This window comes from Mustela lutreola, chromosome 15 (genome assembly GCF_030435805.1).
Source record: "Mustela lutreola isolate mMusLut2 chromosome 15, mMusLut2.pri, whole genome shotgun sequence".
Lineage (NCBI taxonomy): Eukaryota > Metazoa > Chordata > Mammalia > Carnivora > Mustelidae > Mustela > Mustela lutreola.
This window is the reverse complement of record NC_081304.1, coordinates 63,218,605-63,287,948: the sequence shown is the minus strand read 5'-3', so window position 1 is coordinate 63,287,948 and position 69,344 is coordinate 63,218,605.

Genomic DNA, 69,344 nt, shown 5'->3' with positions numbered 1-69,344 from the left:
AAATCAGAGTCGGTACTGTGGGCTGCTGCTGCTGGTTGCCTGATCCCAGTCTCACGGTGGGAGAAACCCGCATACAGCAAAATCCTCTTTTCTCAGGCATCTCCTCTGGGAAGGCACAGCATTCGTTGGGATATAAGAATCGGATGTGTGTGATGCTGCCGCTGAATGCCTGAGCTAGTCTCCACGGCATGGTGGAAGATACCCGCATGGAGCGAAATCATCTTTGCCCTAGCATCCCTCTGCCTGAGAGAGAAGCGCGGTTGCGCCTGTGGAAAGAGCCTTAAGGAAAGGGACACGTCTTCCCCTACGCTCCCCAGGAGCATGTCTGTGGAAGGTGCAGCACGCTGCCCAGGGAGAAGAGCAGGAGCCGTTGGCCTTCTGGTCTGGAAACGGTTGCAAAGCAGGAGAGCCGGCCCTGGCAGGCACAGTGGCTGGTGGCAATACAAGTGTCACCCGCTCCCTGTGCAGAGAGACGGAAGCCTGGCTGCTACGGAGAGAGGAGGGGATGAGTAGGGCAGGGTGCGTGCTCCACTCTTAGGAAGGAGTCTGGTCAGAAAGCATGCCTGTCCTGAGCCTCTGGGCCCAAGGACACAGCAGCTCTTTGGCCACCTGTCCCTGGGGCAGACATGCGCTAGCCACCAGGCGCCTACGCTGAACTCGCAGAAACAGCTCCCTGAAATAACGGGGAGTCAGACTCCGTCTTCCAACAGGATGTGAAAGCTTGGAGGAGGCACGGGGTTTAAGGGGAAAGAGTGGGGACAGTCCCCCAAAGCTCCCTATTCCGTTCACGGGCCGTGTGCAGGGATCCTGTCACCTCTCCTTTCCTGTGGGGAAAGCACTGGCTTAGTCCGCAATTCCGCCTGAGCGCCAGTGTAAAAGGCCAAACGATGCCTACACCGGGAGATGGTAGTGTGTATAGGGTGCCATCCTAGGCACCGCACGCTACTGCAGGTTTGTGGCTGTGTCTGCTTAGTTCGGCCTGGCAGGGTGAACCAAGGACGCGAACATGGAGCGTGGGAAAAAAGGCCCAAGAGGCACCAGCTCTCCCGCAGCTCTTCTTCCCTGACGCGACTGAAGCCTTGCTGAGGAAGCAGCGGCGAAGTGCTGTTCACTCCAAGCCAAAGCCTCTGCGAAAGTACAGCATTCGCTGAGAAATGTTCTGCGTGCTGTTGCTGCTTGCCTGAGCCCAGTCTCGCGGTGGGAGAAACCCGCATACAGCGAAAGCCTCTTTGCCTTGTCATCTGCCCTTGGAAAGCACAGCATTCGTTGGGAAATCTGAGTTTGGTTTGGGGATGCTGCTGCTCCTTGCCTGGGCTAGTCTCCGCAGCACGGTGAATGATACCCGCATGGGGCGAAATACTCTTTGCCCTACCATCCCCTCTGCCGGAGAGAGAATCGTGGTTGCACACGTCTGTCACCACGCTCCCCAGGAGCAATGTGGGGAAGGCGCAGCACGCCGCCCCCAGAGAAGAGAAGGAGCCGTTGGACTCTGGGTCGGGAAACGCTCAGGAAGCAGGATAGCCTGCCGTGGCAAGAACAGCAGTCCGGTGGCAAGACAAGTGTCCCCCGCTCCCTGTCCAGAGAGATGGAAGCCTGGCTGCAAAGGAGACATGAGGGGACGACTAGGGCAGGGGCGTGTGCTTCACTCTGAGGAAGGAGTCTGGGCAGAAGGCAGGCCTGTCCTGTGCCTCTGGTCCCAAGGGGAAAGCATCTCCTTGGCCACCTGTCCCTAGGGCAGACTTGGGCTTGCCAACAGGTGCCTTTCCCGCAACTCGCAGAAACAACCCCATGGAGAAACGAGCAGTCAGATGCCGTCTTCCACCAAGATATGGCAGCGATGTGGGTGACAAGGGGTGTGCCGGGGATGGAGTGGAGACTGCCTCCTCAGTTCCCCATCCCAGTGCACGGGCCGTGTGCAGGGATCCTGTCGCCTCCTCTCTCCTGTGGTGAAGGCACTGGCCTAGACCCCGAGTCTGCCTGAGCGCCGGAACAAAAGGCAAAGCCTTAACCCCACCCAGGAGATGGTAATAGGCATAGAGTGCCATGCTAGGCCACGCACGCTGCTGCAGGTTTGTGACTGTGTCTGCTACTTAGTTCGGCTTAGCAAGGTGAACCCCGGGAGCGTACTTGGAGCCCGGGAAAGCATGGCCCAAGAGGTACCAGCTCTCCCGCGGCTTTTCTTCCCTGCCGAGACAGAGCAAACGACCAAAGCCTTGCTGAGGAAGCAGTAGCGAAGTGCGGTTCGCGCCAAGCTGAAAACCTCTGGGAAAGCATAGCAGTCGCTGGGAAATCAGAGTCGGTACTGTGGGCTGCTGCTGCTGGTTGCCTGATCCCAGTCTCACGGTGGGAGAAACCCGCATACAGCAAAATCCTCTTTTCTCAGGCATCTCCTCTGGGAAGGCACAGCATTCGTTGGGATATAAGAATCGGATGTGTGTGATGCTGCCGCTGAATGCCTGAGCTAGTCTCCACGGCATGGTGGAAGATACCCGCATGGAGCGAAATCATCTTTGCCCTAGCATCCCTCTGCCTGAGAGAGAAGCGCGGTTGCGCCTGTGGAAAGAGCCTTAAGGAAAGGGACACGTCTTCCCCTACGCTCCCCAGGAGCATGTCTGTGGAAGGTGCAGCACGCTGCCCAGGGAGAAGAGCAGGAGCCGTTGGCCTTCTGGTCTGGAAACGGTTGCAAAGCAGGAGAGCCGGCCCTGGCAGGCACAGTGGCTGGTGGCAATACAAGTGTCACCCGCTCCCTGTGCAGAGAGACGGAAGCCTGGCTGCTACGGAGAGAGGAGGGGATGAGTAGGGCAGGGTGCGTGCTCCACTCTTAGGAAGGAGTCTGGTCAGAAAGCATGCCTGTCCTGAGCCTCTGGGCCCAAGGACACAGCAGCTCTTTGGCCACCTGTCCCTGGGTCAGACATGCGCTAGCCACCAGGCGCCTACGCTGAACTCGCAGAAACAGCTCCCTGAAATAACGGGGAGTCAGACTCCGTCTTCCAACAGGATGTGAAAGCTTGGAGGAGGCACGAGGTTTAAGGGGAAAGAGTGGGGACAGTCCCCCAAAGCTCCCTATTCCGTTCACGGGCCGTGTGCAGGGATCCTGTCACCTCTCCTTTCCTGTGGGGAAAGCACTGGCTTAGTCCGCAATTCCGCCTGAGCGCCAGTGTAAAAGGCCAAACGATGCCTACACCGGGAGATGGTAGTGTGTATAGGGTGCCATCCTAGGCACCGCACGCTACTGCAGGTTTGTGGCTGTGTCTGCTTAGTTCGGCCTGGCAGGGTGAACCAAGGACGCGAACATGGAGCGTGGGAAAAAAGGCCCAAGAGGCACCAGCTCTCCCGCAGCTCTTCTTCCCTGACGCGACTGAAGCCTTGCTGAGGAAGCAGCGGCGAAGTGCTGTTCACTCCAAGCCAAAGCCTCTGCGAAAGTACAGCATTCGCTGAGAAATGTTCTGCGTGCTGTTGCTGCTTGCCTGAGCCCAGTCTCGCGGTGGGAGAAACCCGCATACAGCGAAAGCCTCTTTGCCTTGTCATCTGCCCTTGGAAAGCACAGCATTCGTTGGGAAATCTGAGTTTGGTTTGGGGATGCTGCTGCTCCTTGCCTGGGCTAGTCTCCGCAGCACGGTGAATGATACCCGCATGGGGCGAAATACTCTTTGCCCTACCATCCCCTCTGCCGGAGAGAGAATCGTGGTTGCACACGTCTGTCACCACGCTCCCCAGGAGCAATGTGGGGAAGGCGCAGCACGCCGCCCCCAGAGAAGAGAAGGAGCCGTTGGACTCTGGGTCGGGAAACGCTCAGGAAGCAGGATAGCCTGCCGTGGCAAGAACAGCAGTCCGGTGGCAAGACAAGTGTCCCCCGCTCCCTGTCCAGAGAGATGGAAGCCTGGCTGCAAAGGAGACATGAGGGGACGACTAGGGCAGGGGCGTGTGCTTCACTCTGAGGAAGGAGTCTGGGCAGAAGGCAGGCCTGTCCTGTGCCTCTGGTCCCAAGGGGAAAGCATCTCCTTGGCCACCTGTCCCTAGGGCAGACTTGGGCTTGCCAACAGGTGCCTTTCCCGCAACTCGCAGAAACAACCCCATGGAGAAACGAGCAGTCAGATGCCGTCTTCCACCAAGATATGGCAGCGATGTGGGTGACAAGGGGTGTGCCGGGGATGGAGTGGAGACTGCCTCCACAGTTCCCCATCCCAGTGCACGGGCCGTGTGCAGGGATCCTGTCGCCTCCTCTCTCCTGTGGTGAAGGCACTGGCCTAGACCCCGAGTCTGCCTGAGCGCCGGAACAAAAGGCAAAGCCTTAACTACCACCCAGGAGATGGTAATAGGCATAGAGTGCCATGCTAGGCCACGCACGCTGCTGCAGGGTTGTGACTGTGTCTGCTACTTAGTTCGGCTTAGCAAGGTGAACCCCGGGAGCGAACTTGGAGCCCGGGAAAGCATGGCCCAAGAGGTACCAGCTCTCCCGCGGCTTTTCTTCCCTGCCGAGACAGAGCAAACGACCAAAGCCTTGCTGAGGAAGCAGTAGCGAAGTGCGGTTCGCGCCAAGCTGAAAACCTCTGGGAAAGCATAGCAGTCGCTGGGAAATCAGAGTCGGTACTGTGGGCTGCTGCTGCTGGTTGCCTGATCCCAGTCTCACGGTGGGAGAAACCCGCATACAGCAAAATCCTCTTTTCTCAGGCATCTCCTCTGGGAAGGCACAGCATTCGTTGGGATATAAGAATCGGATGTGTGTGATGCTGCCGCTGAATGCCTGAGCTAGTCTCCACGGCATGGTGGAAGATACCCGCATGGAGCGAAATCATCTTTGCCCTAGCATCCCTCTGCCTGAGAGAGAAGCGCGGTTGCGCCTGTGGAAAGAGCCTTAAGGAAAGGGACACGTCTTCCCCTACGCTCCCCAGGAGCATGTCTGTGGAAGGTGCAGCACGCTGCCCAGGGAGAAGAGCAGGAGCCGTTGGCCTTCTGGTCTGGAAACGGTTGCAAAGCAGGAGAGCCGGCCCTGGCAGGCACAGTGGCTGGTGGCAATACAAGTGTCACCCGCTCCCTGTGCAGAGAGACGGAAGCCTGGCTGCTACGGAGAGAGGAGGGGATGAGTAGGGCAGGGTGCGTGCTCCACTCTTAGGAAGGAGTCTGGTCAGAAAGCATGCCTGTCCTGAGCCTCTGGGCCCAAGGACACAGCAGCTCTTTGGCCACCTGTCCCTGGGGCAGACATGCGCTAGCCACCAGGCGCCTACGCTGAACTCGCAGAAACAGCTCCCTGAAATAACGGGGAGTCAGACTCCGTCTTCCAACAGGATGTGAAAGCTTGGAGGAGGCACGGGGTTTAAGGGGAAAGAGTGGGGACAGTCCCCCAAAGCTCCCTATTCCGTTCACGGGCCGTGTGCAGGGATCCTGTCACCTCTCCTTTCCTGTGGGGAAAGCACTGGCTTAGTCCGCAATTCCGCCTGAGCGCCAGTGTAAAAGGCCAAACGATGCCTACACCGGGAGATGGTAGTGTGTATAGGGTGCCATCCTAGGCACCGCACGCTACTGCAGGTTTGTGGCTGTGTCTGCTTAGTTCGGCCTGGCAGGGTGAACCAAGGACGCGAACATGGAGCGTGGGAAAAAAGGCCCAAGAGGCACCAGCTCTCCCGCAGCTCTTCTTCCCTGACGCGACTGAAGCCTTGCTGAGGAAGCAGCGGCGAAGTGCTGTTCACTCCAAGCCAAAGCCTCTGCGAAAGTACAGCATTCGCTGAGAAATGTTCTGCGTGCTGTTGCTGCTTGCCTGAGCCCAGTCTCGCGGTGGGAGAAACCCGCATACAGCGAAAGCCTCTTTGCCTTGTCATCTGCCCTTGGAAAGCACAGCATTCGTTGGGAAATCTGAGTTTGGTTTGGGGATGCTGCTGCTCCTTGCCTGGGCTAGTCTCCGCAGCACGGTGAATGATACCCGCATGGGGCGAAATACTCTTTGCCCTACCATCCCCTCTGCCGGAGAGAGAATCGTGGTTGCACACGTCTGTCACCACGCTCCCCAGGAGCAATGTGGGGAAGGCGCAGCACGCCGCCCCCAGAGAAGAGAAGGAGCCGTTGGACTCTGGGTCGGGAAACGCTCAGGAAGCAGGATAGCCTGCCGTGGCAAGAACAGCAGTCCGGTGGCAAGACAAGTGTCCCCCGCTCCCTGTCCAGAGAGATGGAAGCCTGGCTGCAAAGGAGACATGAGGGGACGACTAGGGCAGGGGCGTGTGCTTCACTCTGAGGAAGGAGTCTGGGCAGAAGGCAGGCCTGTCCTGTGCCTCTGGTCCCAAGGGGAAAGCATCTCCTTGGCCACCTGTCCCTAGGGCAGACTTGGGCTTGCCAACAGGTGCCTTTCCCGCAACTCGCAGAAACAACCCCATGGAGAAACGAGCAGTCAGATGCCGTCTTCCACCAAGATATGGCAGCGATGTGGGTGACAAGGGGTGTGCCGGGGATGGAGTGGAGACTGCCTCCACAGTTCCCCATCCCAGTGCACGGGCCGTGTGCAGGGATCCTGTCGCCTCCTCTCTCCTGTGGTGAAGGCACTGGCCTAGACCCCGAGTCTGCCTGAGCGCCGGAACAAAAGGCAAAGCCTTAACTACCACCCAGGAGATGGTAATAGGCATAGAGTGCCATGCTAGGCCACGCACGCTGCTGCAGGTTTGTGACTGTGTCTGCTACTTAGTTCGGCTTAGCAAGGTGAACCCCGGGAGCAAACTTGGAGCCCGGGAAAGCATGGCCCAAGAGGTACCAGCTCTCCCGCGGCTTTTCTTCCCTGCCGAGACAGAGCAAACGACCAAAGCCTTGCTGAGGAAGCAGTAGCGAAGTGCGGTTCGCGCCAAGCTGAAAACCTCTGGGAAAGCATAGCAGTCGCTGGGAAATCAGAGTCGGTACTGTGGGCTGCTGCTGCTGGTTGCCTGATCCCAGTCTCACGGTGGGAGAAACCCGCATACAGCAAAATCCTCTTTTCTCAGGCATCTCCTCTGGGAAGGCACAGCATTCGTTGGGATATAAGAATCGGATGTGTGTGATGCTGCCGCTGAATGCCTGAGCTAGTCTCCACGGCATGGTGGAAGATACCCGCATGGAGCGAAATCATCTTTGCCCTAGCATCCCTCTGCCTGAGAGAGAAGCGCGGTTGCGCCTGTGGAAAGAGCCTTAAGGAAAGGGACACGTCTTCCCCTACGCTCCCCAGGAGCATGTCTGTGGAAGGTGCAGCACGCTGCCCAGGGAGAAGAGCAGGAGCCGTTGGCCTTCTGGTCTGGAAACGGTTGCAAAGCAGGAGAGCCGGCCCTGGCAGGCACAGTGGCTGGTGGCAATACAAGTGTCACCCGCTCCCTGTGCAGAGAGACGGAAGCCTGGCTGCTACGGAGAGAGGAGGGGATGAGTAGGGCAGGGTGCGTGCTCCACTCTTAGGAAGGAGTCTGGTAAGAAAGCATGCCTGTCCTGAGCCTCTGGGCCCAAGGACACAGCAGCTCTTTGGCCACCTGTCCCTGGGGCAGACATGCGCTAGCCACCAGGCGCCTACGCTGAACTCGCAGAAACAGCTCCCTGAAATAACGGGGAGTCAGACTCCGTCTTCCAACAGGATGTGAAAGCTTGGAGGAGGCACGGGGTTTAAGGGGAAAGAGTGGGGACAGTCCCCCAAAGCTCCCTATTCCGTTCACGGGCCGTGTGCAGGGATCCTGTCACCTCTCCTTTCCTGTGGGGAAAGCACTGGCTTAGTCCGCAATTCCGCCTGAGCGCCAGTGTAAAAGGCCAAACGATGCCTACACCGGGAGATGGTAGTGTGTATAGGGTGCCATCCTAGGCACCGCACGCTACTGCAGGTTTGTGGCTGTGTCTGCTTAGTTCGGCCTGGCAGGGTGAACCAAGGACGCGAACATGGAGCGTGGGAAAAAAGGCCCAAGAGGCACCAGCTCTCCCGCAGCTCTTCTTCCCTGACGCGACTGAAGCCTTGCTGAGGAAGCAGCGGCGAAGTGCTGTTCACTCCAAGCCAAAGCCTCTGCGAAAGTACAGCATTCGCTGAGAAATGTTCTGCGTGCTGTTGCTGCTTGCCTGAGCCCAGTCTCGCGGTGGGAGAAACCCGCATACAGCGAAAGCCTCTTTGCCTTGTCATCTGCCCTTGGAAAGCACAGCATTCGTTGGGAAATCTGAGTTTGGTTTGGGGATGCTGCTGCTCCTTGCCTGGGCTAGTCTCCGCAGCACGGTGAATGATACCCGCATGGGGCGAAATACTCTTTGCCCTACCATCCCCTCTGCCGGAGAGAGAATCGTGGTTGCACACGTCTGTCACCACGCTCCCCAGGAGCAATGTGGGGAAGGCGCAGCACGACGCCCCCAGAGAAGAGAAGGAGCCGTTGGACTCTGGGTCGGGAAACGCTCAGGAAGCAGGATAGCCTGCCGTGGCAAGAACAGCAGTCCGGTGGCAAGACAAGTGTCCCCCGCTCCCTGTCCAGAGAGATGGAAGCCTGGCTGCAAAGGAGACATGAGGGGACGACTAGGGCAGGGGCGTGTGCTTCACTCTGAGGAAGGAGTCTGGGCAGAAGGCAGGCCTGTCCTGTGCCTCTGGTCCCAAGGGGAAAGCATCTCCTTGGCCACCTGTCCCTAGGGCAGACTTGGGCTTGCCAACAGGTGCCTTTCCCGCAACTCGCAGAAACAACCCCATGGAGAAACGAGCAGTCAGATGCCGTCTTCCACCAAGATATGGCAGCGATGTGGGTGACAAGGGGTGTGCCGGGGATGGAGTGGAGACTGCCTCCTCAGTTCCCCATCCCAGTGCACGGGCCGTGTGCAGGGATCCTGTCGCCTCCTCTCTCCTGTGGTGAAGGCACTGGCCTAGACCCCGAGTCTGCCTGAGCGCCGGAACAAAAGGCAAAGCCTTAACTACCACCCAGGAGATGGTAATAGGCATAGAGTGCCATGCTAGGCCACGCACGCTGCTGCAGGTTTGTGACTGTGTCTGCTACTTAGTTCGGCTTAGCAAGGTGAACCCCGGGAGCGAACTTGGAGCCCGGGAAAGCATGGCCCAAGAGGTACCAGCTCTCCCGCGGCTTTTCTTCCCTGCCGAGACAGAGCAAACGACCAAAGCCTTGCTGAGGAAGCAGTAGCGAAGTGCGGTTCGCGCCAAGCTGAAAACCTCTGGGAAAGCATAGCAGTCGCTGGGAAATCAGAGTCGGTACTGTGGGCTGCTGCTGCTGGTTGCCTGATCCCAGTCTCACGGTGGGAGAAACCCGCATACAGCAAAATCCTCTTTTCTCAGGCATCTCCTCTGGGAAGGCACAGCATTCGTTGGGATATAAGAATCGGATGTGTGTGATGCTGCCGCTGAATGCCTGAGCTAGTCTCCACGGCATGGTGGAAGATACCCGCATGGAGCGAAATCATCTTTGCCCTAGCATCCCTCTGCCTGAGAGAGAAGCGCGGTTGCGCCTGTGGAAAGAGCCTTAAGGAAAGGGACACGTCTTCCCCTACGCTCCCCAGGAGCATGTCTGTGGAAGGTGCAGCACGCTGCCCAGGGAGAAGAGCAGGAGCCGTTGGCCTTCTGGTCTGGAAACGGTTGCGAAGCAGGAGAGCCGGCCCTGGCAGGCACAGTGGCTGGTGGCAATACAAGTGTCACCCGCTCCCTGTGCAGAGAGACGGAAGCCTGGCTGCTACGGAGAGAGGAGGGGATGAGTAGGGCAGGGTGCGTGCTCCACTCTTAGGAAGGAGTCTGGTCAGAAAGCATGCCTGTCCTGAGCCTCTGGGCCCAAGGACACAGCAGCTCTTTGGCCACCTGTCCCTGGGGCAGACATGCGCTAGCCACCAGGCGCCTACGCTGAACTCGCAGAAACAGCTCCCTGAAATAACGGGGAGTCAGACTCCGTCTTCCAACAGGATGTGAAAGCTTGGAGGAGGCACGGGGTTTAAGGGGAAAGAGTGGGGACAGTCCCCCAAAGCTCCCTATTCCGTTCACGGGCCGTGTGCAGGGATCCTGTCACCTCTCCTTTCCTGTGGGGAAAGCACTGGCTTAGTCCGCAATTCCGCCTGAGCGCCAGTGTAAAAGGCCAAACGATGCCTACACCGGGAGATGGTAGTGTGTATAGGGTGCCATCCTAGGCACCGCACGCTACTGCAGGTTTGTGGCTGTGTCTGCTTAGTTCGGCCTGGCAGGGTGAACCAAGGACGCGAACATGGAGCGTGGGAAAAAAGGCCCAAGAGGCACCAGCTCTCCCGCAGCTCTTCTTCCCTGACGCGACTGAAGCCTTGCTGAGGAAGCAGCGGCGAAGTGCTGTTCACTCCAAGCCAAAGCCTCTGCGAAAGTACAGCATTCGCTGAGAAATGTTCTGCGTGCTGTTGCTGCTTGCCTGAGCCCAGTCTCGCGGTGGGAGAAACCCGCATACAGCGAAAGCCTCTTTGCCTTGTCATCTGCCTTTGGAAAGCACAGCATTCGTTGGGAAATCTGAGTTTCGTTTGGGGATGCTGCTGCTCCTTGCCTGGGCTAGTCTCCGCAGCACGGTGAATGATACCCGCATGGGGCGAAATACTCTTTGCCCTACCATCCCCTCTGCCGGAGAGAGAATCGTGGTTGCACACGTCTGTCACCACGCTCCCCAGGAGCAATGTGGGGAAGGCGCAGCACGCCGCCCCCAGAGAAGAGAAGGAGCCGTTGGACTCTGGGTCGGGAAACGCTCAGGAAGCAGGATAGCCTGCCGTGGCAAGAACAGCAGTCCGGTGGCAAGACAAGTGTCCCCCGCTCCCTGTCCAGAGAGATGGAAGCCTGGCTTCAAAGGAGACATGAGGGGACGACTAGGGCAGGGGCGTGTTCTTCACTCTGAGGAAGGAGTCTGGGCAGAAGGCAGGCCTGTCCTGTGCCTCTGGTCCCAAGGGGAAAGCATCTCCTTGGCCACCTGTCCCTAGGGCAGACTTGGGCTTGCCAACAGGTACCTTTCCCGCAACTCGCAGAAACAACCCCATGGAGAAACGAGCAGTCAGATGCCGTCTTCCACCAAGATATGGCAGCGATGTGGGTGACAAGGGGTGTGCCGGGGATGGAGTGGAGACTGCCTCCACAGTTCCCCATCCCAGTGCACGGGCCGTGTGCAGGGATCCTGTCGCCTCCTCTCTCCTGTGGTGAAGGCACTGGCCTAGACCCCGAGTCTGCCTGAGCGCCGGAACAAAAGGCAAAGCCTTAACCACCACCCAGGAGATGGTAATAGGCATAGAGTGCCATGCTAGGCCACGCACGCTGCTGCAGGTTTGTGACTGTGTCTGCTACTTAGTTCGGCTTAGCAAGGTGAACCCCGGGAGCGAACTTGGAGCCCGGGAAAGCATGGCCCAAGAGGTACCAGCTCTCCCGCGGCTTTTCTTCCCTGCCAAGACAGAGCAAACGACCAAAGCCTTGCTGAGGAAGCAGTAGCGAAGTGCGGTTCGCGCCAAGCTGAAAACCTCTGGGAAAGCATAGCAGTCGCTGGGAAATCAGAGTCGGTACTGTGGGCTGCTGCTGCTGGTTGCCTGATCCCAGTCTCACGGTGGGAGAAACCCGCATACAGCAAAATCCTCTTTTCTCAGGCATCTCCTCTGGGAAGGCACAGCATTCGTTGGGATATAAGAATCGGATGTGTGTGATGCTGCCGCTGAATGCCTGAGCTAGTCTCCACGGCATGGTGGAAGATACCCGCATGGAGCGAAATCATCTTTGCCCTAGCATCCCTCTGCCTGAGAGAGAAGCGCGGTTGCGCCTGTGGAAAGAGCCTTAAGGAAAGGGACACGTCTTCCCCTACGCTCCCCAGGAGCATGTCTGTGGAAGGTGCAGCACGCTGCCCAGGGAGAAGAGCAGGAGCCGTTGGCCTTCTGGTCTGGAAACGGTTGCAAAGCAGGAGAGCCGGCCCTGGCAGGCACAGTGGCTGGTGGCAATACAAGTGTCACCCGCTCCCTGTGCAGAGAGACGGAAGCCTGGCTGCTACGGAGAGAGGAGGGGATGAGTAGGGCAGGGTGCGTGCTCCACTCTTAGGAAGGAGTCTGGTCAGAAAGCATGCCTGTCCTGAGCCTCTGGGCCCAAGGACACAGCAGCTCTTTGGCCACCTGTCCCTGGGGCAGACATGCGCTAGCCACCAGGCGCCTACGCTGAACTCGCAGAAACAGCTCCCTGAAATAACGGGGAGTCAGACTCCGTCTTCCAACAGGATGTGAAAGCTTGGAGGAGGCACGGGGTTTAAGGGGAAAGAGTGGGGACAGTCCCCCAAAGCTCCCTATTCCGTTCACGGGCCGTGTGCAGGGATCCTGTCACCTCTCCTTTCCTGTGGGGAAAGCACTGGCTTAGTCCGCAATTCCGCCTGAGCGCCAGTGTAAAAGGCCAAACGATGCCTACACCGGGAGATGGTAGTGTGTATAGGGTGCCATCCTAGGCACCGCACGCTACTGCAGGTTTGTGGCTGTGTCTGCTTAGTTCGGCCTGGCAGGGTGAACCAAGGACGCGAACATGGAGCGTGGGAAAAAAGGCCCAAGAGGCACCAGCTCTCCCGCAGCTCTTCTTCCCTGACGCGACTGAAGCCTTGCTGAGGAAGCAGCGGCGAAGTGCTGTTCACTCCAAGCCAAAGCCTCTGCGAAAGTACAGCATTCGCTGAGAAATGTTCTGCGTGCTGTTGCTGCTTGCCTGAGCCCAGTCTCGCGGTGGGAGAAACCCGCATACAGCGAAAGCCTCTTTGCCTTGTCATCTGCCTTTGGAAAGCACAGCATTCGTTGGGAAATCTGAGTTTCGTTTGGGGATGCTGCTGCTCCTTGCCTGGGCTAGTCTCCGCAGCACGGTGAATGATACCCGCATGGGGCGACATACTCTTTGCCCTACCATCCCCTCTGCCGGAGAGAGAATCGTGGTTGCACACGTCTGTCACCACGCTCCCCAGGAGCAATGTGGGGAAGGCGCAGCACGCCGCCCCCAGAGAAGAGAAGGAGCCGTTGGACTCTGGGTCGGGAAACGCTCAGGAAGCAGGATAGCCTGCCGTGGCAAGAACAGCAGTCCGGTGGCAAGACAAGTGTCCCCCGCTCCCTGTCCAGAGAGATGGAAGCCTGGCTTCAAAGGAGACATGAGGGGACGACTAGGGCAGGGGCGTGTGCTTCACTCTGAGGAAGGAGTCTGGGCAGAAGGCAGGCCTGTCCTGTGCCTCTGGTCCCAAGGGGAAAGCATCTCCTTGGCCACCTGTCCCTAGGGCAGACTTGGTCTTGCCAACAGGTGCCTTTCCCGCAACTCGCAGAAACAACCCCATGGAGAAACGAGCAGTCAGATGCCGTCTTCCACCAAGATATGGCAGCGATGTGGGTGACAAGGGGTGTTCCGGGGATGGAGTGGAGACTGCCTCCTCAGTTCCCCATCCCAGTGCACGGGCCGTGTGCAGGGATCCTGTCGCCTCCTCTCTCCTGTGGTGAAGGCACTGGCCTAGACCCCGAGTCTGCCTGAGCGCCGGAACAAAAGGCAAAGCCTTAACTACCACCCAGGAGATGGTAATAGGCATAGAGTGCCATGCTAGGCCACGCACGCTGCTGCAGGTTTGTGACTGTGTCTGCTACTTAGTTCGGCTTAGCAAGATGAACCCCGGGAGCGAACTTGGAGCCCGGGAAAGCATGGCCCAAGAGGTACCAGCTCTCCCGCGGCTTTTCTTCCCTGCCGAGACAGAGCAAACGACCAAAGCCTTGCTGAGGAAGCAGTAGCGAAGTGCGGTTCGCGCCAAGCTGAAAACCTCTGGGAAAGCATAGCAGTCGCTGGGAAATCAGAGTCGGTACTGTGGGCTGCTGCTGCTGGTTGCCTGATCCCAGTCTCACGGTGGGAGAAACCCGCATACAGCAAAATCCTCTTTTCTCAGGCATCTCCTCTGGGAAGGCACAGCATTCGTTGGGATATAAGAATCGGATGTGTGTGATGCTGCCGCTGAATGCCTGAGCTAGTCTCCACGGCATGGTGGAAGATACCCGCATGGAGCGAAATCATCTTTGCCCTAGCATCCCTCTGCCTGAGAGAGAAGCGCGGTTGCGCCTGTGGAAAGAGCCTTAAGGAAAGGGACACGTCTTCCCCTACGCTCCCCAGGAGCATGTCTGTGGAAGGTGCAGCACGCTGCCCAGGGAGAAGAGCAGGAGCCGTTGGCCTTCTGGTCTGGAAACGGTTGCGAAGCAGGAGAGCCGGCCCTGGCAGGCACAGTGGCTGGTGGCAATACAAGTGTCACCCGCTCCCTGTGCAGAGAGACGGAAGCCTGGCTGCTACGGAGAGAGGAGGGGATGAGTAGGGCAGGGTGCGTGCTCCACTCTTAGGAAGGAGTCTGGTCAGAAAGCATGCCTGTCCTGAGCCTCTGGGCCCAAGGACACAGCAGCTCTTTGGCCACCTGTCCCTGGGGCAGACATGCGCTAGCCACCAGGCGCCTACGCTGAACTCGCAGAAACAGCTCCCTGAAATAACGGGGAGTCAGACTCCGTCTTCCAACAGGATGTGAAAGCTTGGAGGAGGCACGGGGTTTAAGGGGAAAGAGTGGGGACAGTCCCCCAAAGCTCCCTATTCCGTTCACGGGCCGTGTGCAGGGATCCTGTCACCTCTCCTTTCCTGTGGGGGAAAGCACTGGCTTAGTCCGCAATTCCGCCTGAGCGCCAGTGTAAAAGGCCAAACGATGCCTACACCGGGAGATGGTAGTGTGTATAGGGTGCCATCCTAGGCACCGCACGCTACTGCAGGTTTGTGGCTGTGTCTGCTTAGTTCGGCCTGGCAGGGTGAACCAAGGACGCGAACATGGAGCGTGGGAAAAAAGGCCCAAGAGGCACCAGCTCTCCCGCAGCTCTTCTTCCCTGACGCGACTGAAGCCTTGCTGAGGAAGCAGCGGCGAAGTGCTGTTCACTCCAAGCCAAAGCCTCTGCGAAAGTACAGCATTCGCTGAGAAATGTTCTGCGTGCTGTTGCTGCTTGCCTGAGCCCAGTCTCGCGGTGGGAGAAACCCGCATACAGCGAAAGCCTCTTTGCCTTGTCATCTGCCTTTGGAAAGCACAGCATTCGTTGGGAAATCTGAGTTTGGTTTGGGGATGCTGCTGCTCCTTGCCTGGGCTAGTCTCCGCAGCACGGTGAATGATACCCGCATGGGGCGAAATACTCTTTGCCCTACCATCCCCTCTGCCGGAGAGAGAATCGTGGTTGCACACGTCTGTCACCACGCTCCCCAGGAGCAATGTGGGGAAGGCGCAGCGCGCCGCCCCCAGAGAAGAGAAGGAGCCGTTGGACTCTGGGTCGGGAAACGCTCAGGAAGCAGGATAGCCTGCCGTGGCAAGAACAGCAGTCCGGTGGCAAGACAAGTGTCCCCCGCTCCCTGTCCAGAGAGATGGAAGCCTGGCTGCAAAGGAGACATGAGGGGACGACTAGGGCAGGGGCGTGTGCTTCACTCTGAGGAAGGAGTCTGGGCAGAAGGCAGGCCTGTCCTGTGCCTCTGGTCCCAAGGGGAAAGCATCTCCTTGGCCACCTGTCCCTAGGGCAGACTTGGGCTTGCCAACAGGTACCTTTCCCGCAACTCGCAGAAACAACCCCATGGAGAAACGAGCAGTCAGATGCCGTCTTCCACCAAGATATGGCAGCGATGTGGGTGACAAGGGGTGTGCCGGGGATGGAGTGGAGACTGCCTCCACAGTTCCCCATCCCAGTGCACGGGCCGTGTGCAGGGATCCTGTCGCCTCCTCTCTCCTGTGGTGAAGGCACTGGCCTAGACCCCGAGTCTGCCTGAGCGCCGGAACAAAAGGCAAAGCCTTAACCACCACCCAGGAGATGGTAATAGGCATAGAGTGCCATGCTAGGCCACGCACGCTGCTGCAGGTTTGTGACTGTGTCTGCTACTTAGTTCGGCTTAGCAAGGTGAACCCCGGGAGCGAACTTGGAGCCCGGGAAAGCATGGCCCAAGAGGTACCAGCTCTCCCGCGGCTTTTCTTCCCTGCCAAGACAGAGCAAACGACCAAAGCCTTGCTGAGGAAGCAGTAGCGAAGTGCGGTTCGCGCCAAGCTGAAAACCTCTGGGAAAGCATAGCAGTCGCTGGGAAATCAGAGTCGGTACTGTGGGCTGCTGCTGCTGGTTGCCTGATCCCAGTCTCACGGTGGGAGAAACCCGCATACAGCAAAATCCTCTTTTCTCAGGCATCTCCTCTGGGAAGGCACAGCATTCGTTGGGATATAAGAATCGGATGTGTGTGATGCTGCCGCTGAATGCCTGAGCTAGTCTCCACGGCATGGTGGAAGATACCCGCATGGAGCGAAATCATCTTTGCCCTAGCATCCCTCTGCCTGAGAGAGAAGCGCGGTTGCGCCTGTGGAAAGAGCCTTAAGGAAAGGGACACGTCTTCCCCTACGCTCCCCAGGAGCATGTCTGTGGAAGGTGCAGCACGCTGCCCAGGGAGAAGAGCAGGAGCCGTTGGCCTTCTGGTCTGGAAACGGTTGCAAAGCAGGAGAGCCGGCCCTGGCAGGCACAGTGGCTGGTGGCAATACAAGTGTCACCCGCTCCCTGTGCAGAGAGACGGAAGCCTGGCTGCTACGGAGAGAGGAGGGGATGAGTAGGGCAGGGTGCGTGCTCCACTCTTAGGAAGGAGTCTGGTCAGAAAGCATGCCTGTCCTGAGCCTCTGGGCCCAAGGACACAGCAGCTCTTTGGCCACCTGTCCCTGGGGCAGACATGCGCTAGCCACCAGGCGCCTACGCTGAACTCGCAGAAACAGCTCCCTGAAATAACGGGGAGTCAGACTCCGTCTTCCAACAGGATGTGAAAGCTTGGAGGAGGCACGGGGTTTAAGGGGAAAGAGTGGGGACAGTCCCCCAAAGCTCCCTATTCCGTTCACGGGCCGTGTGCAGGGATCCTGTCACCTCTCCTTTCCTGTGGGGAAAGCACTGGCTTAGTCCGCAATTCCGCCTGAGCGCCAGTGTAAAAGGCCAAACGATGCCTACACCGGGAGATGGTAGTGTGTATAGGGTGCCATCCTAGGCACCGCACGCTACTGCAGGTTTGTGGCTGTGTCTGCTTAGTTCGGCCTGGCAGGGTGAACCAAGGACGCGAACATGGAGCGTGGGAAAAAAGGCCCAAGAGGCACCAGCTCTCCCGCAGCTCTTCTTCCCTGACGCGACTGAAGCCTTGCTGAGGAAGCAGCGGCGAAGTGCTGTTCACTCCAAGCCAAAGCCTCTGCGAAAGTACAGCATTCGCTGAGAAATGTTCTGCGTGCTGTTGCTGCTTGCCTGAGCCCAGTCTCACGGTGGGAGAAACCCGCATACAGCGAAAGCCTCTTTGCCTTGTCATCTGCCTTTGGAAAGCACAGCATTCGTTGGGAAATCTGAGTTTCGTTTGGGGATGCTGCTGCTCCTTGCCTGGGCTAGTCTCCGCAGCACGGTGAATGATACCCGCATGGGGCGACATACTCTTTGCCCTACCATCCCCTCTGCCGGAGAGAGAATCGTGGTTGCACACGTCTGTCACCACGCTCCCCAGGAGCAATGTGGGGAAGGCGCAGCACGCCGCCCCCAGAGAAGAGAAGGAGCCGTTGGACTCTGGGTCGGGAAACGCTCAGGAAGCAGGATAGCCTGCCGTGGCAAGAACAGCAGTCCGGTGGCAAGACAAGTGTCCCCCGCTCCCTGTCCAGAGAGATGGAAGCCTGGCTTCAAAGGAGACATGAGGGGACGACTAGGGCAGGGGCGTGTGCTTCACTCTGAGGAAGGAGTCTGGGCAGAAGGCAGGCCTGTCCTGTGCCTCTGGTCCCAAGGGGAAAGCATCTCCTTGGCCACCTGTCCCTAGGGCAGACTTGGTCTTGCCAACAGGTGCCTTTCCCGCAACTCGCAGAAACAACCCCATGGAGAAACGAGCAGTCAGATGCCGTCTTCCACCAAGATATGGCAGCGATGTGGGTGACAAGGGGTGTTCCGGGGATGGAGTGGAGACTGCCTCCTCAGTTCCCCATCCCAGTGCACGGGCCGTGTGCAGGGATCCTGTCGCCTCCTCTCTCCTGTGGTGAAGGCACTGGCCTAGACCCCGAGTCTGCCTGAGCGCCGGAACAAAAGGCAAAGCCTTAACTACCACCCAGGAGATGGTAATAGGCATAGAGTGCCATGCTAGGCCACGCACGCTGCTGCAGGTTTGTGACTGTGTCTGCTACTTAGTTCGGCTTAGCAAGGTGAACCCCGGGAGCGAACTTGGAGCCCGGGAAAGCATGGCCCAAGAGGTACCAGCTCTCCCGCGGCTTTTCTTCCCTGCCGAGACAGAGCAAACGACCAAAGCCTTGCTGAGGAAGCAGTAGCGAAGTGCGGTTCGCGCCAAGCTGAAAACCTCTGGGAAAGCATAGCAGTCGCTGGGAAATCAGAGTCGGTACTGTGGGCTGCTGCTGCTGGTTGCCTGATCCCAGTCTCACGGTGGGAGAAACCCGCATACAGCAAAATCCTCTTTTCTCAGGCATCTCCTCTGGGAAGGCACAGCATTCGTTGGGATATAAGAATCGGATGTGTGTGATGCTGCCGCTGAATGCCTGAGCTAGTCTCCACGGCATGGTGGAAGATACCCGCATGGAGCGAAATCATCTTTGCCCTAGCATCCCTCTGCCTGAGAGAGAAGCGCGGTTGCGCCTGTGGAAAGAGCCTTAAGGAAAGGGACACGTCTTCCCCTACGCTCCCCAGGAGCATGTCTGTGGAAGGTGCAGCACGCTGCCCAGGGAGAAGAGCAGGAGCCGTTGGCCTTCTGGTCTGGAAACGGTTGCGAAGCAGGAGAGCCGGCCCTGGCAGGCACAGTGGCTGGTGGCAATACAAGTGTCACCCGCTCCCTGTGCAGAGAGACGGAAGCCTGGCTGCTACGGAGAGAGGAGGGGATGAGTAGGGCAGGGTGCGTGCTCCACTCTTAGGAAGGAGTCTGGTCAGAAAGCATGCCTGTCCTGAGCCTCTGGGCCCAAGGACACAGCAGCTCTTTGGCCACCTGTCCCTGGGGCAGACATGCGCTAGCCACCAGGCGCCTACGCTGAACTCGCAGAAACAGCTCCCTGAAATAACGGGGAGTCAGACTCCGTCTTCCAACAGGATGTGAAAGCTTGGAGGAGGCACGGGGTTTAAGGGGAAAGAGTGGGGACAGTCCCCCAAAGCTCCCTATTCCGTTCACGGGCCGTGTGCAGGGATCCTGTCACCTCTCCTTTCCTGTGGGGGAAAGCACTGGCTTAGTCCGCAATTCCGCCTGAGCGCCAGTGTAAAAGGCCAAACGATGCCTACACCGGGAGATGGTAGTGTGTATAGGGTGCCATCCTAGGCACCGCACGCTACTGCAGGTTTGTGGCTGTGTCTGCTTAGTTCGGCCTGGCAGGGTGAACCAAGGACGCGAACATGGAGCGTGGGAAAAAAGGCCCAAGAGGCACCAGCTCTCCCGCAGCTCTTCTTCCCTGACGCGACTGAAGCCTTGCTGAGGAAGCAGCGGCGAAGTGCTGTTCACTCCAAGCCAAAGCCTCTGCGAAAGTACAGCATTCGCTGAGAAATGTTCTGCGTGCTGTTGCTGCTTGCCTGAGCCCAGTCTCGCGGTGGGAGAAACCCGCATACAGCGAAAGCCTCTTTGCCTTGTCATCTGCCTTTGGAAAGCACAGCATTCGTTGGGAAATCTGAGTTTGGTTTGGGGATGCTGCTGCTCCTTGCCTGGGCTAGTCTCCGCAGCACGGTGAATGATACCCGCATGGGGCGAAATACTCTTTGCCCTACCATCCCCTCTGCCGGAGAGAGAATCGTGGTTGCACACGTCTGTCACCACGCTCCCCAGGAGCAATGTGGGGAAGGCGCAGCGCGCCGCCCCCAGAGAAGAGAAGGAGCCGTTGGACTCTGGGTCGGGAAACGCTCAGGAAGCAGGATAGCCTGCCGTGGCAAGAACAGCAGTCCGGTGGCAAGACAAGTGTCCCCCGCTCCCTGTCCAGAGAGATGGAAGCCTGGCTGCAAAGGAGACATGAGGGGACGACTAGGGCAGGGGCGTGTGCTTCACTCTGAGGAAGGAGTCTGGGCAGAAGGCAGGCCTGTCCTGTGCCTCTGGTCCCAAGGGGAAAGCATCTCCTTGGCCACCTGTCCCTAGGGCAGACTTGGGCTTGCCAACAGGTGCCTTTCCCGCAACTCGCAGAAACAACCCCATGGAGAAACGAGCAGTCAGATGCCGTCTTCCACCAAGATATGGCAGCGATGTGGGTGACAAGGGGTGTGCCGGGGATGGAGTGGAGACTGCCTCCACAGTTCCCCATCCCAGTGCACGGGCCGTGTGCAGGGATCCTGTCGCCTCCTCTCTCCTGTGGTGAAGGCACTGGCCTAGACCCCGAGTCTGCCTGAGCGCCGGAACAAAAGGCAAAGCCTTAACTACCACCCAGGAGATGGTAATAGGCATAGAGTGCCATGCTAGGCCAAGCACGCTGCTGCAGGGTTGTGACTGTGTCTGCTACTTAGTTCGGCTTAGCAAGGTGAACCCCGGGAGCGAACTTGGAGCCCGGGAAAGCATGGCCCAAGAGGTACCAGCTCTCCCGCGGCTTTTCTTCCCTGCCGAGACAGAGCAAACGACCAAAGCCTTGCTGAGGAAGCAGTAGCGAAGTGCGGTTCGCGCCAAGCTGAAAACCTCTGGGAAAGCATAGCAGTCGCTGGGAAATCAGAGTCGGTACTGTGGGCTGCTGCTGCTGGTTGCCTGATCCCAGTCTCACGGTGGGAGAAACCCGCATACAGCAAAATCCTCTTTTCTCAGGCATCTCCTCTGGGAAGGCACAGCATTCGTTGGGATATAAGAATCGGATGTGTGTGATGCTGCCGCTGAATGCCTGAGCTAGTCTCCACGGCATGGTGGAAGATACCCGCATGGAGCGAAATCATCTTTGCCCTAGCATCCCTCTGCCTGAGAGAGAAGCGCGGTTGCGCCTGTGGAAAGAGCCTTAAGGAAAGGGACACGTCTTCCCCTACGCTCCCCAGGAGCATGTCTGTGGAAGGTGCAGCACGCTGCCCAGGGAGAAGAGCAGGAGCCGTTGGCCTTCTGGTCTGGAAACGGTTGCGAAGCAGGAGAGCCGGCCCTGGCAGGCACAGTGGCTGGTGGCAATACAAGTGTCACCCGCTCCCTGTGCAGAGAGACGGAAGCCTGGCTGCTACGGAGAGAGGAGGGGATGAGTAGGGCAGGGTGCGTGCTCCACTCTTAGGAAGGAGTCTGGTCAGAAAGCATGCCTGTCCTGAGCCTCTGGGCCCAAGGACACAGCAGCTCTTTGGCCACCTGTCCCTGGGGCAGACATGCGCTAGCCACCAGGCGCCTACGCTGAACTCGCAGAAACAGCTCCCTGAAATAACGGGGAGTCAGACTCCGTCTTCCAACAGGATGTGAAAGCTTGGAGGAGGCACGGGGTTTAAGGGGAAAGAGTGGGGACAGTCCCCCAAAGCTCCCTATTCCGTTCACGGGCCGTGTGCAGGGATCCTGTCACCTCTCCTTTCCTGTGGGGAAAGCACTGGCTTAGTCCGCAATTCCGCCTGAGCGCCAGTGTAAAAGGCCAAACGATGCCTACACCGGGAGATGGTAGTGTGTATAGGGTGCCATCCTAGGCACCGCACGCTACTGCAGGTTTGTGGCTGTGTCTGCTTAGTTCGGCCTGGCAGGGTGAACCAAGGACGCGAACATGGAGCGTGGGAAAAAAGGCCCAAGAGGCACCAGCTCTCCCGCAGCTCTTCTTCCCTGACGCGACTGAAGCCTTGCTGAGGAAGCAGCGGCGAAGTGCTGTTCACTCCAAGCCAAAGCCTCTGCGAAAGTACAGCATTCGCTGAGAAATGTTCTGCGTGCTGTTGCTGCTTGCCTGAGCCCAGTCTCGCGGTGGGAGAAACCCGCATACAGCGAAAGCCTCTTTGCCTTGTCATCTGCCTTTGGAAAGCACAGCATTCGTTGGGAAATCTGAGTTTGGTTTGGGGATGCTGCTGCTCCTTGCCTGGGCTAGTCTCCGCAGCACGGTGAATGATACCCGCATGGGGCGAAATACTCTTTGCCCTACCATCCCCTCTGCCGGAGAGAGAATCGTGGTTGCACACGTCTGTCACCACGCTCCCCAGGAGCAATGTGGGGAAGGCGCAGCACGCCGCCCCCAGAGAAGAGAAGGAGCCGTTGGACTCTGGGTCGGGAAACGCTCAGGAAGCAGGATAGCCTGCCGTGGCAAGAACAGCAGTCCGGTGGCAAGACAAGTGTCCCCCGCTCCCTGTCCAGAGAGATGGAAGCCTGGCTTCAAAGGAGACATGAGGGGACGACTAGGGCAGGGGCGTGTGCTTCACTCTGAGGAAGGAGTCTGGGCAGAAGGCAGGCCTGTCCTGTGCCTCTGGTCCCAAGGGGAAAGCATCTCCTTGGCCACCTGTCCCTAGGGCAGACTTGGGCTTGCCAACAGGTACCTTTCCCGCAACTCGCAGAAACAACCCCATGGAGAAACGAGCAGTCAGATGCCGTCTTCCACCAAGATATGGCAGCGATGTGGGTGACAAGGGGTGTGCCGGGGATGGAGTGGAGACTGCCTCCACAGTTCCCCATCCCAGTGCACGGGCCGTGTGCAGGGATCCTGTCGCCTCCTCTCTCCTGTGGTGAAGGCACTGGCCTAGACCCCGAGTCTGCCTGAGCGCCGGAACAAAAGGCAAAGCATTAACCACCACCCAGGAGATGGTAATAGGCATAGAGTGCCATGCTAGGCCACGCACGCTGCTGCAGGGTTGTGACTGTGTCTGCTACTTAGTTCGGCTTAGCAAGGTGAACCCCGGGAGCGAACTTGGAGCCCGGGAAAGCATGGCCCAAGAGGTACCAGCTCTCCCGCGGCTTTTCTTCCCTGCCAAGACAGAGCAAACGACCAAAGCCTTGCTGAGGAAGCAGTAGCGAAGTGCGGTTCGCGCCAAGCTGAAAACCTCTGGGAAAGCATAGCAGTCGCTGGGAAATCAGAGTCGGTACTGTGGGCTGCTGCTGCTGGTTGCCTGATCCCAGTCTCACGGTGGGAGAAACCCGCATACAGCAAAATCCTCTTTTCTCAGGCATCTCCTCTGGGAAGGCACAGCATTCGTTGGGATATAAGAATCGGATGTGTGTGATGCTGCCGCTGAATGCCTGAGCTAGTCTCCACGGCATGGTGGAAGATACCCGCATGGAGCGAAATCATCTTTGCCCTAGCATCCCTCTGCCTGAGAGAGAAGCGCGGTTGCGCCTGTGGAAAGAGCCTTAAGGAAAGGGACACGTCTTCCCCTACGCTCCCCAGGAGCATGTCTGTGGAAGGTGCAGCACGCTGCCCAGGGAGAAGAGCAGGAGCCGTTGGCCTTCTGGTCTGGAAACGGTTGCAAAGCAGGAGAGCCGGCCCTGGCAGGCACAGTGGCTGGTGGCAATACAAGTGTCACCCGCTCCCTGTGCAGAGAGACGGAAGCCTGGCTGCTACGGAGAGAGGAGGGGATGAGTAGGGCAGGGTGCGTGCTCCACTCTTAGGAAGGAGTCTGGTCAGAAAGCATGCCTGTCCTGAGCCTCTGGGCCCAAGGACACAGCAGCTCTTTGGCCACCTGTCCCTGGGGCAGACATGCGCTAGCCACCAGGCGCCTACGCTGAACTCGCAGAAACAGCTCCCTGAAATAACGGGGAGTCAGACTCCGTCTTCCAACAGGATGTGAAAGCTTGGAGGAGGCACGGGGTTTAAGGGGAAAGAGTGGGGACAGTCCCCCAAAGCTCCCTATTCCGTTCACGGGCCGTGTGCAGGGATCCTGTCACCTCTCCTTTCCTGTGGGGAAAGCACTGGCTTAGTCCGCAATTCCGCCTGAGCGCCAGTGTAAAAGGCCAAACGATGCCTACACCGGGAGATGGTAGTGTGTATAGGGTGCCATCCTAGGCACCGCACGCTACTGCAGGTTTGTGGCTGTGTCTGCTTAGTTCGGCCTGGCAGGGTGAACCAAGGACGCGAACATGGAGCGTGGGAAAAAAGGCCCAAGAGGCACCAGCTCTCCCGCAGCTCTTCTTCCCTGACGCGACTGAAGCCTTGCTGAGGAAGCAGCGGCGAAGTGCTGTTCACTCCAAGCCAAAGCCTCTGCGAAAGTACAGCATTCGCTGAGAAATGTTCTGCGTGCTGTTGCTGCTTGCCTGAGCCCAGTCTCGCGGTGGGAGAAACCCGCATACAGCGAAAGCCTCTTTGCCTTGTCATCTGCCCTTGGAAAGCACAGCATTCGTTGGGAAATCTGAGTTTGGTTTGGGGATGCTGCTGCTCCTTGCCTGGGCTAGTCTCCGCAGCACGGTGAATGATACCCGCATGGGGCGAAATACTCTTTGCCCTACCATCCCCTCTGCCGGAGAGAGAATCGTGGTTGCACACGTCTGTCACCACGCTCCCCAGGAGCAATGTGGGGAAGGCGCAGCACGCCGCCCCCAGAGAAGAGAAGGAGCCGTTGGACTCTGGGTCGGGAAACGCTCAGGAAGCAGGATAGCCTGCCGTGGCAAGAACAGCAGTCCGGTGGCAAGACAAGTGTCCCCCGCTCCCTGTCCAGAGAGATGGAAGCCTGGCTGCAAAGGAGACATGAGGGGACGACTAGGGCAGGGGCGTGTGCTTCACTCTGAGGAAGGAGTCTGGGCAGAAGGCAGGCCTGTCCTGTGCCTCTGGTCCCAAGGGGAAAGCATCTCCTTGGCCACCTGTCCCTAGGGCAGACTTGGGCTTGCCAACAGGTGCCTTTCCCGCAACTCGCAGAAACAACCCCATGGAGAAACGAGCAGTCAGATGCCGTCTTCCACCAAGATATGGCAGCGATGTGGGTGACAAGGGGTGTGCCGGGGATGGAGTGGAGACTGCCTCCACAGTTCCCCATCCCAGTGCACGGGCCGTGTGCAGGGATCCTGTCGCCTCCTCTCTCCTGTGGTGAAGGCACTGGCCTAGACCCCGAGTCTGCCTGAGCGCCGGAACAAAAGGCAAAGCCTTAACTACCACCCAGGAGATGGTAATAGGCATAGAGTGCCATGCTAGGCCACGCACGCTGCTGCAGGGTTGTGACTGTGTCTGCTACTTAGTTCGGCTTAGCAAGGTGAACCCCGGGAGCGAACTTGGAGCCCGGGAAAGCATGGCCCAAGAGGTACCAGCTCTCCCGCGGCTTTTCTTCCCTGCCGAGACAGAGCAAACGACCAAAGCCTTGCTGAGGAAGCAGTAGCGAAGTGCGGTTCGCGCCAAGCTGAAAACCTCTGGGAAAGCATAGCAGTCGCTGGGAAATCAGAGTCGGTACTGTGGGCTGCTGCTGCTGGTTGCCTGATCCCAGTCTCACGGTGGGAGAAACCCGCATACAGCAAAATCCTCTTTTCTCAGGCATCTCCTCTGGGAAGGCACAGCATTCGTTGGGATATAAGAATCGGATGTGTGTGATGCTGCCGCTGAATGCCTGAGCTAGTCTCCACGGCATGGTGGAAGATACCCGCATGGAGCGAAATCATCTTTGCCCTAGCATCCCTCTGCCTGAGAGAGAAGCGCGGTTGCGCCTGTGGAAAGAGCCTTAAGGAAAGGGACACGTCTTCCCCTACGCTCCCCAGGAGCATGTCTGTGGAAGGTGCAGCACGCTGCCCAGGGAGAAGAGCAGGAGCCGTTGGCCTTCTGGTCTGGAAACGGTTGCGAAGCAGGAGAGCCGGCCCTGGCAGGCACAGTGGCTGGTGGCAATACAAGTGTCACCCGCTCCCTGTGCAGAGAGACGGAAGCCTGGCTGCTACGGAGAGAGGAGGGGATGAGTAGGGCAGGGTGCGTGCTCCACTCTTAGGAAGGAGTCTGGTCAGAAAGCATGCCTGTCCTGAGCCTCTGGGCCCAAGGACACAGCAGCTCTTTGGCCACCTGTCCCTGGGGCAGACATGCGCTAGCCACCAGGCGCCTACGCTGAACTCGCAGAAACAGCTCCCTGAAATAACGGGGAGTCAGACTCCGTCTTCCAACAGGATGTGAAAGCTTGGAGGAGGCACGGGGTTTAAGGGGAAAGAGTGGGGACAGTCCCCCAAAGCTCCCTATTCCGTTCACGGGCCGTGTGCAGGGATCCTGTCACCTCTCCTTTCCTGTGGGGAAAGCACTGGCTTAGTCCGCAATTCCGCCTGAGCGCCAGTGTAAAAGGCCAAACGATGCCTACACCGGGAGATGGTAGTGTGTATAGGGTGCCATCCTAGGCACCGCACGCTACTGCAGGTTTGTGGCTGTGTCTGCTTAGTTCGGCCTGGCAGGGTGAACCAAGGACGCGAACATGGAGCGTGGGAAAAAAGGCCCAAGAGGCACCAGCTCTCCCGCAGCTCTTCTTCCCTGACGCGACTGAAGCCTTGCTGAGGAAGCAGCGGCGAAGTGCTGTTCACTCCAAGCCAAAGCCTCTGCGAAAGTACAGCATTCGCTGAGAAATGTTCTGCGTGCTGTTGCTGCTTGCCTGAGCCCAGTCTCGCGGTGGGAGAAACCCGCATACAGCGAAAGCCTCTTTGCCTTGTCATCTGCCCTTGGAAAGCACAGCATTCGTTGGGAAATCTGAGTTTGGTTTGGGGATGCTGCTGCTCCTTGCCTGGGCTAGTCTCCGCAGCACGGTGAATGATACCCGCATGGGGCGAAATACTCTTTGCCCTACCATCCCCTCTGCCGGAGAGAGAATCGTGGTTGCACACGTCTGTCACCACGCTCCCCAGGAGCAATGTGGGGAAGGCGCAGCACGCCGCCCCCAGAGAAGAGAAGGAGCCGTTGGACTCTGGGTCGGGAAACGCTCAGGAAGCAGGATAGCCTGCCGTGGCAAGAACAGCAGTCCGGTGGCAAGACAAGTGTCCCCCGCTCCCTGTCCAGAGAGATGGAAGCCTGGCTGCAAAGGAGACATGAGGGGACGACTAGGGCAGGGGCGTGTGCTTCACTCTGAGGAAGGAGTCTGGGCAGAAGGCAGGCCTGTCCTGTGCCTCTGGTCCCAAGGGGAAAGCATCTCCTTGGCCACCTGTCCCTAGGGCAGACTTGGGCTTGCCAACAGGTGCCTTTCCCGCAACTCGCAGAAACAACCCCATGGAGAAACGAGCAGTCAGATGCCGTCTTCCACCAAGATATGGCAGCGATGTGGGTGACAAGGGGTGTGCCGGGGATGGAGTGGAGACTGCCTCCTCAGTTCCCCATCCCAGTGCACGGGCCGTGTGCAGGGATCCTGTCGCCTCCTCTCTCCTGTGGTGAAGGCACTGGCCTAGACCCCGAGTCTGCCTGAGCGCCGGAACAAAAGGCAAAGCCTTAACCCCACCCAGGAGATGGTAATAGGCATAGAGTGCCATGCTAGGCCACGCACGCTGCTGCAGGTTTGTGACTGTGTCTGCTACTTAGTTCGGCTTAGCAAGGTGAACCCCGGGAGCGTACTTGGAGCCCGGGAAAGCATGGCCCAAGAGGTACCAGCTCTCCCGCGGCTTTTCTTCCCTGCCGAGACAGAGCAAACGACCAAAGCCTTGCTGAGGAAGCAGTAGCGAAGTGCGGTTCGCGCCAAGCTGAAAACCTCTGGGAAAGCATAGCAGTCGCTGGGAAATCAGAGTCGGTACTGTGGGCTGCTGCTGCTGGTTGCCTGATCCCAGTCTCACGGTGGGAGAAACCCGCATACAGCAAAATCCTCTTTTCTCAGGCATCTCCTCTGGGAAGGCACAGCATTCGTTGGGATATAAGAATCGGATGTGTGTGATGCTGCCGCTGAATGCCTGAGCTAGTCTCCACGGCATGGTGGAAGATACCCGCATGGAGCGAAATCATCTTTGCCCTAGCATCCCTCTGCCTGAGAGAGAAGCGCGGTTGCGCCTGTGGAAAGAGCCTTAAGGAAAGGGACACGTCTTCCCCTACGCTCCCCAGGAGCATGTCTGTGGAAGGTGCAGCACGCTGCCCAGGGAGAAGAGCAGGAGCCGTTGGCCTTCTGGTCTGGAAACGGTTGCAAAGCAGGAGAGCCGGCCCTGGCAGGCACAGTGGCTGGTGGCAATACAAGTGTCACCCGCTCCCTGTGCAGAGAGACGGAAGCCTGGCTGCTACGGAGAGAGGAGGGGATGAGTAGGGCAGGGTGCGTGCTCCACTCTTAGGAAGGAGTCTGGTCAGAAAGCATGCCTGTCCTGAGCCTCTGGGCCCAAGGACACAGCAGCTCTTTGGCCACCTGTCCCTGGGTCAGACATGCGCTAGCCACCAGGCGCCTACGCTGAACTCGCAGAAACAGCTCCCTGAAATAACGGGGAGTCAGACTCCGTCTTCCAACAGGATGTGAAAGCTTGGAGGAGGCACGAGGTTTAAGGAGAAAGAGTGGGGACAGTCCCCCAAAGCTCCCTATTCCGTTCACGGGCCGTGTGCAGGGATCCTGTCACCTCTCCTTTCCTGTGGGGAAAGCACTGGCTTAGTCCGCAATTCCGCCTGAGCGCCAGTGTAAAAGGCCAAACGATGCCTACACCGGGAGATGGTAGTGTGTATAGGGTGCCATCCTAGGCACCGCACGCTACTGCAGGTTTGTGGCTGTGTCTGCTTAGTTCGGCCTGGCAGGGTGAACCAAGGACGCGAACATGGAGCGTGGGAAAAAAGGCCCAAGAGGCACCAGCTCTCCCGCAGCTCTTCTTCCCTGACGCGACTGAAGCCTTGCTGAGGAAGCAGCGGCGAAGTGCTGTTCACTCCAAGCCAAAGCCTCTGCGAAAGTACAGCATTCGCTGAGAAATGTTCTGCGTGCTGTTGCTGCTTGCCTGAGCCCAGTCTCGCGGTGGGAGAAACCCGCATACAGCGAAAGCCTCTTTGCCTTGTCATCTGCCCTTGGAAAGCACAGCATTCGTTGGGAAATCTGAGTTTGGTTTGGGGATGCTGCTGCTCCTTGCCTGGGCTAGTCTCCGCAGCACGGTGAATGATACCCGCATGGGGCGAAATACTCTTTGCCCTACCATCCCCTCTGCCGGAGAGAGAATCGTGGTTGCACACGTCTGTCACCACGCTCCCCAGGAGCAATGTGGGGAAGGCGCAGCACGCCGCCCCCAGAGAAGAGAAGGAGCCGTTGGACTCTGGGTCGGGAAACGCTCAGGAAGCAGGATAGCCTGCCGTGGCAAGAACAGCAGTCCGGTGGCAAGACAAGTGTCCCCCGCTCCCTGTCCAGAGAGATGGAAGCCTGGCTGCAAAGGAGACATGAGGGGACGACTAGGGCAGGGGCGTGTGCTTCACTCTGAGGAAGGAGTCTGGGCAGAAGGCAGGCCTGTCCTGTGCCTCTGGTCCCAAGGGGAAAGCATCTCCTTGGCCACCTGTCCCTAGGGCAGACTTGGGCTTGCCAACAGGTGCCTTTCCCGCAACTCGCAGAAACAACCCCATGGAGAAACGAGCAGTCAGATGCCGTCTTCCACCAAGATATGGCAGCGATGTGGGTGACAAGGGGTGTGCCGGGGATGGAGTGGAGACTGCCTCCACAGTTCCCCATCCCAGTGCACGGGCCGTGTGCAGGGATCCTGTCGCCTCCTCTCTCCTGTGGTGAAGGCACTGGCCTAGACCCCGAGTCTGCCTGAGCGCCGGAACAAAAGGCAAAGCCTTAACTACCACCCAGGAGATGGTAATAGGCATAGAGTGCCATGCTAGGCCACGCACGCTGCTGCAGGGTTGTGACTGTGTCTGCTACTTAGTTCGGCTTAGCAAGGTGAACCCCGGGAGCGAACTTGGAGCCCGGGAAAGCATGGCCCAAGAGGTACCAGCTCTCCCGCGGCTTTTCTTCCCTGCCGAGACAGAGCAAACGACCAAAGCCTTGCTGAGGAAGCAGTAGCGAAGTGCGGTTCGCGCCAAGCTGAAAACCTCTGGGAAAGCATAGCAGTCGCTGGGAAATCAGAGTCGGTACTGTGGGCTGCTGCTGCTGGTTGCCTGATCCCAGTCTCACGGTGGGAGAAACCCGCATACAGCAAAATCCTCTTTTCTCAGGCATCTCCTCTGGGAAGGCACAGCATTCGTTGGGATATAAGAATCGGATGTGTGTGATGCTGCCGCTGAATGCCTGAGCTAGTCTCCACGGCATGGTGGAAGATACCCGCATGGAGCGAAATCATCTTTGCCCTAGCATCCCTCTGCCTGAGAGAGAAGCGCGGTTGCGCCTGTGGAAAGAGCCTTAAGGAAAGGGACACGTCTTCCCCTACGCTCCCCAGGAGCATGTCTGTGGAAGGTGCAGCACGCTGCCCAGGGAGAAGAGCAGGAGCCGTTGGCCTTCTGGTCTGGAAACGGTTGCAAAGCAGGAGAGCCGGCCCTGGCAGGCACAGTGGCTGGTGGCAATACAAGTGTCACCCGCTCCCTGTGCAGAGAGACGGAAGCCTGGCTGCTACGGAGAGAGGAGGGGATGAGTAGGGCAGGGTGCGTGCTCCACTCTTAGGAAGGAGTCTGGTCAGAAAGCATGCCTGTCCTGAGCCTCTGGGCCCAAGGACACAGCAGCTCTTTGGCCACCTGTCCCTGGGGCAGACATGCGCTAGCCACCAGGCGCCTACGCTGAACTCGCAGAAACAGCTCCCTGAAATAACGGGGAGTCAGACTCCGTCTTCCAACAGGATGTGAAAGCTTGGAGGAGGCACGGGGTTTAAGGGGAAAGAGTGGGGACAGTCCCCCAAAGCTCCCTATTCCGTTCACGGGCCGTGTGCAGGGATCCTGTCACCTCTCCTTTCCTGTGGGGAAAGCACTGGCTTAGTCCGCAATTCCGCCTGAGCGCCAGTGTAAAAGGCCAAACGATGCCTACACCGGGAGATGGTAGTGTGTATAGGGTGCCATCCTAGGCACCGCACGCTACTGCAGGTTTGTGGCTGTGTCTGCTTAGTTCGGCCTGGCAGGGTGAACCAAGGACGCGAACATGGAGCGTGGGAAAAAAGGCCCAAGAGGCACCAGCTCTCCCGCAGCTCTTCTTCCCTGACGCGACTGAAGCCTTGCTGAGGAAGCAGCGGCGAAGTGCTGTTCACTCCAAGCCAAAGCCTCTGCGAAAGTACAGCATTCGCTGAGAAATGTTCTGCGTGCTGTTGCTGCTTGCCTGAGCCCAGTCTCGCGGTGGGAGAAACCCGCATACAGCGAAAGCCTCTTTGCCTTGTCATCTGCCCTTGGAAAGCACAGCATTCGTTGGGAAATCTGAGTTTGGTTTGGGGATGCTGCTGCTCCTTGCCTGGGCTAGTCTCCGCAGCACGGTGAATGATACCCGCATGGGGCGAAATACTCTTTGCCCTACCATCCCCTCTGCCGGAGAGAGAATCGTGGTTGCACACGTCTGTCACCACGCTCCCCAGGAGCAATGTGGGGAAGGCGCAGCACGCCGCCCCCAGAGAAGAGAAGGAGCCGTTGGACTCTGGGTCGGGAAACGCTCAGGAAGCAGGATAGCCTGCCGTGGCAAGAACAGCAGTCCGGTGGCAAGACAAGTGTCCCCCGCTCCCTGTCCAGAGAGATGGAAGCCTGGCTGCAAAGGAGACATGAGGGGACGACTAGGGCAGGGGCGTGTGCTTCACTCTGAGGAAGGAGTCTGGGCAGAAGGCAGGCCTGTCCTGTGCCTCTGGTCCCAAGGGGAAAGCATCTCCTTGGCCACCTGTCCCTAGGGCAGACTTGGGCTTGCCAACAGGTGCCTTTCCCGCAACTCGCAGAAACAACCCCATGGAGAAACGAGCAGTCAGATGCCGTCTTCCACCAAGATATGGCAGCGATGTGGGTGACAAGGGGTGTGCCGGGGATGGAGTGGAGACTGCCTCCACAGTTCCCCATCCCAGTGCACGGGCCGTGTGCAGGGATCCTGTCGCCTCCTCTCTCCTGTGGTGAAGGCACTGGCCTAGACCCCGAGTCTGCCTGAGCGCCGGAACAAAAGGCAAAGCCTTAACTACCACCCAGGAGATGGTAATAGGCATAGAGTGCCATGCTAGGCCACGCACGCTGCTGCAGGTTTGTGACTGTGTCTGCTACTTAGTTCGGCTTAGCAAGGTGAACCCCGGGAGCGAACTTGGAGCCCGGGAAAGCATGGCCCAAGAGGTACCAGCTCTCCCGCGGCTTTTCTTCCCTGCCGAGACAGAGCAAACGACCAAAGCCTTGCTGAGGAAGCAGTAGCGAAGTGCGGTTCGCGCCAAGCTGAAAACCTCTGGGAAAGCATAGCAGTCGCTGGGAAATCAGAGTCGGTACTGTGGGCTGCTGCTGCTGGTTGCCTGATCCCAGTCTCACGGTGGGAGAAACCCGCATACAGCAAAATCCTCTTTTCTCAGGCATCTCCTCTGGGAAGGCACAGCATTCGTTGGGATATAAGAATCGGATGTGTGTGATGCTGCCGCTGAATGCCTGAGCTAGTCTCCACGGCATGGTGGAAGATACCCGCATGGAGCGAAATCATCTTTGCCCTAGCATCCCTCTGCCTGAGAGAGAAGCGCGGTTGCGCCTGTGGAAAGAGCCTTAAGGAAAGGGACACGTCTTCCCCTACGCTCCCCAGGAGCATGTCTGTGGAAGGTGCAGCACGCTGCCCAGGGAGAAGAGCAGGAGCCGTTGGCCTTCTGGTCTGGAAACGGTTGCAAAGCAGGAGAGCCGGCCCTGGCAGGCACAGTGGCTGGTGGCAATACAAGTGTCACCCGCTCCCTGTGCAGAGAGACGGAAGCCTGGCTGCTACGGAGAGAGGAGGGGATGAGTAGGGCAGGGTGCGTGCTCCACTCTTAGGAAGGAGTCTGGTAAGAAAGCATGCCTGTCCTGAGCCTCTGGGCCCAAGGACACAGCAGCTCTTTGGCCACCTGTCCCTGGGGCAGACATGCGCTAGCCACCAGGCGCCTACGCTGAACTCGCAGAAACAGCTCCCTGAAATAACGGGGAGTCAGACTCCGTCTTCCAACAGGATGTGAAAGCTTGGAGGAGGCACGGGGTTTAAGGGGAAAGAGTGGGGACAGTCCCCCAAAGCTCCCTATTCCGTTCACGGGCCGTGTGCAGGGATCCTGTCACCTCTCCTTTCCTGTGGGGAAAGCACTGGCTTAGTCCGCAATTCCGCCTGAGCGCCAGTGTAAAAGGCCAAACGATGCCTACACCGGGAGATGGTAGTGTGTATAGGGTGCCATCCTAGGCACCGCACGCTACTGCAGGTTTGTGGCTGTGTCTGCTTAGTTCGGCCTGGCAGGGTGAACCAAGGACGCGAACATGGAGCGTGGGAAAAAAGGCCCAAGAGGCACCAGCTCTCCCGCAGCTCTTCTTCCCTGACGCGACTGAAGCCTTGCTGAGGAAGCAGCGGCGAAGTGCTGTTCACTCCAAGCCAAAGCCTCTGCGAAAGTACAGCATTCGCTGAGAAATGTTCTGCGTGCTGTTGCTGCTTGCCTGAGCCCAGTCTCGCGGTGGGAGAAACCCGCATACAGCGAAAGCCTCTTTGCCTTGTCATCTGCCCTTGGAAAGCACAGCATTCGTTGGGAAATCTGAGTTTGGTTTGGGGATGCTGCTGCTCCTTGCCTGGGCTAGTCTCCGCAGCACGGTGAATGATACCCGCATGGGGCGAAATACTCTTTGCCCTACCATCCCCTCTGCCGGAGAGAGAATCGTGGTTGCACACGTCTGTCACCACGCTCCCCAGGAGCAATGTGGGGAAGGCGCAGCACGACGCCCCCAGAGAAGAGAAGGAGCCGTTGGACTCTGGGTCGGGAAACGCTCAGGAAGCAGGATAGCCTGCCGTGGCAAGAACAGCAGTCCGGTGGCAAGACAAGTGTCCCCCGCTCCCTGTCCAGAGAGATGGAAGCCTGGCTGCAAAGGAGACATGAGGGGACGACTAGGGCAGGGGCGTGTGCTTCACTCTGAGGAAGGAGTCTGGGCAGAAGGCAGGCCTGTCCTGTGCCTCTGGTCCCAAGGGGAAAGCATCTCCTTGGCCACCTGTCCCTAGGGCAGACTTGGGCTTGCCAACAGGTGCCTTTCCCGCAACTCGCAGAAACAACCCCATGGAGAAACGAGCAGTCAGATGCCGTCTTCCACCAAGATATGGCAGCGATGTGGGTGACAAGGGGTGTGCCGGGGATGGAGTGGAGACTGCCTCCTCAGTTCCCCATCCCAGTGCACGGGCCGTGTGCAGGGATCCTGTCGCCTCCTCTCTCCTGTGGTGAAGGCACTGGCCTAGACCCCGAGTCTGCCTGAGCGCCGGAACAAAAGGCAAAGCCTTAACTACCACCCAGGAGATGGTAATAGGCATAGAGTGCCATGCTAGGCCACGCACGCTGCTGCAGGTTTGTGACTGTGTCTGCTACTTAGTTCGGCTTAGCAAGGTGAACCCCGGGAGCGAACTTGGAGCCCGGGAAAGCATGGCCCAAGAGGTACCAGCTCTCCCGCGGCTTTTCTTCCCTGCCGAGACAGAGCAAACGACCAAAGCCTTGCTGAGGAAGCAGTAGCGAAGTGCGGTTCGCGCCAAGCTGAAAACCTCTGGGAAAGCATAGCAGTCGCTGGGAAATCAGAGTCGGTACTGTGGGCTGCTGCTGCTGGTTGCCTGATCCCAGTCTCACGGTGGGAGAAACCCGCATACAGCAAAATCCTCTTTTCTCAGGCATCTCCTCTGGGAAGGCACAGCATTCGTTGGGATATAAGAATCGGATGTGTGTGATGCTGCCGCTGAATGCCTGAGCTAGTCTCCACGGCATGGTGGAAGATACCCGCATGGAGCGAAATCATCTTTGCCCTAGCATCCCTCTGCCTGAGAGAGAAGCGCGGTTGCGCCTGTGGAAAGAGCCTTAAGGAAAGGGACACGTCTTCCCCTACGCTCCCCAGGAGCATGTCTGTGGAAGGTGCAGCACGCTGCCCAGGGAGAAGAGCAGGAGCCGTTGGCCTTCTGGTCTGGAAACGGTTGCGAAGCAGGAGAGCCGGCCCTGGCAGGCACAGTGGCTGGTGGCAATACAAGTGTCACCCGCTCCCTGTGCAGAGAGACGGAAGCCTGGCTGCTACGGAGAGAGGAGGGGATGAGTAGGGCAGGGTGCGTGCTCCACTCTTAGGAAGGAGTCTGGTCAGAAAGCATGCCTGTCCTGAGCCTCTGGGCCCAAGGACACAGCAGCTCTTTGGCCACCTGTCCCTGGGGCAGACATGCGCTAGCCACCAGGCGCCTACGCTGAACTCGCAGAAACAGCTCCCTGAAATAACGGGGAGTCAGACTCCGTCTTCCAACAGGATGTGAAAGCTTGGAGGAGGCACGGGGTTTAAGGGGAAAGAGTGGGGACAGTCCCCCAAAGCTCCCTATTCCGTTCACGGGCCGTGTGCAGGGATCCTGTCACCTCTCCTTTCCTGTGGGGAAAGCACTGGCTTAGTCCGCAATTCCGCCTGAGCGCCAGTGTAAAAGGCCAAACGATGCCTACACCGGGAGATGGTAGTGTGTATAGGGTGCCATCCTAGGCACCGCACGCTACTGCAGGTTTGTGGCTGTGTCTGCTTAGTTCGGCCTGGCAGGGTGAACCAAGGACGCGAACATGGAGCGTGGGAAAAAAGGCCCAAGAGGCACCAGCTCTCCCGCAGCTCTTCTTCCCTGACGCGACTGAAGCCTTGCTGAGGAAGCAGCGGCGAAGTGCTGTTCACTCCAAGCCAAAGCCTCTGCGAAAGTACAGCATTCGCTGAGAAATGTTCTGCGTGCTGTTGCTGCTTGCCTGAGCCCAGTCTCGCGGTGGGAGAAACCCGCATACAGCGAAAGCCTCTTTGCCTTGTCATCTGCCTTTGGAAAGCACAGCATTCGTTGGGAAATCTGAGTTTCGTTTGGGGATGCTGCTGCTCCTTGCCTGGGCTAGTCTCCGCAGCACGGTGAATGATACCCGCATGGGGCGAAATACTCTTTGCCCTACCATCCCCTCTGCCGGAGAGAGAATCGTGGTTGCACACGTCTGTCACCACGCTCCCCAGGAGCAATGTGGGGAAGGCGCAGCACGCCGCCCCCAGAGAAGAGAAGGAGCCGTTGGACTCTGGGTCGGGAAACGCTCAGGAAGCAGGATAGCCTGCCGTGGCAAGAACAGCAGTCCGGTGGCAAGACAAGTGTCCCCCGCTCCCTGTCCAGAGAGATGGAAGCCTGGCTTCAAAGGAGACATGAGGGGACGACTAGGGCAGGGGCGTGTTCTTCACTCTGAGGAAGGAGTCTGGGCAGAAGGCAGGCCTGTCCTGTGCCTCTGGTCCCAAGGGGAAAGCATCTCCTTGGCCACCTGTCCCTAGGGCAGACTTGGGCTTGCCAACAGGTACCTTTCCCGCAACTCGCAGAAACAACCCCATGGAGAAACGAGCAGTCAGATGCCGTCTTCCACCAAGATATGGCAGCGATGTGGGTGACAAGGGGTGTGCCGGGGATGGAGTGGAGACTGCCTCCACAGTTCCCCATCCCAGTGCACGGGCCGTGTGCAGGGATCCTGTCGCCTCCTCTCTCCTGTGGTGAAGGCACTGGCCTAGACCCCGAGTCTGCCTGAGCGCCGGAACAAAAGGCAAAGCCTTAACCACCACCCAGGAGATGGTAATAGGCATAGAGTGCCATGCTAGGCCACGCACGCTGCTGCAGGTTTGTGACTGTGTCTGCTACTTAGTTCGGCTTAGCAAGGTGAACCCCGGGAGCGAACTTGGAGCCCGGGAAAGCATGGCCCAAGAGGTACCAGCTCTCCCGCGGCTTTTCTTCCCTGCCAAGACAGAGCAAACGACCAAAGCCTTGCTGAGGAAGCAGTAGCGAAGTGCGGTTCGCGCCAAGCTGAAAACCTCTGGGAAAGCATAGCAGTCGCTGGGAAATCAGAGTCGGTACTGTGGGCTGCTGCTGCTGGTTGCCTGATCCCAGTCTCACGGTGGGAGAAACCCGCATACAGCAAAATCCTCTTTTCTCAGGCATCTCCTCTGGGAAGGCACAGCATTCGTTGGGATATAAGAATCGGATGTGTGTGATGCTGCCGCTGAATGCCTGAGCTAGTCTCCACGGCATGGTGGAAGATACCCGCATGGAGCGAAATCATCTTTGCCCTAGCATCCCTCTGCCTGAGAGAGAAGCGCGGTTGCGCCTGTGGAAAGAGCCTTAAGGAAAGGGACACGTCTTCCCCTACGCTCCCCAGGAGCATGTCTGTGGAAGGTGCAGCACGCTGCCCAGGGAGAAGAGCAGGAGCCGTTGGCCTTCTGGTCTGGAAACGGTTGCAAAGCAGGAGAGCCGGCCCTGGCAGGCACAGTGGCTGGTGGCAATACAAGTGTCACCCGCTCCCTGTGCAGAGAGACGGAAGCCTGGCTGCTACGGAGAGAGGAGGGGATGAGTAGGGCAGGGTGCGTGCTCCACTCTTAGGAAGGAGTCTGGTCAGAAAGCATGCCTGTCCTGAGCCTCTGGGCCCAAGGACACAGCAGCTCTTTGGCCACCTGTCCCTGGGGCAGACATGCGCTAGCCACCAGGCGCCTACGCTGAACTCGCAGAAACAGCTCCCTGAAATAACGGGGAGTCAGACTCCGTCTTCCAACAGGATGTGAAAGCTTGGAGGAGGCACGGGGTTTAAGGGGAAAGAGTGGGGACAGTCCCCCAAAGCTCCCTATTCCGTTCACGGGCCGTGTGCAGGGATCCTGTCACCTCTCCTTTCCTGTGGGGAAAGCACTGGCTTAGTCCGCAATTCCGCCTGAGCGCCAGTGTAAAAGGCCAAACGATGCCTACACCGGGAGATGGTAGTGTGTATAGGGTGCCATCCTAGGCACCGCACGCTACTGCAGGTTTGTGGCTGTGTCTGCTTAGTTCGGCCTGGCAGGGTGAACCAAGGACGCGAACATGGAGCGTGGGAAAAAAGGCCCAAGAGGCACCAGCTCTCCCGCAGCTCTTCTTCCCTGACGCGACTGAAGCCTTGCTGAGGAAGCAGCGGCGAAGTGCTGTTCACTCCAAGCCAAAGCCTCTGCGAAAGTACAGCATTCGCTGAGAAATGTTCTGCGTGCTGTTGCTGCTTGCCTGAGCCCAGTCTCGCGGTGGGAGAAACCCGCATACAGCGAAAGCCTCTTTGCCTTGTCATCTGCCTTTGGAAAGCACAGCATTCGTTGGGAAATCTGAGTTTCGTTTGGGGATGCTGCTGCTCCTTGCCTGGGCTAGTCTCCGCAGCACGGTGAATGATACCCGCATGGGGCGACATACTCTTTGCCCTACCATCCCCTCTGCCGGAGAGAGAATCGTGGTTGCACACGTCTGTCACCACGCTCCCCAGGAGCAATGTGGGGAAGGCGCAGCACGCCGCCCCCAGAGAAGAGAAGGAGCCGTTGGACTCTGGGTCGGGAAACGCTCAGGAAGCAGGATAGCCTGCCGTGGCAAGAACAGCAGTCCGGTGGCAAGACAAGTGTCCCCCGCTCCCTGTCCAGAGAGATGGAAGCCTGGCTTCAAAGGAGACATGAGGGGACGACTAGGGCAGGGGCGTGTGCTTCACTCTGAGGAAGGAGTCTGGGCAGAAGGCAGGCCTGTCCTGTGCCTCTGGTCCCAAGGGGAAAGCATCTCCTTGGCCACCTGTCCCTAGGGCAGACTTGGTCTTGCCAACAGGTGCCTTTCCCGCAACTCGCAGAAACAACCCCATGGAGAAACGAGCAGTCAGATGCCGTCTTCCACCAAGATATGGCAGCGATGTGGGTGACAAGGGGTGTTCCGGGGATGGAGTGGAGACTGCCTCCTCAGTTCCCCATCCCAGTGCACGGGCCGTGTGCAGGGATCCTGTCGCCTCCTCTCTCCTGTGGTGAAGGCACTGGCCTAGACCCCGAGTCTGCCTGAGCGCCGGAACAAAAGGCAAAGCCTTAACTACCACCCAGGAGATGGTAATAGGCATAGAGTGCCATGCTAGGCCACGCACGCTGCTGCAGGTTTGTGACTGTGTCTGCTACTTAGTTCGGCTTAGCAAGATGAACCCCGGGAGCGAACTTGGAGCCCGGGAAAGCATGGCCCAAGAGGTACCAGCTCTCCCGCGGCTTTTCTTCCCTGCCGAGACAGAGCAAACGACCAAAGCCTTGCTGAGGAAGCAGTAGCGAAGTGCGGTTCGCGCCAAGCTGAAAACCTCTGGGAAAGCATAGCAGTCGCTGGGAAATCAGAGTCGGTACTGTGGGCTGCTGCTGCTGGTTGCCTGATCCCAGTCTCACGGTGGGAGAAACCCGCATACAGCAAAATCCTCTTTTCTCAGGCATCTCCTCTGGGAAGGCACAGCATTCGTTGGGATATAAGAATCGGATGTGTGTGATGCTGCCGCTGAATGCCTGAGCTAGTCTCCACGGCATGGTGGAAGATACCCGCATGGAGCGAAATCATCTTTGCCCTAGCATCCCTCTGCCTGAGAGAGAAGCGCGGTTGCGCCTGTGGAAAGAGCCTTAAGGAAAGGGACACGTCTTCCCCTACGCTCCCCAGGAGCATGTCTGTGGAAGGTGCAGCACGCTGCCCAGGGAGAAGAGCAGGAGCCGTTGGCCTTCTGGTCTGGAAACGGTTGCGAAGCAGGAGAGCCGGCCCTGGCAGGCACAGTGGCTGGTGGCAATACAAGTGTCACCCGCTCCCTGTGCAGAGAGACGGAAGCCTGGCTGCTACGGAGAGAGGAGGGGATGAGTAGGGCAGGGTGCGTGCTCCACTCTTAGGAAGGAGTCTGGTCAGAAAGCATGCCTGTCCTGAGCCTCTGGGCCCAAGGACACAGCAGCTCTTTGGCCACCTGTCCCTGGGGCAGACATGCGCTAGCCACCAGGCGCCTACGCTGAACTCGCAGAAACAGCTCCCTGAAATAACGGGGAGTCAGACTCCGTCTTCCAACAGGATGTGAAAGCTTGGAGGAGGCACGGGGTTTAAGGGGAAAGAGTGGGGACAGTCCCCCAAAGCTCCCTATTCCGTTCACGGGCCGTGTGCAGGGATCCTGTCACCTCTCCTTTCCTGTGGGGGAAAGCACTGGCTTAGTCCGCAATTCCGCCTGAGCGCCAGTGTAAAAGGCCAAACGATGCCTACACCGGGAGATGGTAGTGTGTATAGGGTGCCATCCTAGGCACCGCACGCTACTGCAGGTTTGTGGCTGTGTCTGCTTAGTTCGGCCTGGCAGGGTGAACCAAGGACGCGAACATGGAGCGTGGGAAAAAAGGCCCAAGAGGCACCAGCTCTCCCGCAGCTCTTCTTCCCTGACGCGACTGAAGCCTTGCTGAGGAAGCAGCGGCGAAGTGCTGTTCACTCCAAGCCAAAGCCTCTGCGAAAGTACAGCATTCGCTGAGAAATGTTCTGCGTGCTGTTGCTGCTTGCCTGAGCCCAGTCTCGCGGTGGGAGAAACCCGCATACAGCGAAAGCCTCTTTGCCTTGTCATCTGCCTTTGGAAAGCACAGCATTCGTTGGGAAATCTGAGTTTGGTTTGGGGATGCTGCTGCTCCTTGCCTGGGCTAGTCTCCGCAGCACGGTGAATGATACCCGCATGGGGCGAAATACTCTTTGCCCTACCATCCCCTCTGCCGGAGAGAGAATCGTGGTTGCACACGTCTGTCACCACGCTCCCCAGGAGCAATGTGGGGAAGGCGCAGCGCGCCGCCCCCAGAGAAGAGAAGGAGCCGTTGGACTCTGGGTCGGGAAACGCTCAGGAAGCAGGATAGCCTGCCGTGGCAAGAACAGCAGTCCGGTGGCAAGACAAGTGTCCCCCGCTCCCTGTCCAGAGAGATGGAAGCCTGGCTGCAAAGGAGACATGAGGGGACGACTAGGGCAGGGGCGTGTGCTTCACTCTGAGGAAGGAGTCTGGGCAGAAGGCAGGCCTGTCCTGTGCCTCTGGTCCCAAGGGGAAAGCATCTCCTTGGCCACCTGTCCCTAGGGCAGACTTGGGCTTGCCAACAGGTACCTTTCCCGCAACTCGCAGAAACAACCCCATGGAGAAACGAGCAGTCAGATGCCGTCTTCCACCAAGATATGGCAGCGATGTGGGTGACAAGGGGTGTGCCGGGGATGGAGTGGAGACTGCCTCCACAGTTCCCCATCCCAGTGCACGGGCCGTGTGCAGGGATCCTGTCGCCTCCTCTCTCCTGTGGTGAAGGCACTGGCCTAGACCCCGAGTCTGCCTGAGCGCCGGAACAAAAGGCAAAGCCTTAACCACCACCCAGGAGATGGTAATAGGCATAGAGTGCCATGCTAGGCCACGCACGCTGCTGCAGGTTTGTGACTGTGTCTGCTACTTAGTTCGGCTTAGCAAGGTGAACCCCGGGAGCGAACTTGGAGCCCGGGAAAGCATGGCCCAAGAGGTACCAGCTCTCCCGCGGCTTTTCTTCCCTGCCAAGACAGAGCAAACGACCAAAGCCTTGCTGAGGAAGCAGTAGCGAAGTGCGGTTCGCGCCAAGCTGAAAACCTCTGGGAAAGCATAGCAGTCGCTGGGAAATCAGAGTCGGTACTGTGGGCTGCTGCTGCTGGTTGCCTGATCCCAGTCTCACGGTGGGAGAAACCCGCATACAGCAAAATCCTCTTTTCTCAGGCATCTCCTCTGGGAAGGCACAGCATTCGTTGGGATATAAGAATCGGATGTGTGTGATGCTGCCGCTGAATGCCTGAGCTAGTCTCCACGGCATGGTGGAAGATACCCGCATGGAGCGAAATCATCTTTGCCCTAGCATCCCTCTGCCTGAGAGAGAAGCGCGGTTGCGCCTGTGGAAAGAGCCTTAAGGAAAGGGACACGTCTTCCCCTACGCTCCCCAGGAGCATGTCTGTGGAAGGTGCAGCACGCTGCCCAGGGAGAAGAGCAGGAGCCGTTGGCCTTCTGGTCTGGAAACGGTTGCAAAGCAGGAGAGCCGGCCCTGGCAGGCACAGTGGCTGGTGGCAATACAAGTGTCACCCGCTCCCTGTGCAGAGAGACGGAAGCCTGGCTGCTACGGAGAGAGGAGGGGATGAGTAGGGCAGGGTGCGTGCTCCACTCTTAGGAAGGAGTCTGGTCAGAAAGCATGCCTGTCCTGAGCCTCTGGGCCCAAGGACACAGCAGCTCTTTGGCCACCTGTCCCTGGGGCAGACATGCGCTAGCCACCAGGCGCCTACGCTGAACTCGCAGAAACAGCTCCCTGAAATAACGGGGAGTCAGACTCCGTCTTCCAACAGGATGTGAAAGCTTGGAGGAGGCACGGGGTTTAAGGGGAAAGAGTGGGGACAGTCCCCCAAAGCTCCCTATTCCGTTCACGGGCCGTGTGCAGGGATCCTGTCACCTCTCCTTTCCTGTGGGGAAAGCACTGGCTTAGTCCGCAATTCCGCCTGAGCGCCAGTGTAAAAGGCCAAACGATGCCTACACCGGGAGATGGTAGTGTGTATAGGGTGCCATCCTAGGCACCGCACGCTACTGCAGGTTTGTGGCTGTGTCTGCTTAGTTCGGCCTGGCAGGGTGAACCAAGGACGCGAACATGGAGCGTGGGAAAAAAGGCCCAAGAGGCACCAGCTCTCCCGCAGCTCTTCTTCCCTGACGCGACTGAAGCCTTGCTGAGGAAGCAGCGGCGAAGTGCTGTTCACTCCAAGCCAAAGCCTCTGCGAAAGTACAGCATTCGCTGAGAAATGTTCTGCGTGCTGTTGCTGCTTGCCTGAGCCCAGTCTCGCGGTGGGAGAAACCCGCATACAGCGAAAGCCTCTTTGCCTTGTCATCTGCCTTTGGAAAGCACAGCATTCGTTGGGAAATCTGAGTTTCGTTTGGGGATGCTGCTGCTCCTTGCCTGGGCTAGTCTCCGCAGCACGGTGAATGATACCCGCATGGGGCGACATACTCTTTGCCCTACCATCCCCTCTGCCGGAGAGAGAATCGTGGTTGCACACGTCTGTCACCACGCTCCCCAGGAGCAATGTGGGGAAGGCGCAGCACGCCGCCCCCAGAGAAGAGAAGGAGCCGTTGGACTCTGGGTCGGGAAACGCTCAGGAAGCAGGATAGCCTGCCGTGGCAAGAACAGCAGTCCGGTGGCAAGACAAGTGTCCCCCGCTCCCTGTCCAGAGAGATGGAAGCCTGGCTTCAAAGGAGACATGAGGGGACGACTAGGGCAGGGGCGTGTGCTTCACTCTGAGGAAGGAGTCTGGGCAGAAGGCAGGCCTGTCCTGTGCCTCTGGTCCCAAGGGGAAAGCATCTCCTTGGCCACCTGTCCCTAGGGCAGACTTGGTCTTGCCAACAGGTGCCTTTCCCGCAACTCGCAGAAACAACCCCATGGAGAAACGAGCAGTCAGATGCCGTCTTCCACCAAGATATGGCAGCGATGTGGGTGACAAGGGGTGTTCCGGGGATGGAGTGGAGACTGCCTCCTCAGTTCCCCATCCCAGTGCACGGGCCGTGTGCAGGGATCCTGTCGCCTCCTCTCTCCTGTGGTGAAGGCACTGGCCTAGACCCCGAGTCTGCCTGAGCGCCGGAACAAAAGGCAAAGCCTTAACTACCACCCAGGAGATGGTAATAGGCATAGAGTGCCATGCTAGGCCACGCACGCTGCTGCAGGTTTGTGACTGTGTCTGCTACTTAGTTCGGCTTAGCAAGGTGAACCCCGGGAGCGAACTTGGAGCCCGGGAAAGCATGGCCCAAGAGGTACCAGCTCTCCCGCGGCTTTTCTTCCCTGCCGAGACAGAGCAAACGACCAAAGCCTTGCTGAGGAAGCAGTAGCGAAGTGCGGTTCGCGCCAAGCTGAAAACCTCTGGGAAAGCATAGCAGTCGCTGGGAAATCAGAGTCGGTACTGTGGGCTGCTGCTGCTGGTTGCCTGATCCCAGTCTCACGGTGGGAGAAACCCGCATACAGCAAAATCCTCTTTTCTCAGGCATCTCCTCTGGGAAGGCACAGCATTCGTTGGGATATAAGAATCGGATGTGTGTGATGCTGCCGCTGAATGCCTGAGCTAGTCTCCACGGCATGGTGGAAGATACCCGCATGGAGCGAAATCATCTTTGCCCTAGCATCCCTCTGCCTGAGAGAGAAGCGCGGTTGCGCCTGTGGAAAGAGCCTTAAGGAAAGGGACACGTCTTCCCCTACGCTCCCCAGGAGCATGTCTGTGGAAGGTGCAGCACGCTGCCCAGGGAGAAGAGCAGGAGCCGTTGGCCTTCTGGTCTGGAAACGGTTGCGAAGCAGGAGAGCCGGCCCTGGCAGGCACAGTGGCTGGTGGCAATACAAGTGTCACCCGCTCCCTGTGCAGAGAGACGGAAGCCTGGCTGCTACGGAGAGAGGAGGGGATGAGTAGGGCAGGGTGCGTGCTCCACTCTTAGGAAGGAGTCTGGTCAGAAAGCATGCCTGTCCTGAGCCTCTGGGCCCAAGGACACAGCAGCTCTTTGGCCACCTGTCCCTGGGGCAGACATGCGCTAGCCACCAGGCGCCTACGCTGAACTCGCAGAAACAGCTCCCTGAAATAACGGGGAGTCAGACTCCGTCTTCCAACAGGATGTGAAAGCTTGGAGGAGGCACGGGGTTTAAGGGGAAAGAGTGGGGACAGTCCCCCAAAGCTCCCTATTCCGTTCACGGGCCGTGTGCAGGGATCCTGTCACCTCTCCTTTCCTGTGGGGGAAAGCACTGGCTTAGTCCGCAATTCCGCCTGAGCGCCAGTGTAAAAGGCCAAACGATGCCTACACCGGGAGATGGTAGTGTGTATAGGGTGCCATCCTAGGCACCGCACGCTACTGCAGGTTTGTGGCTGTGTCTGCTTAGTTCGGCCTGGCAGGGTGAACCAAGGACGCGAACATGGAGCGTGGGAAAAAAGGCCCAAGAGGCACCAGCTCTCCCGCAGCTCTTCTTCCCTGACGCGACTGAAGCCTTGCTGAGGAAGCAGCGGCGAAGTGCTGTTCACTCCAAGCCAAAGCCTCTGCGAAAGTACAGCATTCGCTGAGAAATGTTCTGCGTGCTGTTGCTGCTTGCCTGAGCCCAGTCTCGCGGTGGGAGAAACCCGCATACAGCGAAAGCCTCTTTGCCTTGTCATCTGCCTTTGGAAAGCACAGCATTCGTTGGGAAATCTGAGTTTGGTTTGGGGATGCTGCTGCTCCTTGCCTGGGCTAGTCTCCGCAGCACGGTGAATGATACCCGCATGGGGCGAAATACTCTTTGCCCTACCATCCCCTCTGCCGGAGAGAGAATCGTGGTTGCACACGTCTGTCACCACGCTCCCCAGGAGCAATGTGGGGAAGGCGCAGCGCGCCGCCCCCAGAGAAGAGAAGGAGCCGTTGGACTCTGGGTCGGGAAACGCTCAGGAAGCAGGATAGCCTGCCGTGGCAAGAACAGCAGTCCGGTGGCAAGACAAGTGTCCCCCGCTCCCTGTCCAGAGAGATGGAAGCCTGGCTGCAAAGGAGACATGAGGGGACGACTAGGGCAGGGGCGTGTGCTTCACTCTGAGGAAGGAGTCTGGGCAGAAGGCAGGCCTGTCCTGTGCCTCTGGTCCCAAGGGGAAAGCATCTCCTTGGCCACCTGTCCCTAGGGCAGACTTGGGCTTGCCAACAGGTGCCTTTCCCGCAACTCGCAGAAACAACCCCATGGAGAAACGAGCAGTCAGATGCCGTCTTCCACCAAGATATGGCAGCGATGTGGGTGACAAGGGGTGTGCCGGGGATGGAGTGGAGACTGCCTCCACAGTTCCCCATCCCAGTGCACGGGCCGTGTGCAGGGATCCTGTCGCCTCCTCTCTCCTGTGGTGAAGGCACTGGCCTAGACCCCGAGTCTGCCTGAGCGCCGGAACAAAAGGCAAAGCCTTAACTACCACCCAGGAGATGGTAATAGGCATAGAGTGCCATGCTAGGCCAAGCACGCTGCTGCAGGGTTGTGACTGTGTCTGCTACTTAGTTCGGCTTAGCAAGGTGAACCCCGGGAGCGAACTTGGAGCCCGGGAAAGCATGGCCCAAGAGGTACCAGCTCTCCCGCGGCTTTTCTTCCCTGCCGAGACAGAGCAAACGACCAAAGCCTTGCTGAGGAAGCAGTAGCGAAGTGCGGTTCGCGCCAAGCTGAAAACCTCTGGGAAAGCATAGCAGTCGCTGGGAAATCAGAGTCGGTACTGTGGGCTGCTGCTGCTGGTTGCCTGATCCCAGTCTCACGGTGGGAGAAACCCGCATACAGCAAAATCCTCTTTTCTCAGGCATCTCCTCTGGGAAGGCACAGCATTCGTTGGGATATAAGAATCGGATGTGTGTGATGCTGCCGCTGAATGCCTGAGCTAGTCTCCACGGCATGGTGGAAGATACCCGCATGGAGCGAAATCATCTTTGCCCTAGCATCCCTCTGCCTGAGAGAGAAGCGCGGTTGCGCCTGTGGAAAGAGCCTTAAGGAAAGGGACACGTCTTCCCCTACGCTCCCCAGGAGCATGTCTGTGGAAGGTGCAGCACGCTGCCCAGGGAGAAGAGCAGGAGCCGTTGGCCTTCTGGTCTGGAAACGGTTGCGAAGCAGGAGAGCCGGCCCTGGCAGGCACAGTGGCTGGTGGCAATACAAGTGTCACCCGCTCCCTGTGCAGAGAGACGGAAGCCTGGCTGCTACGGAGAGAGGAGGGGATGAGTAGGGCAGGGTGCGTGCTCCACTCTTAGGAAGGAGTCTGGTCAGAAAGCATGCCTGTCCTGAGCCTCTGGGCCCAAGGACACAGCAGCTCTTTGGCCACCTGTCCCTGGGGCAGACATGCGCTAGCCACCAGGCGCCTACGCTGAACTCGCAGAAACAGCTCCCTGAAATAACGGGGAGTCAGACTCCGTCTTCCAACAGGATGTGAAAGCTTGGAGGAGGCACGGGGTTTAAGGGGAAAGAGTGGGGACAGTCCCCCAAAGCTCCCTATTCCGTTCACGGGCCGTGTGCAGGGATCCTGTCACCTCTCCTTTCCTGTGGGGAAAGCACTGGCTTAGTCCGCAATTCCGCCTGAGCGCCAGTGTAAAAGGCCAAACGATGCCTACACCGGGAGATGGTAGTGTGTATAGGGTGCCATCCTAGGCACCGCACGCTACTGCAGGTTTGTGGCTGTGTCTGCTTAGTTCGGCCTGGCAGGGTGAACCAAGGACGCGAACATGGAGCGTGGGAAAAAAGGCCCAAGAGGCACCAGCTCTCCCGCAGCTCTTCTTCCCTGACGCGACTGAAGCCTTGCTGAGGAAGCAGCGGCGAAGTGCTGTTCACTCCAAGCCAAAGCCTCTGCGAAAGTACAGCATTCGCTGAGAAATGTTCTGCGTGCTGTTGCTGCTTGCCTGAGCCCAGTCTCGCGGTGGGAGAAACCCGCATACAGCGAAAGCCTCTTTGCCTTGTCATCTGCCTTTGGAAAGCACAGCATTCGTTGGGAAATCTGAGTTTGGTTTGGGGATGCTGCTGCTCCTTGCCTGGGCTAGTCTCCGCAGCACGGTGAATGATACCCGCATGGGGCGAAATACTCTTTGCCCTACCATCCCCTCTGCCGGAGAGAGAATCGTGGTTGCACACGTCTGTCACCACGCTCCCCAGGAGCAATGTGGGGAAGGCGCAGCACGCCGCCCCCAGAGAAGAGAAGGAGCCGTTGGACTCTGGGTCGGGAAACGCTCAGGAAGCAGGATAGCCTGCCGTGGCAAGAACAGCAGTCCGGTGGCAAGACAAGTGTCCCCCGCTCCCTGTCCAGAGAGATGGAAGCCTGGCTTCAAAGGAGACATGAGGGGACGACTAGGGCAGGGGCGTGTGCTTCACTCTGAGGAAGGAGTCTGGGCAGAAGGCAGGCCTGTCCTGTGCCTCTGGTCCCAAGGGGAAAGCATCTCCTTGGCCACCTGTCCCTAGGGCAGACTTGGGCTTGCCAACAGGTACCTTTCCCGCAACTCGCAGAAACAACCCCATGGAGAAACGAGCAGTCAGATGCCGTCTTCCACCAAGATATGGCAGCGATGTGGGTGACAAGGGGTGTGCCGGGGATGGAGTGGAGACTGCCTCCACAGTTCCCCATCCCAGTGCACGGGCCGTGTGCAGGGATCCTGTCGCCTCCTCTCTCCTGTGGTGAAGGCACTGGCCTAGACCCCGAGTCTGCCTGAGCGCCGGAACAAAAGGCAAAGCATTAACCACCACCCAGGAGATGGTAATAGGCATAGAGTGCCATGCTAGGCCACGCACGCTGCTGCAGGGTTGTGACTGTGTCTGCTACTTAGTTCGGCTTAGCAAGGTGAACCCCGGGAGCGAACTTGGAGCCCGGGAAAGCATGGCCCAAGAGGTACCAGCTCTCCCGCGGCTTTTCTTCCCTGCCAAGACAGAGCAAACGACCAAAGCCTTGCTGAGGAAGCAGTAGCGAAGTGCGGTTCGCGCCAAGCTGAAAACCTCTGGGAAAGCATAGCAGTCGCTGGGAAATCAGAGTCGGTACTGTGGGCTGCTGCTGCTGGTTGCCTGATCCCAGTCTCACGGTGGGAGAAACCCGCATACAGCAAAATCCTCTTTTCTCAGGCATCTCCTCTGGGAAGGCACAGCATTCGTTGGGATATAAGAATCGGATGTGTGTGATGCTGCCGCTGAATGCCTGAGCTAGTCTCCACGGCATGGTGGAAGATACCCGCATGGAGCGAAATCATCTTTGCCCTAGCATCCCTCTGCCTGAGAGAGAAGCGCGGTTGCGCCTGTGGAAAGAGCCTTAAGGAAAGGGACACGTCTTCCCCTACGCTCCCCAGGAGCATGTCTGTGGAAGGTGCAGCACGCTGCCCAGGGAGAAGAGCAGGAGCCGTTGGCCTTCTGGTCTGGAAACGGTTGCAAAGCAGGAGAGCCGGCCCTGGCAGGCACAGTGGCTGGTGGCAATACAAGTGTCACCCGCTCCCTGTGCAGAGAGACGGAAGCCTGGCTGCTACGGAGAGAGGAGGGGATGAGTAGGGCAGGGTGCGTGCTCCACTCTTAGGAAGGAGTCTGGTCAGAAAGCATGCCTGTCCTGAGCCTCTGGGCCCAAGGACACAGCAGCTCTTTGGCCACCTGTCCCTGGGGCAGACATGCGCTAGCCACCAGGCGCCTACGCTGAACTCGCAGAAACAGCTCCCTGAAATAACGGGGAGTCAGACTCCGTCTTCCAACAGGATGTGAAAGCTTGGAGGAGGCACGGGGTTTAAGGGGAAAGAGTGGGGACAGTCCCCCAAAGCTCCCTATTCCGTTCACGGGCCGTGTGCAGGGATCCTGTCACCTCTCCTTTCCTGTGGGGAAAGCACTGGCTTAGTCCGCAATTCCGCCTGAGCGCCAGTGTAAAAGGCCAAACGATGCCTACACCGGGAGATGGTAGTGTGTATAGGGTGCCATCCTAGGCACCGCACGCTACTGCAGGTTTGTGGCTGTGTCTGCTTAGTTCGGCCTGGCAGGGTGAACCAAGGACGCGAACATGGAGCGTGGGAAAAAAGGCCCAAGAGGCACCAGCTCTCCCGCAGCTCTTCTTCCCTGACGCGACTGAAGCCTTGCTGAGGAAGCAGCGGCGAAGTGCTGTTCACTCCAAGCCAAAGCCTCTGCGAAAGTACAGCATTCGCTGAGAAATGTTCTGCGTGCTGTTGCTGCTTGCCTGAGCCCAGTCTCGCGGTGGGAGAAACCCGCATACAGCGAAAGCCTCTTTGCCTTGTCATCTGCCCTTGGAAAGCACAGCATTCGTTGGGAAATCTGAGTTTGGTTTGGGGATGCTGCTGCTCCTTGCCTGGGCTAGTCTCCGCAGCACGGTGAATGATACCCGCATGGGGCGAAATACTCTTTGCCCTACCATCCCCTCTGCCGGAGAGAGAATCGTGGTTGCACACGTCTGTCACCACGCTCCCCAGGAGCAATGTGGGGAAGGCGCAGCACGCCGCCCCCAGAGAAGAGAAGGAGCCGTTGGACTCTGGGTCGGGAAACGCTCAGGAAGCAGGATAGCCTGCCGTGGCAAGAACAGCAGTCCGGTGGCAAGACAAGTGTCCCCCGCTCCCTGTCCAGAGAGATGGAAGCCTGGCTGCAAAGGAGACATGAGGGGACGACTAGGGCAGGGGCGTGTGCTTCACTCTGAGGAAGGAGTCTGGGCAGAAGGCAGGCCTGTCCTGTGCCTCTGGTCCCAAGGGGAAAGCATCTCCTTGGCCACCTGTCCCTAGGGCAGACTTGGGCTTGCCAACAGGTGCCTTTCCCGCAACTCGCAGAAACAACCCCATGGAGAAACGAGCAGTCAGATGCCGTCTTCCACCAAGATATGGCAGCGATGTGGGTGACAAGGGGTGTGCCGGGGATGGAGTGGAGACTGCCTCCACAGTTCCCCATCCCAGTGCACGGGCCGTGTGCAGGGATCCTGTCGCCTCCTCTCTCCTGTGGTGAAGGCACTGGCCTAGACCCCGAGTCTGCCTGAGCGCCGGAACAAAAGGCAAAGCCTTAACTACCACCCAGGAGATGGTAATAGGCATAGAGTGCCATGCTAGGCCACGCACGCTGCTGCAGGGTTGTGACTGTGTCTGCTACTTAGTTCGGCTTAGCAAGGTGAACCCCGGGAGCGAACTTGGAGCCCGGGAAAGCATGGCCCAAGAGGTACCAGCTCTCCCGCGGCTTTTCTTCCCTGCCGAGACAGAGCAAACGACCAAAGCCTTGCTGAGGAAGCAGTAGCGAAGTGCGGTTCGCGCCAAGCTGAAAACCTCTGGGAAAGCATAGCAGTCGCTGGGAAATCAGAGTCGGTACTGTGGGCTGCTGCTGCTGGTTGCCTGATCCCAGTCTCACGGTGGGAGAAACCCGCATACAGCAAAATCCTCTTTTCTCAGGCATCTCCTCTGGGAAGGCACAGCATTCGTTGGGATATAAGAATCGGATGTGTGTGATGCTGCCGCTGAATGCCTGAGCTAGTCTCCACGGCATGGTGGAAGATACCCGCATGGAGCGAAATCATCTTTGCCCTAGCATCCCTCTGCCTGAGAGAGAAGCGCGGTTGCGCCTGTGGAAAGAGCCTTAAGGAAAGGGACACGTCTTCCCCTACGCTCCCCAGGAGCATGTCTGTGGAAGGTGCAGCACGCTGCCCAGGGAGAAGAGCAGGAGCCGTTGGCCTTCTGGTCTGGAAACGGTTGCGAAGCAGGAGAGCCGGCCCTGGCAGGCACAGTGGCTGGTGGCAATACAAGTGTCACCCGCTCCCTGTGCAGAGAGACGGAAGCCTGGCTGCTACGGAGAGAGGAGGGGATGAGTAGGGCAGGGTGCGTGCTCCACTCTTAGGAAGGAGTCTGGTCAGAAAGCATGCCTGTCCTGAGCCTCTGGGCCCAAGGACACAGCAGCTCTTTGGCCACCTGTCCCTGGGGCAGACATGCGCTAGCCACCAGGCGCCTACGCTGAACTCGCAGAAACAGCTCCCTGAAATAACGGGGAGTCAGACTCCGTCTTCCAACAGGATGTGAAAGCTTGGAGGAGGCACGGGGTTTAAGGGGAAAGAGTGGGGACAGTCCCCCAAAGCTCCCTATTCCGTTCACGGGCCGTGTGCAGGGATCCTGTCACCTCTCCTTTCCTGTGGGGGAAAGCACTGGCTTAGTCCGCAATTCCGCCTGAGCGCCAGTGTAAAAGGCCAAACGATGCCTACACCGGGAGATGGTAGTGTGTATAGGGTGCCATCCTAGGCACCGCACGCTACTGCAGGTTTGTGGCTGTGTCTGCTTAGTTCGGCCTGGCAGGGTGAACCAAGGACGCGAACATGGAGCGTGGGAAAAAAGGCCCAAGAGGCACCAGCTCTCCCGCAGCTCTTCTTCCCTGACGCGACTGAAGCCTTGCTGAGGAAGCAGCGGCGAAGTGCTGTTCACTCCAAGCCAAAGCCTCTGCGAAAGTACAGCATTCGCTGAGAAATGTTCTGCGTGCTGTTGCTGCTTGCCTGAGCCCAGTCTCGCGGTGGGAGAAACCCGCATACAGCGAAAGCCTCTTTGCCTTGTCATCTGCCCTTGGAAAGCACAGCATTCGTTGGGAAATCTGAGTTTGGTTTGGGGATGCTGCTGCTCCTTGCCTGGGCTAGTCTCCGCAGCACGGTGAATGATACCCGCATGGGGCGAAATACTCTTTGCCCTACCATCCCCTCTGCCGGAGAGAGAATCGTGGTTGCACACGTCTGTCACCACGCTCCCCAGGAGCAATGTGGGGAAGGCGCAGCACGCCGCCCCCAGAGAAGAGAAGGAGCCGTTGGACTCTGGGTCGGGAAACGCTCAGGAAGCAGGATAGCCTGCCGTGGCAAGAACAGCAGTCCGGTGGCAAGACAAGTGTCCCCCGCTCCCTGTCCAGAGAGATGGAAGCCTGGCTGCAAAGGAGACATGAGGGGACGACTAGGGCAGGGGCGTGTGCTTCACTCTGAGGAAGGAGTCTGGGCAGAAGGCAGGCCTGTCCTGTGCCTCTGGTCCCAAGGGGAAAGCATCTCCTTGGCCACCTGTCCCTAGGGCAGACTTGGGCTTGCCAACAGGTGCCTTTCCCGCAACTCGCAGAAACAACCCCATGGAGAAACGAGCAGTCAGATGCCGTCTTCCACCAAGATATGGCAGCGATGTGGGTGACAAGGGGTGTGCCGGGGATGGAGTGGAGACTGCCTCCACAGTTCCCCATCCCAGTGCACGGGCCGTGTGCAGGGATCCTGTCGCCTCCTCTCTCCTGTGGTGAAGGCACTGGCCTAGACCCCGAGTCTGCCTGAGCGCCGGAACAAAAGGCAAAGCCTTAACTACCACCCAGGAGATGGTAATAGGCATAGAGTGCCATGCTAGGCCACGCACGCTGCTGCAGGTTTGTGACTGTGTCTGCTACTTAGTTCGGCTTAGCAAGGTGAACCCCGGGAGCGAACTTGGAGCCCGGGAAAGCATGGCCCAAGAGGTACCAGCTCTCCCGCGGCTTTTCTTCCCTGCCGAGACAGAGCAAACGACCAAAGCCTTGCTGAGGAAGCAGTAGCGAAGTGCGGTTCGCGCCAAGCTGAAAACCTCTGGGAAAGCATAGCAGTCGCTGGGAAATCAGAGTCGGTACTGTGGGCTGCTGCTGCTGGTTGCCTGATCCCAGTCTCACGGTGGGAGAAACCCGCATACAGCAAAATCCTCTTTTCTCAGGCATCTCCTCTGGGAAGGCACAGCATTCGTTGGGATATAAGAATCGGATGTGTGTGATGCTGCCGCTGAATGCCTGAGCTAGTCTCCACGGCATGGTGGAAGATACCCGCATGGAGCGAAATCATCTTTGCCCTAGCATCCCTCTGCCTGAGAGAGAAGCGCGGTTGCGCCTGTGGAAAGAGCCTTAAGGAAAGGGACACGTCTTCCCCTACGCTCCCCAGGAGCATGTCTGTGGAAGGTGCAGCACGCTGCCCAGGGAGAAGAGCAGGAGCCGTTGGCCTTCTGGTCTGGAAACGGTTGCAAAGCAGGAGAGCCGGCCCTGGCAGGCACAGTGGCTGGTGGCAATACAAGTGTCACCCGCTCCCTGTGCAGAGAGACGGAAGCCTGGCTGCTACGGAGAGAGGAGGGGATGAGTAGGGCAGGGTGCGTGCTCCACTCTTAGGAAGGAGTCTGGTCAGAAAGCATGCCTGTCCTGAGCCTCTGGGCCCAAGGACACAGCAGCTCTTTGGCCACCTGTCCCTGGGGCAGACATGCGCTAGCCACCAGGCGCCTACGCTGAACTCGCAGAAACAGCTCCCTGAAATAACGGGGAGTCAGACTCCGTCTTCCAACAGGATGTGAAAGCTTGGAGGAGGCACGGGGTTTAAGGGGAAAGAGTGGGGACAGTCCCCCAAAGCTCCCTATTCCGTTCACGGGCCGTGTGCAGGTATCCTGTCACCTCTCCTTTCCTGTGGGGAAAGCACTGGCTTAGTCCGCAATTCCGCCTGAGCGCCAGTGTAAAAGGCCAAACGATGCCTACACCGGGAGATGGTAGTGTGTATAGGGTGCCATCCTAGGCACCGCACGCTACTGCAGGTTTGTGGCTGTGTCTGCTTAGTTCGGCCTGGCAGGGTGAACCAAGGACGCGAACATGGAGCGGGGGAAAAAAGGCCCAAGAGGCACCAGCTCTCCCGCAGCTCTTCTTCCCTGACGCGACTGAAGCCTTGCTGAGGAAGCAGCGGCGAAGTGCTGTTCACTCCAAGCCAAAGCCTCTGCGAAAGTACAGCATTCGCTGAGAAATGTTCTGCGTGCTGTTGCTGCTTGCCTGAGCCCAGTCTCGCGGTGGGAGAAACCCGCATACAGCGAAAGCCTCTTTGCCTTGTCATCTGCCCTTGGAAAGCACAGCATTCGTTGGGAAATCTGAGTTTGGTTTGGGGATGCTGCTGCTCCTTGCCTGGGCTAGTCTCCGCAGCACGGTGAATGATACCCGCATGGGGCGAAATACTCTTTGCCCTACCATCCCCTCTGCCGGAGAGAGAATCGTGGTTGCACACGTCTGTCACCACGCTCCCCAGGAGCAATGTGGGGAAGGCGCAGCACGCCGCCCCCAGAGAAGAGAAGGAGCCGTTGGACTCTGGGTCGGGAAACGCTCAGGAAGCAGGATAGCCTGCCGTGGCAAGAACAGCAGTCCGGTGGCAAGACAAGTGTCCCCCGCTCCCTGTCCAGAGAGATGGAAGCCTGGCTGCAAAGGAGACATGAGGGGACGACTAGGGCAGGGGCGTGTGCTTCACTCTGAGGAAGGAGTCTGGGCAGAAGGCAGGCCTGTCCTGTGCCTCTGGTCCCAAGGGGAAAGCATCTCCTTGGCCACCTGTCCCTAGGGCAGACTTGGGCTTGCCAACAGGTGCCTTTCCCGCAACTCGCAGAAACAACCCCATGGAGAAACGAGCAGTCAGATGCCGTCTTCCACCAAGATATGGCAGCGATGTGGGTGACAAGGGGTGTGCCGGGGATGGAGTGGAGACTGCCTCCTCAGTTCCCCATCCCAGTGCACGGGCCGTGTGCAGGGATCCTGTCGCCTCCTCTCTCCTGTGGTGAAGGCACTGGCCTAGACCCCGAGTCTGCCTGAGCGCCGGAACAAAAGGCAAAGCCTTAACTACCACCCAGGAGATGGTAATAGGCATAGAGTGCCATGCTAGGCCACGCACGCTGCTGCAGGTTTGTGACTGTGTCTGCTACTTAGTTCGGCTTAGCAAGGTGAACCCCGGGAGCGAACTTGGAGCCCGGGAAAGCATGGCCCAAGAGGTACCAGCTCTCCCGCGGCTTTTCTTCCCTGCCGAGACAGAGCAAACGACCAAAGCCTTGCTGAGGAAGCAGTAGCGAAGTGCGGTTCGCGCCAAGCTGAAAACCTCTGGGAAAGCATAGCAGTCGCTGGGAAATCAGAGTCGGTACTGTGGGCTGCTGCTGCTGGTTGCCTGATCCCAGTCTCACGGTGGGAGAAACCCGCATACAGCAAAATCCTCTTTTCTCAGGCATCTCCTCTGGGAAGGCACAGCATTCGTTGGGATATAAGAATCGGATGTGTGTGATGCTGCCGCTGAATGCCTGAGCTAGTCTCCACGGCATGGTGGAAGATACCCGCATGGAGCGAAATCATCTTTGCCCTAGCATCCCTCTGCCTGAGAGAGAAGCGCGGTTGCGCCTGTGGAAAGAGCCTTAAGGAAAGGGACACGTCTTCCCCTACGCTCCCCAGGAGCATGTCTGTGGAAGGTGCAGCACGCTGCCCAGGGAGAAGAGCAGGAGCCGTTGGCCTTCTGGTCTGGAAACGGTTGCGAAGCAGGAGAGCCGGCCCTGGCAGGCACAGTGGCTGGTGGCAATACAAGTGTCACCCGCTCCCTGTGCAGAGAGACGGAAGCCTGGCTGCTACGGAGAGAGGAGGGGATGAGTAGGGCAGGGTGCGTGCTCCACTCTTAGGAAGGAGTCTGGTCAGAAAGCATGCCTGTCCTGAGCCTCTGGGCCCAAGGACACAGCAGCTCTTTGGCCACCTGTCCCTGGGGCAGACATGCGCTAGCCACCAGGCGCCTACGCTGAACTCGCAGAAACAGCTCCCTGAAATAACGGGGAGTCAGACTCCGTCTTCCAACAGGATGTGAAAGCTTGGAGGAGGCACGGGGTTTAAGGGGAAAGAGTGGGGACAGTCCCCCAAAGCTCCCTATTCCGTTCACGGGCCGTGTGCAGGGATCCTGTCACCTCTCCTTTCCTGTGGGGAAAGCACTGGCTTAGTCCGCAATTCCGCCTGAGCGCCAGTGTAAAAGGCCAAACGATGCCTACACCAGGAGATGGTAGTGTGTATAGGGTGCCATCCTAGGCACCGCACGCTACTGCAGGTTTGTGGCTGTGTCTGCTTAGTTCGGCCTGGCAGGGTGAACCAAGGACGCGAACATGGAGCGTGGGAAAAAAGGCCCAAGAGGCACCAGCTCTCCCGCAGCTCTTCTTCCCTGACGCGACTGAAGCCTTGCTGAGGAAGCAGCGGCGAAGTGCTGTTCACTCCAAGCCAAAGCCTCTGCGAAAGTACAGCATTCGCTGAGAAATGTTCTGCGTGCTGTTGCTGCTTGCCTGAGCCCAGTCTCGCGGTGGGAGAAACCCGCATACAGCGAAAGCCTCTTTGCCTTGTCATCTGCCTTTGGAAAGCACAGCATTCGTTGGGAAATCTGAGTTTCGTTTGGGGATGCTGCTGCTCCTTGCCTGGGCTAGTCTCCGCAGCACGGTGAATGATACCCGCATGGGGCGAAATACTCTTTGCCCTACCATCCCCTCTGCCGGAGAGAGAATCGTGGTTGCACACGTCTGTCACCACGCTCCCCAGGAGCAATGTGGGGAAGGCGCAGCACGCCGCCCCCAGAGAAGAGAAGGAGCCGTTGGACTCTGGGTCGGGAAACGCTCAGGAAGCAGGATAGCCTGCCGTGGCAAGAACAGCAGTCCGGTGGCAAGACAAGTGTCCCCCGCTCCCTGTCCAGAGAGATGGAAGCCTGGCTTCAAAGGAGACATGAGGGGACGACTAGGGCAGGGGCGTGTGCTTCACTCTGAGGAAGGAGTCTGGGCAGAAGGCAGGCCTGTCCTGTGCCTCTGGTCCCAAGGGGAAAGCATCTCCTTGGCCACCTGTCCCTAGGGCAGACTTGGGCTTGCCAACAGGTACCTTTCCCGCAACTCGCAGAAACAACCCCATGGAGAAACGAGCAGTCAGATGCCGTCTTCCACCAAGATATGGCAGCGATGTGGGTGACAAGGGGTGTGCCGGGGATGGAGTGGAGACTGCCTCCACAGTTCCCCATCCCAGTGCACGGGCCGTGTGCAGGGATCCTGTCGCCTCCTCTCTCCTGTGGTGAAGGCACTGGCCTAGACCCCGAGTCTGCCTGAGCGCCGGAACAAAAGGCAAAGCCTTAACCACCACCCAGGAGATGGTAATAGGCATAGAGTGCCATGCTAGGCCACGCACGCTGCTGCAGGTTTGTGACTGTGTCTGCTACTTAGTTCGGCTTAGCAAGGTGAACCCCGGGAGCGAACTTGGAGCCCGGGAAAGCATGGCCCAAGAGGTACCAGCTCTCCCGCGGCTTTTCTTCCCTGCCAAGACAGAGCAAACGACCAAAGCCTTGCTGAGGAAGCAGTAGCGAAGTGCGGTTCGCGCCAAGCTGAAAACCTCTGGGAAAGCATAGCAGTCGCTGGGAAATCAGAGTCGGTACTGTGGGCTGCTGCTGCTGGTTGCCTGATCCCAGTCTCACGGTGGGAGAAACCCGCATACAGCAAAATCCTCTTTTCTCAGGCATCTCCTCTGGGAAGGCACAGCATTCGTTGGGATATAAGAATCGGATGTGTGTGATGCTGCCGCTGAATGCCTGAGCTAGTCTCCACGGCATGGTGGAAGATACCCGCATGGAGCGAAATCATCTTTGCCCTAGCATCCCTCTGCCTGAGAGAGAAGCGCGGTTGCGCCTGTGGAAAGAGCCTTAAGGAAAGGGACACGTCTTCCCCTACGCTCCCCAGGAGCATGTCTGTGGAAGGTGCAGCACGCTGCCCAGGGAGAAGAGCAGGAGCCGTTGGCCTTCTGGTCTGGAAACGGTTGCAAAGCAGGAGAGCCGGCCCTGGCAGGCACAGTGGCTGGTGGCAATACAAGTGTCACCCGCTCCCTGTGCAGAGAGACGGAAGCCTGGCTGCTACGGAGAGAGGAGGGGATGAGTAGGGCAGGGTGCGTGCTCCACTCTTAGGAAGGAGTCTGGTCAGAAAGCATGCCTGTCCTGAGCCTCTGGGCCCAAGGACACAGCAGCTCTTTGGCCACCTGTCCCTGGGGCAGACATGCGCTAGCCACCAGGCGCCTACGCTGAACTCGCAGAAACAGCTCCCTGAAATAACGGGGAGTCAGACTCCGTCTTCCAACAGGATGTGAAAGCTTGGAGGAGGCACGGGGTTTAAGGGGAAAGAGTGGGGACAGTCCCCCAAAGCTCCCTATTCCGTTCACGGGCCGTGTGCAGGGATCCTGTCACCTCTCCTTTCCTGTGGGGAAAGCACTGGCTTAGTCCGCAATTCCGCCTGAGCGCCAGTGTAAAAGGCCAAACGATGCCTACACCGGGAGATGGTAGTGTGTATAGGGTGCCATCCTAGGCACCGCACGCTACTGCAGGTTTGTGGCTGTGTCTGCTTAGTTCGGCCTGGCAGGGTGAACCAAGGACGCGAACATGGAGCGTGGGAAAAAAGGCCCAAGAGGCACCAGCTCTCCCGCAGCTCTTCTTCCCTGACGCGACTGAAGCCTTGCTGAGGAAGCAGCGGCGAAGTGCTGTTCACTCCAAGCCAAAGCCTCTGCGAAAGTACAGCATTCGCTGAGAAATGTTCTGCGTGCTGTTGCTGCTTGCCTGAGCCCAGTCTCGCGGTGGGAGAAACCCGCATACAGCGAAAGCCTCTTTGCCTTGTCATCTGCCTTTGGAAAGCACAGCATTCGTTGGGAAATCTGAGTTTCGTTTGGGGATGCTGCTGCTCCTTGCCTGGGCTAGTCTCCGCAGCACGGTGAATGATACCCGCATGGGGCGACATACTCTTTGCCCTACCATCCCCTCTGCCGGAGAGAGAATCGTGGTTGCACACGTCTGTCACCACGCTCCCCAGGAGCAATGTGGGGAAGGCGCAGCACGCCGCCCCCAGAGAAGAGAAGGAGCCGTTGGACTCTGGGTCGGGAAACGCTCAGGAAGCAGGATAGCCTGCCGTGGCAAGAACAGCAGTCCGGTGGCAAGACAAGTGTCCCCCGCTCCCTGTCCAGAGAGATGGAAGCCTGGCTTCAAAGGAGACATGAGGGGACGACTAGGGCAGGGGCGTGTGCTTCACTCTGAGGAAGGAGTCTGGGCAGAAGGCAGGCCTGTCCTGTGCCTCTGGTCCCAAGGGGAAAGCATCTCCTTGGCCACCTGTCCCTAGGGCAGACTTGGTCTTGCCAACAGGTGCCTTTCCCGCAACTCGCAGAAACAACCCCATGGAGAAACGAGCAGTCAGATGCCGTCTTCCACCAAGATATGGCAGCGATGTGGGTGACAAGGGGTGTTCCGGGGATGGAGTGGAGACTGCCTCCTCAGTTCCCCATCCCAGTGCACGGGCCGTGTGCAGGGATCCTGTCGCCTCCTCTCTCCTGTGGTGAAGGCACTGGCCTAGACCCCGAGTCTGCCTGAGCGCCGGAACAAAAGGCAAAGCCTTAACTACCACCCAGGAGATGGTAATAGGCATAGAGTGCCATGCTAGGCCACGCACGCTGCTGCAGGTTTGTGACTGTGTCTGCTACTTAGTTCGGCTTAGCAAGGTGAACCCCGGGAGCGAACTTGGAGCCCGGGAAAGCATGGCCCAAGAGGTACCAGCTCTCCCGCGGCTTTTCTTCCCTGCCGAGACAGAGCAAACGACCAAAGCCTTGCTGAGGAAGCAGTAGCGAAGTGCGGTTCGCGCCAAGCTGAAAACCTCTGGGAAAGCATAGCAGTCGCTGGGAAATCAGAGTCGGTACTGTGGGCTGCTGCTGCTGGTTGCCTGATCCCAGTCTCACGGTGGGAGAAACCCGCATACAGCAAAATCCTCTTTTCTCAGGCATCTCCTCTGGGAAGGCACAGCATTCGTTGGGATATAAGAATCGGATGTGTGTGATGCTGCCGCTGAATGCCTGAGCTAGTCTCCACGGCATGGTGGAAGATACCCGCATGGAGCGAAATCATCTTTGCCCTAGCATCCCTCTGCCTGAGAGAGAAGCGCGGTTGCGCCTGTGGAAAGAGCCTTAAGGAAAGGGACACGTCTTCCCCTACGCTCCCCAGGAGCATGTCTGTGGAAGGTGCAGCACGCTGCCCAGGGAGAAGAGCAGGAGCCGTTGGCCTTCTGGTCTGGAAACGGTTGCGAAGCAGGAGAGCCGGCCCTGGCAGGCACAGTGGCTGGTGGCAATACAAGTGTCACCCGCTCCCTGTGCAGAGAGACGGAAGCCTGGCTGCTACGGAGAGAGGAGGGGATGAGTAGGGCAGGGTGCGTGCTCCACTCTTAGGAAGGAGTCTGGTCAGAAAGCATGCCTGTCCTGAGCCTCTGGGCCCAAGGACACAGCAGCTCTTTGGCCACCTGTCCCTGGGGCAGACATGCGCTAGCCACCAGGCGCCTACGCTGAACTCGCAGAAACAGCTCCCTGAAATAACGGGGAGTCAGACTCCGTCTTCCAACAGGATGTGAAAGCTTGGAGGAGGCACGGGGTTTAAGGGGAAAGAGTGGGGACAGTCCCCCAAAGCTCCCTATTCCGTTCACGGGCCGTGTGCAGGGATCCTGTCACCTCTCCTTTCCTGTGGGGGAAAGCACTGGCTTAGTCCGCAATTCCGCCTGAGCGCCAGTGTAAAAGGCCAAACGATGCCTACACCGGGAGATGGTAGTGTGTATAGGGTGCCATCCTAGGCACCGCACGCTACTGCAGGTTTGTGGCTGTGTCTGCTTAGTTCGGCCTGGCAGGGTGAACCAAGGACGCGAACATGGAGCGTGGGAAAAAAGGCCCAAGAGGCACCAGCTCTCCCGCAGCTCTTCTTCCCTGACGCGACTGAAGCCTTGCTGAGGAAGCAGCGGCGAAGTGCTGTTCACTCCAAGCCAAAGCCTCTGCGAAAGTACAGCATTCGCTGAGAAATGTTCTGCGTGCTGTTGCTGCTTGCCTGAGCCCAGTCTCGCGGTGGGAGAAACCCGCATACAGCGAAAGCCTCTTTGCCTTGTCATCTGCCTTTGGAAAGCACAGCATTCGTTGGGAAATCTGAGTTTGGTTTGGGGATGCTGCTGCTCCTTGCCTGGGCTAGTCTCCGCAGCACGGTGAATGATACCCGCATGGGGCGAAATACTCTTTGCCCTACCATCCCCTCTGCCGGAGAGAGAATCGTGGTTGCACACGTCTGTCACCACGCTCCCCAGGAGCAATGTGGGGAAGGCGCAGCGCGCCGCCCCCAGAGAAGAGAAGGAGCCGTTGGACTCTGGGTCGGGAAACGCTCAGGAAGCAGGATAGCCTGCCGTGGCAAGAACAGCAGTCCGGTGGCAAGACAAGTGTCCCCCGCTCCCTGTCCAGAGAGATGGAAGCCTGGCTGCAAAGGAGACATGAGGGGACGACTAGGGCAGGGGCGTGTGCTTCACTCTGAGGAAGGAGTCTGGGCAGAAGGCAGGCCTGTCCTGTGCCTCTGGTCCCAAGGGGAAAGCATCTCCTTGGCCACCTGTCCCTAGGGCAGACTTGGGCTTGCCAACAGGTGCCTTTCCCGCAACTCGCAGAAACAACCCCATGGAGAAACGAGCAGTCAGATGCCGTCTTCCACCAAGATATGGCAGCGATGTGGGTGACAAGGGGTGTGCCGGGGATGGAGTGGAGACTGCCTCCACAGTTCCCCATCCCAGTGCACGGGCCGTGTGCAGGGATCCTGTCGCCTCCTCTCTCCTGTGGTGAAGGCACTGGCCTAGACCCCGAGTCTGCCTGAGCGCCGGAACAAAAGGCAAAGCCTTAACTACCACCCAGGAGATGGTAATAGGCATAGAGTGCCATGCTAGGCCAAGCACGCTGCTGCAGGGTTGTGACTGTGTCTGCTACTTAGTTCGGCTTAGCAAGGTGAACCCCGGGAGCGAACTTGGAGCCCGGGAAAGCATGGCCCAAGAGGTACCAGCTCTCCCGCGGCTTTTCTTCCCTGCCGAGACAGAGCAAACGACCAAAGCCTTGCTGAGGAAGCAGTAGCGAAGTGCGGTTCGCGCCAAGCTGAAAACCTCTGGGAAAGCATAGCAGTCGCTGGGAAATCAGAGTCGGTACTGTGGGCTGCTGCTGCTGGTTGCCTGATCCCAGTCTCACGGTGGGAGAAACCCGCATACAGCAAAATCCTCTTTTCTCAGGCATCTCCTCTGGGAAGGCACAGCATTCGTTGGGATATAAGAATCGGATGTGTGTGATGCTGCCGCTGAATGCCTGAGCTAGTCTCCACGGCATGGTGGAAGATACCCGCATGGAGCGAAATCATCTTTGCCCTAGCATCCCTCTGCCTGAGAGAGAAGCGCGGTTGCGCCTGTGGAAAGAGCCTTAAGGAAAGGGACACGTCTTTCCCTACGCTCCCCAGGAGCATGTCTGTGGAAGGTGCAGCACGCTGCCCAGGGAGAAGAGCAGGAGCCGTTGGCCTTCTGGTCTGGAAACGGTTGCGAAGCAGGAGAGCCGGCCCTGGCAGGCACAGTGGCTGGTGGCAATACAAGTGTCACCCGCTCCCTGTGCAGAGAGACGGAAGCCTGGCTGCTACGGAGAGAGGAGGGGATGAGTAGGGCAGGGTGCGTGCTCCACTCTTAGGAAGGAGTCTGGTCAGAAAGCATGCCTGTCCTGAGCCTCTGGGCCCAAGGACACAGCAGCTCTTTGGCCACCTGTCCCTGGGGCAGACATGCGCTAGCCACCAGGCGCCTACGCTGAACTCGCAGAAACAGCTCCCTGAAATAACGGGGAGTCAGACTCCGTCTTCCAACAGGATGTGAAAGCTTGGAGGAGGCACGGGGTTTAAGGGGAAAGAGTGGGGACAGTCCCCCAAAGCTCCCTATTCCGTTCACGGGCCGTGTGCAGGGATCCTGTCACCTCTCCTTTCCTGTGGGGAAAGCACTGGCTTAGTCCGCAATTCCGCCTGAGCGCCAGTGTAAAAGGCCAAACGATGCCTACACCGGGAGATGGTAGTGTGTATAGGGTGCCATCCTAGGCACCGCACGCTACTGCAGGTTTGTGGCTGTGTCTGCTTAGTTCGGCCTGGCAGGGTGAACCAAGGACGCGAACATGGAGCGTGGGAAAAAAGGCCCAAGAGGCACCAGCTCTCCCGCAGCTCTTCTTCCCTGACGCGACTGAAGCCTTGCTGAGGAAGCAGCGGCGAAGTGCTGTTCACTCCAAGCCAAAGCCTCTGCGAAAGTACAGCATTCGCTGAGAAATGTTCTGCGTGCTGTTGCTGCTTGCCTGAGCCCAGTCTCGCGGTGGGAGAAACCCGCATACAGCGAAAGCCTCTTTGCCTTGTCATCTGCCCTTGGAAAGCACAGCATTCGTTGGGAAATCTGAGTTTGGTTTGGTGATGCTGCTGCTCCTTGCCTGGGCTAGTCTCCGCAGCACGGTGAATGATACCCGCATGGGGCGAAATACTCTTTGCCCTACCATCCCCTCTGCCGGAGAGAGAATCGTGGTTGCACACGTCTGTCACCACGCTCCCCAGGAGCAATGTGGGGAAGGCGCAGCACGCCGCTCCCAGAGAAGAGAAGGAGCCGTTGGACTCTGGGTTGGGAAACGCTCAGGAAGCAGGATAGCCTGCCGTGGCAAGAACAGCAGTCCGGTGGCAAGACAAGTGTCCCCCGCTCCCTGTCCAGAGAGATGGAAGCCTGGCTGCAAAGGAGACATGAGGGGACGACTAGGGCAGGGGCGTGTGCTTCACTCTGAGGAAGGAGTCTGGGCAGAAGGCAGGCCTGTCCTGTGCCTCTGGTCCCAAGGGGAAAGCATCTCCTTGGCCACCTGTCCCTAGGGCAGACTTGGGCTTGCCAACAGGTGCCTTTCCCGCAACTCGCAGAAACAACCCCATGGAGAAACGAGCAGTCAGATGCCGTCTTCCACCAAGATATGGCAGCGATGTGGGTGACAAGGGGTGTGCCGGGGATGGAGTGGAGACTGCCTCCTCAGTTCCCCATCCCAGTGCACGGGCCGTGTGCAGGGATCCTGTCGCCTCCTCTCTCCTGTGGTGAAGGCACTGGCCTAGACCCCGAGTCTGCCTGAGCGCCGGAACAAAAGGCAAAGCCTTAACTACCACCCAGGAGATGGTAATAGGCATAGAGTGCCATGCTAGGCCACGCACGCTGCTGCAGGTTTGTGACTGTGTCTGCTACTTAGTTCGGCTTAGCAAGGTGAACCCCGGGAGCGAACTTGGAGCCCGGGAAAGCATGGCCCAAGAGGTACCAGCTCTCCCGCGGCTTTTCTTCCCTGCCGAGACAGAGCAAACGACCAAAGCCTTGCTGAGGAAGCAGTAGCGAAGTGCGGTTCGCGCCAAGCTGAAAACCTCTGGGAAAGCATAGCAGTCGCTGGGAAATCAGAGTCGGTACTGTGGGCTGCTGCTGCTGGTTGCCTGATCCCAGTCTCACGGTGGGAGAAACCCGCATACAGCAAAATCCTCTTTTCTCAGGCATCTCCTCTGGGAAGGCACAGCATTCGTTGGGATATAAGAATCGGATGTGTGTGATGCTGCCGCTGAATGCCTGAGCTAGTCTCCACGGCATGGTGGAAGATACCCGCATGGAGCGAAATCATCTTTGCCCTAGCATCCCTCTGCCTGAGAGAGAAGCGCGGTTGCGCCTGTGGAAAGAGCCTTAAGGAAAGGGACACGTCTTCCCCTACGCTCCCCAGGAGCATGTCTGTGGAAGGTGCAGCACGCTGCCCAGGGAGAAGAGCAGGAGCCGTTGGCCTTCTGGTCTGGAAACGGTTGCGAAGCAGGAGAGCCGGCCCTGGCAGGCACAGTGGCTGGTGGCAATACAAGTGTCACCCGCTCCCTGTGCAGAGAGACGGAAGCCTGGCTGCTACGGAGAGAGGAGGGGATGAGTAGGGCAGGGTGCGTGCTCCACTCTTAGGAAGGAGTCTGGTCAGAAAGCATGCCTGTCCTGAGCCTCTGGGCCCAAGGACACAGCAGCTCTTTGGCCACCTGTCCCTGGGGCAGACATGCGCTAGCCACCAGGCGCCTACGCTGAACTCGCAGAAACAGCTCCCTGAAATAACGGGGAGTCAGACTCCGTCTTCCAACAGGATGTGAAAGCTTGGAGGAGGCACGGGGTTTAAGGGGAAAGAGTGGGGACAGTCCCCCAAAGCTCCCTATTCCGTTCACGGGCCGTGTGCAGGGATCCTGTCACCTCTCCTTTCCTGTGGGGAAAGCACTGGCTTAGTCCGCAATTCCGCCTGAGCGCCAGTGTAAAAGGCCAAACGATGCCTACACCGGGAGATGGTAGTGTGTATAGGGTGCCATCCTAGGCACCGCACGCTACTGCAGGTTTGTGGCTGTGTCTGCTTAGTTCGGCCTGGCAGGGTGAACCAAGGACGCGAACATGGAGCGTGGGAAAAAAGGCCCAAGAGGCACCAGCTCTCCCGCAGCTCTTCTTCCCTGACGCGACTGAAGCCTTGCTGAGGAAGCAGCGGCGAAGTGCTGTTCACTCCAGGCCAAAGCCTCTGCGAAAGTACAGCATTCGCTGAGAAATGTTCTGCGTGCTGTTGCTGCTTGCCTGAGCCCAGTCTCGCGGTGGGAGAAACCCGCATACAGCGAAAGCCTCTTTGCCTTGTCATCTGCCTTTGGAAAGCACAGCATTCGTTGGGAAATCTGAGTTTCGTTTGGGGATGCTGCTGCTCCTTGCCTGGGCTAGTCTCCGCAGCACGGTGAATGATACCCGCATGGGGCGAAATACTCTTTGCCCTACCATCCCCTCTGCCGGAGAGAGAATCGTGGTTGCACACGTCTGTCACCACGCTCCCCAGGAGCAATGTGGGGAAGGCGCAGCACGCCGCCCCCAGAGAAGAGAAGGAGCCGTTGGACTCTGGGTCGGGAAACGCTCAGGAAGCAGGATAGCCTGCCGTGGCAAGAACAGCAGTCCGGTGGCAAGACAAGTGTCCCCCGCTCCCTGTCCAGAGAGATGGAAGCCTGGCTTCAAAGGAGACATGAGGGGACGACTAGGGCAGGGGCGTGTGCTTCACTCTGAGGAAGGAGTCTGGGCAGAAGGCAGGCCTGTCCTGTGCCTCTGGTCCCAAGGGGAAAGCATCTCCTTGGCCACCTGTCCCTAGGGCAGACTTGGGCTTGCCAACAGGTACCTTTCCCGCAACTCGCAGAAACAACCCCATGGAGAAACGAGCAGTCAGATGCCGTCTTCCACCAAGATATGGCAGCGATGTGGGTGACAAGGGGTGTGCCGGGGATGGAGTGGAGACTGCCTCCACAGTTCCCCATCCCAGTGCACGGGCCGTGTGCAGGGATCCTGTCGCCTCCTCTCTCCTGTGGTGAAGGCACTGGCCTAGACCCCGAGTCTGCCTGAGCGCCGGAACAAAAGGCAAAGCCTTAACCACCACCCAGGAGATGGTAATAGGCATAGAGTGCCATGCTAGGCCACGCACGCTGCTGCAGGGTTGTGACTGTGTCTGCTACTTAGTTCGGCTTAGCAAGGTGAACCCCGGGAGCGAACTTGGAGCCCGGGAAAGCATGGCCCAAGAGGTACCAGCTCTCCCGCGGCTTTTCTTCCCTGCCGAGACAGAGCAAACGACCAAAGCCTTGCTGAGGAAGCAGTAGCGAAGTGCGGTTCGCGCCAAGCTGAAAACCTCTGGGAAAGCATAGCAGTCGCTGGGAAATCAGAGTCGGTACTGTGGGCTGCTGCTGCTGGTTGCCTGATCCCAGTCTCACGGTGGGAGAAACCCGCATACAGCAAAATCCTCTTTTCTCAGGCATCTCCTCTGGGAAGGCACAGCATTCGTTGGGATATAAGAATCGGATGTGTGTGATGCTGCCGCTGAATGCCTGAGCTAGTCTCCACGGCATGGTGGAAGATACCCGCATGGAGCGAAATCATCTTTGCCCTAGCATCCCTCTGCCTGAGAGAGAAGCGCGGTTGCGCCTGTGGAAAGAGCCTTAAGGAAAGGGACACGTCTTCCCCTACGCTCCCCAGGAGCATGTCTGTGGAAGGTGCAGCACGCTGCCCAGGGAGAAGAGCAGGAGCCGTTGGCCTTCTGGTCTGGAAACGGTTGCAAAGCAGGAGAGCCGGCCCTGGCAGGCACAGTGGCTGGTGGCAATACAAGTGTCACCCGCTCCCTGTGCAGAGAGACGGAAGCCTGGCTGCTACGGAGAGAGGAGGGGATGAGTAGGGCAGGGTGCGTGCTCCACTCTTAGGAAGGAGTCTGGTCAGAAAGCATGCCTGTCCTGAGCCTCTGGGCCCAAGGACACTGCAGCTCTTTGGCCACCTGTCCCTGGGGCAGACATGCGCTAGCCACCAGGCGCCTACGCTGAACTCGCAGAAACAGCTCCCTGAAATAACGGGGAGTCAGACTCCGTCTTCCAACAGGATGTGAAAGCTTGGAGGAGGCACGGGGTTTAAGGGGAAAGAGTGGGGACAGTCCCCCAAAGCTCCCTATTCCGTTCACGGGCCGTGTGCAGGGATCCTGTCACCTCTCCTTTCCTGTGGGGAAAGCACTGGCTTAGTCCGCAATTCCGCCTGAGCGCCAGTGTAAAAGGCCAAACGATGCCTACACCGGGAGATGGTAGTGTGTATAGGGTGCCATCCTAGGCACCGCACGCTACTGCAGGTTTGTGGCTGTGTCTGCTTAGTTCGGCCTGGCAGGGTGAACCAAGGACGCGAACATGGAGCGTGGGAAAAAAGGCCCAAGAGGCACCAGCTCTCCCGCAGCTCTTCTTCCCTGACGCGACTGAAGCCTTGCTGAGGAAGCAGCGGCGAAGTGCTGTTCACTCCAAGCCAAAGCCTCTGCGAAAGTACAGCATTCGCTGAGAAATGTTCTGCGTGCTGTTGCTGCTTGCCTGAGCCCAGTCTCGCGGTGGGAGAAACCCGCATACAGCGAAAGCCTCTTTGCCTTGTCATCTGCCCTTGGAAAGCACAGCATTCGTTGGGAAATCTGAGTTTGGTTTGGGGATGCTGCTGCTCCTTGCCTGGGCTAGTCTCCGCAGCACGGTGAATGATACCCGCATGGGGCGAAATACTCTTTGCCCTACCATCCCCTCTGCCGGAGAGAGAATCGTGGTTGCACACGTCTGTCACCACGCTCCCCAGGAGCAATGTGGGGAAGGCGCAGCACGCCGCCCCCAGAGAAGAGAAGGAGCCGTTGGACTCTGGGTCGGGAAACGCTCAGGAAGCAGGATAGCCTGCCGTGGCAAGAACAGCAGTCCGGTGGCAAGACAAGTGTCCCCCGCTCCCTGTCCAGAGAGATGGAAGCCTGGCTTCAAAGGAGACATGAGGGGACGACTAGGGCAGGGGCGTGTGCTTCACTCTGAGGAAGGAGTCTGGGCAGAAGGCAGGCCTGTCCTGTGCCTCTGGTCCCAAGGGGAAAGCATCTCCTTGGCCACCTGTCCCTAGGGCAGACTTGGTCTTGCCAACAGGTGCCTTTCCCGCAACTCGCAGAAACAACCCCATGGAGAAACGAGCAGTCAGATGCCGTCTTCCACCAAGATATGGCAGCGATGTGGGTGACAAGGGGTGTTCCGGGGATGGAGTGGAGACTGCCTCCTCAGTTCCCCATCCCAGTGCACGGGCCGTGTGCAGGGATCCTGTCGCCTCCTCTCTCCTGTGGTGAAGGCACTGGCCTAGACCCCGAGTCTGCCTGAGCGCCGGAACAAAAGGCAAAGCCTTAACTACCACCCAGGAGATGGTAATAGGCATAGAGTGCCATGCTAGGCTACGCACGCTGCTGCAGGTTTGTGACTGTGTCTGCTACTTAGTTCGGCTTAGCAAGGTGAACCCCGGGAGCGAACTTGGAGCCCGGGAAAGCATGGCCCAAGAGGTACCAGCTCTCCCGCGGCTTTTCTTCCCTGCCGAGACAGAGCAAACGACCAAAGCCTTGCTGAGGAAGCAGTAGCGAAGTGCGGTTCGCGCCAAGCTGAAAACCTCTGGGAAAGCATAGCAGTCGCTGGGAAATCAGAGTCGGTACTGTGGGCTGCTGCTGCTGGTTGCCTGATCCCAGTCTCACGGTGGGAGAAACCCGCATACAGCAAAATCCTCTTTTCTCAGGCATCTCCTCTGGGAAGGCACAGCATTCGTTGGGATATAAGAATCGGATGTGTGTGATGCTGCCGCTGAATGCCTGAGCTAGTCTCCACGGCATGGTGGAAGATACCCGCATGGAGCGAAATCATCTTTGCCCTAGCATCCCTCTGCCTGAGAGAGAAGCGCGGTTGCGCCTGTGGAAAGAGCCTTAAGGAAAGGGACACGTCTTCCCCTACGCTCCCCAGGAGCATGTCTGTGGAAGGTGCAGCACGCTGCCCAGGGAGAAGAGCAGGAGCCGTTGGCCTTCTGGTCTGGAAACGGTTGCGAAGCAGGAGAGCCGGCCCTGGCAGGCACAGTGGCTGGTGGCAATACAAGTGTCACCCGCTCCCTGTGCAGAGAGACGGAAGCCTGGCTGCTACGGAGAGAGGAGGGGATGAGTAGGGCAGGGTGCGTGCTCCACTCTTAGGAAGGAGTCTGGTCAGAAAGCATGCCTGTCCTGAGCCTCTGGGCCCAAGGACACAGCAGCTCTTTGGCCACCTGTCCCTGGGGCAGACATGCGCTAGCCACCAGGCGCCTACGCTGAACTCGCAGAAACAGCTCCCTGAAATAACGGGGAGTCAGACTCCGT